We start from the raw sequence: 72,089 nt of genomic DNA on the forward strand, positions 1-72,089 counted from the left end.
TTCCTTACCATTTCCAGCTTCTGATGGTTATGACATGTCTTAATTTGTAGTGATGTCATTCCAATATTTACCTCTATGACCGCATTGCTTTCTTCTCTTCTGTGTGTCAAATCTTATAAAGACCCTCTTATAAGGATACATGTGAATACATTTAGGACCCACACTGATTATCCCATACCGTCCTTAACTCAAGATCCTTAATTTAATCACATTTGCAAATCTTTGCCATATAGGAAACATTTACAGATTTCAGGGATTAGGTTATTTAGGTTATTATTAGGTTTACTAGGTTTTTTTACACTATTCAAATTGCCTGTTCTTCTTGTATGAGTTTTGGTGGATTATATCTTTCGAGGAATTAGTCCATTTCACCTAGGTTATCAAAATTATAGACATAGAGTCATTCATAGTATTCCTCCACAATCATTTTGATGTCCATAGGATCTGTAATAAGTCCCCTTTATTATTTCTGATGTTAGTAATTTGTGTCCTCTCTTTTTTTTCTTGGTTTGCCTGACTAGGGCTCATCAATTTGAACTTTTCAAAGAGCCAGGTTTTAATTTCATTGATTTTTCCATATTGATTTATTTTCAATTTAATTCATGTCAGCTCTGATCATTATTATTTTTTTTCTGCTTACTTATTTTTAATTTGCCTTTTTTTTTTCTAGTTTCCTAACGTGGAAACTTAGATGATTAATTTTAGAACTTATTTTCAAACATATGAATTCAGTGCTATAAATCTCCCTCCCAGTATATTTTCACTGTATCCCACAAATTTTGATAAGTTGTATTTTCATTTTCCTTTAGTTCATAATATTTATAGTTTCTCTTGAGATTTCTTCTTTGACCCATATGTTTAGAAGTGTGTTGCGTAATCTCCATGTATTTTTGGATTTTCCAGTTCTCTTTCTGTTATTTAATTCTAGCGTATTTATACTGGGGTCTGAGATAAGACATTGTGTAATTTCTATTATTTTAAATTTGATAAGGTGTGTTTTATGATGGAGAATGTGATCTATCCTGGTGAATGATTCATGTGAGCTTGAGAAGAATGTGTATTCTGCTCTTGTTGAAGTAGGCTATTGATGTCCAGTTGAGTGATAGTGTTGTTGAATTCAACTATGTCATAAGAGATTCTCTGCTACTAGATCTGTCCATTTTTTTAGAGGGGGGAGGGGTAGAGGGAGAGGGAGAAAGAATCGTAAGCAGGTTCTATGCCCAGCATGTAGCTGGATGAAGGGCTCGATTTCACAACCCTGAGATCATGACCTGAGCTGAAATCAAGAGTCAGATGCTTAACCAACTGAACCACCCAGGAGCCCCTGGATCTGTTCATTTGTGATACAGGGATGTTGAAACCTCCAACTATGATACTGGATTTATCTATTTTTTTTGCAGTTCTATCAGTTTTTGCCTCATAGTTTGGTGCTCTGCTCTTAAGCTCATACATGCTAAGGATTGTTAAGTCTTCTTGGAGAATTGACTCTTTTATCAATATGTAATACTTTTCTTTATCCCTGATAACTTTTTTTGCTTTGAAGTTTGCCCTGTCTGAAATTAATATAGCTATTCTCACTTTATTTTGATTAGTGTTAGCATGGTATTATTTTTCCCCATCCATTTACTTTTTTATTTATTTTATTTTATTTTTATTTTTATTTTATTTTATTTTATTTTATTCTTTGAGAGAGAGAGAACACAAGCAGAGGGAGTAGCAGGCAGAGGGAGAGGGAGAAGCAGACTCCCCGCTGAGCAAGGAGCCACTCAGGCATGCCATCCATCCATTTCTTTTTTAAAAAGTTTTTGTTTTAGGGGCGCCTGGGTGGCTCAGTCAATTAAGCATCTGCCTTCGGCTCAGGTCATGATCCCAGGGTCCTAGGATCGAGCCCTGCATTGGGCTCCCTGCTCAGCAGGGAGTCTGCTTGTCCCTCTCCCTCCATCCCTCCCCCTGCTTGTGCTCTCTCTCGCTCTGGGCCCTCTCTCAAATAAATAAATAAAATCTTGTTTAAAAAATAAAAGTTTTTAATTTAATTTTAATTTTAATTCCAATATAGTTAACATACAGTGTAATATTAGTTTCAGATGTACAATATAGTGAGACACTTCCATACAACACCCGGGGCTCGTCACAAATGAAGAAGTACCAACTATTTTTTAAGTAAGCTCTATGCCCAACACAAGGCTTGAACTCATGACCTCAAGACCAATAGTCACATGCTCTACTGACTGAGCCAGCCAGGCTCCCCCATTTACTTTTAATCTATATGTGTTTTTACATTTAAAATGGGTTTCTTATACACAACATGTAGTTGAGTTTTGTTTTCTGATCCTCTCTGACAACCTCTCTCTTTTTTTTAAAAGATTTTATTTATTTATTTATTTGAGAGAGAGAGGGAAACAGCATGAGAGGGGAGAGGGTCAGAGGGAGAAGCAGGCTCCCCGCTGAGCCGGGAGCCTGATGTGGGACTCGATCCCAGGACTCCAGGACCATGACCTGAGCCAAAGGCAGTCGCTTAACCAACGGAGCCACCCAGGTGCCCTGACAACCTCTCTTTTAATTGGTACCATTAGACCATTGACATTCAAAGTGATTATTGACATATTTGGATTAATGTCTACCATATTTGTTATTGTTTTCTATTTATTGCCCTTGTTGTTTGTTCCCGTTTTTGTTTTCAACTCCTTTTCTGTTTTGTGTGGTTTTAATTGAGCATTTTATATGATTCCATTTCTTTCTTTCTTTCTTTCTTCCTCTTTCTTTCTTTCTTTCTTTCTTCTTTCTAATGTTAAAGACCAGGTCTCATCAAATGTCCTGGGCAAAACTGCACACTGCTTACTCCACCTCTGCCCAACACAGGGAATTTGACCTGTTCTGTGCAAGCCTGGACTGGGTCCCTCTTGCCTTAGACCACATGGTACCCCCAGGAGCACCATGTTGGTGCCACACTTGGCGCACATGCCTACTCTAAAAGTGCCATAGTTCCCAATCCCTCAGCATCCATGGTCATGACCTCAGCCTTCCAGGGAGCTGAAATTACAGGCTTGCACTACTGTGGCCTGGCTCTCATTTCTTAACAAGTCAATTACACTTTTTGTTTAAAGATTTATTTATTTATTTTAGAGGGGGTAGGCCAGAGGGAAAGGAAGAGAGAGAGAATCTCCAGCAGACTCCCCATTCAGCATGGAGCCCCAGGTGATGCGCCATCTCATGCCACATGAGATCATGACCTGAGGCAAAATCAAGAGTTAGATGCTTAACCGAGTCACCCAGATGCCCCAATTATACTTTTTTAAATAACTTTTTAAAAAAAGATTTTATTTATATATTTGAGATAGAGAGTGAGAGAGAGAGCATGAGTGGGAGGCAGGGAAGAGGGAGAAGCAGGCTCCCTGCTTAGCATGGGTCTTAGTCTCAGGACCCTGGGATCATGACCTGAGCTGAAGGCAGACACTTAACTGACTGAGCCACCCAGATACCCCTAAATACTTTTTTTTTTTTTAAGATTTTATTTATTTACTTGAGAGAGAGAATGAGACAGAGAGAGAGAGCATGAGATGGGGGAGGGTCAGAGGGAGAAGCAGGCTCCCCGCCGAGCAGGGAGCCCGATGTGGGACTCGATCCCGGGACTCCAGGATCATGACCTGAGCCGAAGGCAGTTGCTTAACCAACTGAGCCACCCAGGCGCCCCCCTAAATACTTTTTTGAAAACTTTTTTTTAGTGGTTACTCTGGAGTTTGCAATGTACATTTTCAAGTAATCCAAGTCCACATTCAAACAACATTATATCACTTTATGGGTAATGTGACTACCTTATAAAACAATATAATCCTAATTCCTCCTTCTCATCCCTTGTGTCATTGCTGTCATTCATTTCGTTTATATATAAGCATACAAAAGCATATATATACACATATACATATGTATATGTATATGCATATATACAAAGATATTTTGATAAGCATACATCATGAAATACATTGTTGCTATTATTGTTCTGAAAGTTTGAAATACTGTGAGAATTATCAAAATGTGACAGAGAGGGGTGCCTGGGTGGCTCAGTCGGTTAAGCATCTGCCTCTTGATTTCAGCTCAGGTTGTGATCTCACGGTCCTGAGACCAAGATCTGAGTTGGGCTCTGTGCTCAGTGGGGAGTCCGCTTGAGATTCTTTTCCTCTTCCCCCCCCCCCCCCCCCCCCCCCGCTCATGCACACCCACTCTCTCTCTCTCTCTCCCTAAAATAAATACATGTTTTAAAAAAATGTGACAGAGAGACATGAAGTGAGCCCATGCTATTGGAAAACTTGCATTGACACACTAGCTAGACTCAGAGTTACCACAAATCTTCACTTTGTAAAAAATACAGTATCTGTGAAGGGTAGTAAAGCAAATCACAATAAAATGAGATATGCCTGAGGGCACCTGGGTGGCTCAGTTGTTCAGCGTCTCCTTCGGCTCAGGTCATGATCCCAGGGTCCTGGGATCGAGTCCCACATCGGGCTCCCTGCTCAGCAGGAAGCCTGCTTCTCCCTCCCCCACTCCTCCTGCTTGTATTCCCTCTCTCGCTGCGTCTCTGTCAAATAAATAAATAAAATCTTTTAAAAAAATGAGATATGCCTGCAAATGACTTAAACATCATAAGACAAGCATACCCCTGTCTCTCCCCCTCTCCTAAAACCTCTACATTCCCTGAGTTGCAACAATATTGAAATTAGGCCGGGTAATAACCTTGGAATGGCCTGTAAGTGTTTAAATGAAAGGAAGAGTCAGACATCTCACTTTAAATCTAAAGCTAGAAATGATTAAGCTTACTGAAGAAGGCATGTTGAAAGCCAAGGTAGGTTGAAAGTGAGGTCTCTTGTGCCAAACTGTTAGCCAAATTGTGAATGGAAAGGAGAAGTTCTTGAAGGAAGTTAAAATTGCTCCTCCAGTGAACACAAAGATAATAAGAAAGCAAAACAGGCTATCGCTGATATGGAGAACATTTCACTGGTCTGAATAGTAGATCAAATCAGCCACAATATTCCCTTAAACCATAGCCTAATCCAGAGCAAGTCCTGTCTTCAATTCTGTGAAGCCTGAGACAGGTGAGAAAGCTACAGATGAAAAGTTTGAAGCTAGCCAAGATTGGCTCATCAGGTTTAAGGAAAGAAGATATTTCCATAACAAATGTGCAAGGTAAAGCAGCAAGAACCTGCAGCAAGTTATCCTGAAGATCTAGCTTAGATAATTAATAAAGGTGACTACACTAAACACAGATTTTTATTTTATACAAAACAACCTTCTACTCGAAGAAGATGCCATCTAGTATTTTTCATAGCTAGAGAAGAGAAACCTTCAAAGTTTCAAAGGACAGGCTGTCTTGTTAGGGGCTAACCACAGCTGGTGTCTTTTTTTTTTTTTTTTAAAGATTTTATTTATTTATTTGACAGAGAGAGACACAGCGAGAGAGGGAACACAAGCAGGGGGAGCAGGAGAGGGAGAAGCAGGCTTCCTGCCAAGCAGGGAGCCCGATGCGGGGCTCGACCCCAGGACCCTGGGATCACGACCTGAGCCGAAGGCAGACGCTTAACGACTGAGCCACCCAGGCGCCCCTCACAGCTGGTGTCTTTAAGTTGAAGCCAATGCTCATTGACCATTCTGAAAATCGTAGGGCCCTTAAGAATTATGCTAAATCTACTCTGCCTGTGCTTTATAGATGGAACAACAAAGCCTGGATGACAGCATATCTGTTTACAACGTGGTTTACTGAATATTTTAAGCCAACTATTGAGACCTACTGCTCAAAAAAAAAAAAAAGATTCCTTTCAAAATATTACTGCTCATTAACAATGCACTTGGTCACCTAAGAGCTCTAATGGAGATGTACAATAAGATTTTTTTTTTTTAGTGAGTAAAGCGGTAGAAGTTTATTACATGAAGATATAGAAAAAGTTCTCCAGAGTGAGAAGGGTCCTGACACATTTGCCAACGAGGGCCTTTAGGGTTGGTCTTTTATAGAAACTGGGGAACTTAAATCCTTTTAACATTTCTACTGATATCACCATTGAGCAAGGACTAGAGATAACACTTTCAGTGGCTTACTTCCTTTTTAGGGTCTGGTTATTGGTTATTAGTCACAGGTGATTATCATAAAAGACACCCCCCCCCCACACATACACACCAAGGACAGGGTGGTCCTAGGGCAGGGTGGTCCGGTTTATTCCCTTATCTCTGGTTTTCCCACACCTTTGTATTTTTGGGATTTCTATGAGCCTGATCACATAGCCCCCTATCTATCTCTCCCTACCTAGCTCTACCTGTCCTTTACTCATTCCTCCCCCTGGAATAGTAACCCTAACTGCCCTAAGGGTATGGGACGATGACCACTCTGGCTGCTTCCTGCTGAAATGGGCTGTGCAGCCGATAGAATGTATCCAGGGGTTGGTCCAGGGGCTTGTGGTATGGCTCCAGCGAGTCATGATGGGCAGCAAATGGTACCTGCATCAACACATGCCAAAGGATGAACATAAAACAAGTATTAGGCCCCAACCATCCATTAGATAAGATCCCCAATTACCAGTTTGGTCAAATGGATCAGTGGGTATCTTGATCTTATTTAATTGATCACAAATGTCCCCTATTAATTGGGACACCTTGCAGGAGTTAACTGTAATGTTAAAACAACACATGTGAGGAAATTTTTCACACCCCAAATGGTGTAGCAATAGTAGACAGTCTCAAGATTTCCTTCTCTGACTTCATTTAATTCTTGGCTGAGTGCATCCAGTGCCTGGGAAGTATCATTTAGAGTCCCACTGAACAAGCATACTGTTTTGCCTATTTTATATTGCAATCCTAACGTAAGTCCTAGAAGTCCCATAGTGAGTTTTGAGGCTCTTTTTACCAGGAGGGCTGTTGGATGTTTGGTTAAAGTCTTTGTTTGCAATTGTAGGTCAGTTGAGGTGGCTTCTAGGATAAATGACTACCAGAAATGAAACCATCAGGAAGCCCTTTTTTTTGAGGTCCATCCTTTACAATATCCTAATTGATCCAAGGAATCACTGGCAAATGGGAGAAGACTTGTCTCAGGAGATAAGGGCATCCCCAAGTGCATCATCCAATCTAATCATAAAGAAAGTGGGGCCATCCATTATCTCCATGGGATATGCTCTGGCTTTTAAAGAGCAATTTTGGGGCGATAGAAGCGATAGAAGTTTATTAAGTGAAGATATAGAAAAAGCTCTCAGGAGGGAGAGGGGTCCTAACAGGGTTGCCCAGAGATGTACAATAAGTTTAATGTTGTCTTCTTGCCTGCTGATGCAACATCCATCCTGCAGCCCATGGGTCAAGAAGTAATTTTGACTTTCAACATCCATCCTGCAGCCCATGGGTCAAGAAGTAATTTTGACTTTCAACATCCATCCTGCAGCCCATGGGTCAAGAAGTAATTTTGACTTTCAACATCCATTCTGCAGTCCATGGACCAACAAGTAACTTTGACTTTCAAGTCTTACTTCAGAAATACATTTGGTAAGGCCATAGCTGCCATAGATAGAGATTCCTCTGATGGATCTGGACAAAGTAAATTGAAAACTTTCTGGAAAAGATGCACCATTCTAAATGCCATTAAGAACATTTGTGAGGGTGCCTGGTGGCCCAGTCAGTTAAGCATCTGCCTTTGGCTCAGGTCATGGTCCCAGGGTCCTGGGATCGAGTCCTGCATCAGGCTCCCTGTTCTGTGGGGAGTCTGCTTCTCCCTCTCCCTCTGCCCCTCCTCCCCACTCATGCATGCTCTCTCTCTTTCTCTCTCTCAAATAAATAAAATATTTTTTAAAAAGAACATCTGTGATTCATGGGAAGAGGTCAAACTATCACCATTAACAGGAGTTTGGAAGAAGCTGATTCCAAACTGCCGGAGTCCAGTTCCAGCCGGGGTGGGTCTCTCGTAGGAAAGGACGGCGTCGGCAAATGAGGAGACACAGACACAGGATCAGGTTGCAAGCATCTCCTCCTGACAGCCTTGGAGGAATTTTATTTATATGTTAGGATTTTTTTGTTTTTCCATACTTTCGTAACATGTGATTATGTTTTTTCACAATTGATTGAGATAATCTTAGATCATTTTTTTGATTACAGACATAGCCTTCTTTTATTTTTCCTTTGTAATGATTAACATGACCTTTATTGATTTCCGCTTATTGACTTTCGCTAAAACTAAAAAACAATACGCAAAGAGAAAGGTGCTAGAGAGAGCGTGACCGTCTTGCTATTTTGCTCTATAGCGCAGGAAACATAGTGAACTGTGGAACAGCCTGAGCTGTTCCTTTCTTAGAATCTTGCCACTTCTGAGGCGCCTGGGGGGCCTTGTGGAATTAGTTTCATTATGATTGCTTAGATAGGCGTAACTAAGATGAGTAGTCACTTTATCATGAAACCCCAGAAATATTCCCACAATTATAAAGATTGCCATAAACAAAATGAAAGAGAATAGCAGGAGCCAGCTGTGGAGTCTCCCGTTTTCAGGATCGTCCCCCATACTTGGACTTTGTCAAACAGCATGCGTAGCGTGGCTCGCGCCACCAAACCTCATGGATAACTCTGAGTTGAGGGATTCAAGACTTCCGTGGAGGAAGTAAGGCAGATGTGGTGGAAACAGAGAACTAGAATTAGAAGTCAGGCCTGAAGATGTGACTGAATTGCAGCAAACTCATGATAAAACTTGAACAGATGTGGAGTTGCTTCTCATGGATGAGCAAGGAAGTGTTTTCCTGAGATGGAAACTACTGGTGTAGATGCTGTAAAAGTTGTTGAAATGACAACAAAGGATTTAGGATATTACATAAGTTTAGTTGATGAAGCAGCGACAGACTTTGAGAGGATCGAATCCAACTTTGAAAGTTCTACCATGGGTAAATGCTATCAAATAGCATCACGTGCTACAGAGAAATCGTTCATGAAAGGAAAAGTCTATTGATATGACAAACTTCAATGTTGTCATATTTTAAGAAATTGCCACAGACACCCCAACCTTCAGCATCCACCACCCAGTCAGCAGCCAACAACATCAAGGCAGGAACTTCCACCAGCAAAAAGATTACAACTCACAGAAAGCTCAGATAATGGTTAGCATTTTTTGGCAATAAAGTATTTTTAAATTAAGCATGCACATTGTTTTTTGTTTTTTTGTTTTTTTGTTTTTTTAAAGATTTTTATTTATTTATTTGAGAGAGAATGAGAGACAGAGAGCACGAGAGGGAAGAGGGTCAGAGGGAGAAGCAGACCCCCGCTGAGCAGGGAGCCCAACGCGGGACTCGATCCAGGAACTCCAGGATCATGACCTGAGCCGAAGGCAGCCGCCCAACCAACTGAGCCACCCAGGCGCCCCATGCACATTGTTTTTAGGCATAATACTATTGCACAATTAATAGTCTACAGTATAGTGTAAATAATTTTTATATGCATTGGTAAGCCAAAAAATTAATTTGACTCATTGTGTTGCAATATTTGCTTTATTGCAGTGTTCTGGAACCAAATCAACAATATCTCCAAGATACGTCTGTATTTCTCTACTTACATTTGGTCTGGGGGTTCTGTACATTAATGTGAGTAACTGTCTATTTCTCCCTACCATTTTGTCAGTTTTGGCTTTATATAGTTTAATGGACTGTCATTGGGTGCATAAATATTGAAAATTGTTGAATCTTGGGGCGCCTGGGTGGCTCAGTTGGTTAAATGACTGCCTTTGGCTCAGGTCATGATTCTGGAGTCCCGGGATTGAGTCCCACATCAGGCTCCCTGCTCAGCAAGGAGTCTGCTTCTCCCTCTGACCCTCCCCCCTCTCATGCTCTCTCTATCTCATTCTCTCTCTCTTAAATAAATAAAATCTTAAAAAAAATTAAAAAAAAAAGAAAATTGTTGAATCTTGTTGCTGTACTGAAACTCATATTTATATATAATATCCTTTCTTTTTTTTGTCTCCTGTAAACTTTTGATTTACAGTCTATTTTGATATAAGTTTAGCCATTCCTTCTCTCTTTTGGTTACCATCTGAATGGAATATCCTTTTGCATCCTTTTACTTTGAACCTGTTTGTGTCTTTGAACCTAAAATGAGTCTGTTTTGTTTTTAAAGATTATTTATTTATTTATTCATGAGAGACAGGGAGAGAGAGAGAGAGAGAGAGGCAGAGGGAGAAGCAGGCTCCCGGCCGAGCAGGGAGCCTGATGCGGGACTCGATCCCAGGACCCTGGAATCATGACCTGAGCCGAAAGCAGAGGCTTAACCATCTGAGCCACCCAGGCGCCCTAAAATGAGTCTGTTGTAGAAAGCGTATCATATGTTTTTATCCATTCTGCAAATCTGTGTCTTTTGAGTGAAGAGTTTACATTTACATTTAAAGTAATTACTGATAGGGTGCTTGGGTGGCTCAGTTGGCTAAGTTAGACTGCCTTCGGCTCAGGTGATCCTGGAGTCCCAGAATCGAGTCTCACATTGGGCTCCCCATTTTGCAGGGAGTCTGCTTCTCCCTCTGACCCTCTCCCCTCTCATGCTCTCAATCTCTCTCTCAAATAAATAAATAAAATCTTTTAAAAAATAATTACTGATAAAGAGGGACTAAATTCTGTCATTGTACTATTTGTTTTCTATTTGCCCTATAGCATTTTTTAAAAAGATTTTATTTATTTATTTGACAAAGAGAGACACAGTGAGAGAGGGAACATAAGCAGGGGGAGTGGGAGAGCGAGAAGCAGGCTTCCTGCTGAGCAGGGAGCCCGATATGGGACCCGATCCCAGGACTCTGGGATCATGACCTGAGCCAAATGCAGACGCTTAATGACTGAGCCACCCAGGCGCCCCTGCCCTGTAGCATTTTTGTCCCTCATTTTCTGTGTTACTGTCTTCTTTTTTGTTTAACTAATTTATGTAGTGAAATGTTTAAATTCCTTTCTCATTTTTTTGGTGTGTATTCCATAGTTATTTTCTTTGTGGTTTCCATGAGGATTACATTAACATTCTAAGTTATAACACTCTAATTTGAATTTATACTAGCTTAACTTCAATAACTTAAAAAACTGCTCCTCTATAGCTCATCTACACCCTTTTCAGTTGTTGATGTCACAAAATTACCTTTCTACATTGTGTGTCCCAAAATATATACTAATAATTGTTTAAAATGCATTAGTCTTGGGGCACCTGGGTGGCTCAGTCGTTAAGCATCTGCCTTCAGCTCAGGTCATGAACCCAGGGTTCTGGGATGGAGCCCCGCATCGGGCTCCCTGCTCGGCGGGAAGCCTGCTTCTCCCTCTCCCACTCCCCCTGCTTGTGTTCCCTCTCTCTCTGTCTCTCTCTCTGTCAAATAAGTAAATAAAATCTTTAAAATAAATAAATAAATAAAATGCATTAGTCTCCTAAATTGTTTTTTTAAGTTTTTATTTAAATTCCACGGAAGCCTGGGTGGCTCAATAGGTTAAGCATCTGTCTTCAGCTCAGGTCCTGATCCCAGGGTCCTGGGATCGAGTCCCACATCAGGCTCCTTGCTCAGCGGGAGGCTGCTTCTCCCTCTGCCTGCTGCTCTCTTGCTCTCTCTCTCTGACAAATAAATAAATAAAATCTTTAAAAAAAATAAAATAAATTCCAGTTAGTTAACATACAGTATAATATTAGTTTCAGGTGTACAGTGTAGTGATTCATACTTCATGCATAACCTGGTGCTCATCACAAGTGTGTGCCTTAATACCCATCACCTATTTAATCCATCCCCCCACCCACTTCTCTTCTCATACCTATCAGTTTCTCTATAGTTAAGAGTCTATTTCGGGTGCCTGGGTGGCTCAGTCTGTTAAGCGTCCGGCTCTTGATTTCGGCTCAGGTCATGATCTCAGGGTCCTGGGATGGAACCCTGAATCTGGCTCCATGCTCAGTGGGGAGTCTGCTGTGGATTCTCTCCTTCTCCCTCTGCCCCTCCCCCTGCTATCTCTCTCTCCCAAATAAATAAATAAATCTCTGGGAGTAGAAAAAGGGTCTGGGGATGCCTGGGTGGCTCAGTCAGTTAAGCGTCTGCCTTCAGCTCAGGTCATGATCCCAGGATCCTAGGATCGAGTCCCATGTCGGGCTCCTTGCTTGGTGGGGAGCCTGCTTCTCCCTCTGCCTCCCACTCCCCCTGCTTGTATGCTTTCTCTCTCTCTCTCTGGCAAATAAATAAAATCTTTAAAAAGAAATGGGATGTACATATCAAAATTATCTTTAAAAAAAAGCGTTTGTTTCTTGGTTTGCCTATCTCTTTTTTCCCCCTTTGCTCATTTGTTTTGTTTTTTAAATTTCACATATGAGGGATATCATATGGTATTTGTCTTTCTCTGACTATTTTGTTTAGCATAATGCTCTGTAGTTCCGTGCATATCATGGAAAGATTTCTCTCTTTTTTTTTTTTTTATGACTGAGTAATACTGCATTGTATATATATACCACATCTTTCTCCATTCATCAATCAGTGGACACTCAGGCTGTTTCCATATTTGGCTATTATAGATAATGCTGCTACAAACATTGGGCTACATGTATCCTCTGAATCAGAATTTTTTGTATTATTTGGGTAAATACCTAGTAGTGTGATTGCTGGATTGTAGGGTGGTTCTATTTTTAACTTTTTAAGGAACCTCCATGCTGTTTTCCAGAGTGACTGCACCAATTTGCATTCCCACCAACAGTGCAAGAGGGTCCCCTTTCTCCACATCCTCAGTAACACCTGTCGTTTCTTATGTTCTTGATTTTAGCTATTCTGAGAGGTGTGAGGTGGCATCTCTTGTAGTTTTGATTTGCATTTCCCTGATGATGAGTGATGTTGAGCATCTTTTCATGTGTCTGTTGCCCATCTGGATGTCTTCTTTGCAGAAATGTCTGTTCATGACTTCTGCCCATTTTTTAATTGGATTATTCATTTTTTGGGTGTTGAGTTTTATAAGTATGTTATATATTTTGGATACTAACCCTTTATCTAATATGTCATTTGCAAATATCATCTCCCATTCCATAGGTTGCCTTTTAGTTTTGTTGATTGTTTCCTTCACTGTGCAGAAGCTTTTTATTTTGATGTAGTTCCAGGAGTTTATTTTTGCTTTTGTTTCCCTTACCTTAAGAGATATATCTAGAAAGAAGTTGCTACAGCCAATGTCAAAGAGGTTACTGCCTGTGTTTTCCTCTAGGATTTTTGTGGTTCCAGGTCTCACATTTAGGGCTTTAATCCATTTTGAATGTATGTTTGTGTATGGTATAAGAAAGTCGTCCAGTTTCATTCTTTTGCATATTGCTGTTGAGTTTTCCCAATACATTTGTTGAAGAGACAGTCTTTTTCCCATTGGATATTTTTTCCCACTTTGTTGAAGATTAATTGGCCATATGGTTGTGTTTTCTATTCTGCTCTATTGATGTATGTGTCTATTTTTGTGTCAGTACCATACTATTTTGATTACTACAGCTTTGTAATGTAACTTGAAGTCTGGAATTGTGATGTCTCCAGCTTTGCTTTTCTTTTTCAAGATTCCTTTGGCTATTCACAGGTCTTCTTTGATTCCATACAAATTTTAGGATTGTTTGTTCTAGCTCTGTAAAAAATGCTGTTGGTATTTTGATAAGGATTGCATTAAATATGTAGATTGCTTTGGGTAGTATAGACATTTTAACAATATTTGTTCTTTGAATCTATGAGAACAGAATATATTTCCATAGTCTGCTAAATTATTTAGAAAACAACATTTGAAGTTACAAACCAAAGTTCCAGTAATACCAGCATTTGCATTAATCATTGTTTATTTTCATGAAATGTATTAGTCTTTTAAATAATGTAGAAAACAAAACAATGGTTTGTATACAATAATACTAGACTTTATTTTTTTTTTTAAAGATTTTATTTATTTATTTGACAGAGAGAGAGACAGCGAGAGAGGGAACACAAGCAGCGGGAGAGGGAGAGGGAGAAACAGACCTCTGGTCGAGCAGGGAGCCGGATGCAGGGCTGGATCCCAGGACCCTGGGATCATGACCTGAGCCGAAGGCAGACACTTAACGACTGAGCCACCCAGGCACCCCTAATACTAGCCTTTAAACCATCCATATACTTACCATTTTTGAGAGCTTTATTTCTCCATACAGCTGTAAGTTACAGCCTAGTGTCTGCTTATTTCAGAGTGAAGGACTCCCTTGAGCATTTCTTCCATGGCGGGTCTCATGGTCATCAACTCCCAACTTTTGTTTATCTGAGAGTTTCTTGATTTCCTTCTCACTTTTGAATGAATGTTTTCCCTGATATAGGATTCATGGTTGACAGTTTTTTTGTTTTTGCACTTTGACCATATCGGCTTACTATTTTCTGGCTTCCAAGGATCCCACATATATGATGATATGCTCCTTAGCTGCTGCTTTCAAGATTCTTGTTTTGTGTTTGGCTTTTAAAAGCTTAATTATAGGGGTGCCTGGGTGGCTCAGTCATTGGGCGTCTGCCTTCAGCTCAGGTCATGATCCCGGGGTCCTGGGATTGAGCCCCGAATCGGGCTCCCCGCTCAGCAGGAAGCCTGCTTCTCCCTCTCCCACTCCCCCTGCTTGAGTTCCTGCTCTCACTATCTCTGTCTCTGTCAAATAAATAAATAAATAAAATCTTTAAAAAAAAGCTTAATTATAATGTGTTTAGGCCTCTTTGAGTTCATTTCACTTGCAGTTCATTGAGCTTCTTGTTTATATTCGTGTCTTTCATCAAATTTGAGAAGCTTTCAGCCATTATTTCTTCAAATACTTTCTCTGCCCCTTTCCTTCTTTTCCTTCTGGAACTCCCACAATGCATATGTTGGTATTTGATGGTGTCCTATAGGTCCCTTAGGCTCTCTTTGCTTTTCTTCAGTCTTTCTTCTGTTTCTCAGCAGAATTCCATTGTCCTATCTTCAAGTTCACAGATTCTTTCTCCATCCTGCTCAAATCTGACTTTGGATGCCTCTAGTGAAATTTTCAATGCCATTATTATACTTGTTACCTCCAGGATTTCTTTTGCTTTCTTTTTAGATTGTCTATCTCTTTATTGATATTTACATTATTGTTCACACATTATTTTGTTGACTTTCTCTATGTCTTCCTTTAGTTCTTTGATTATCCTTAACATGATTATTATAACGTTTTTTCTACTATAGCTGCCATTATGTCAACAGTTAATATTGTTATTTTTTTCCTTTGAATGGTCTATGCTTTCCTCTTTCTTTGTATGCTTTGTGATTTTTTGTTGTACATTGGACATTTCAGTCTAACCACGTGATAACTCTGGAAATCAGATTCTCCCCCTTTGTCAGGGTTTACTGGTTCTGTTATTGTTATTATTTTTTATTTATGTAGTCTGTCTGTGTGCCAAGAATCAACCTGAGGTTTACACTTAAGGTCTTTTAATATTTTTTCTGAGCCTTCCCCTGGGCATACATGGTCACTCTCTAATTTTTTCATATAAGCAGTTCTTTTTTAATATCTTAGTCTTTAATGTCTAGCTTCTAAAAGGGTAAAAAGTAAAAAATGAAGGGGTAGGGAAGAGAGTGTGCATGGATGTTACATAATTTTAAAAACATGTTCCCTATTGATTGAGATTTGGTTATTTTCCTTTTTATTATTATTATTAACATATAATGTATTATTTGTTTCAGGGGTATGGCTTTGTGATTCATCAGTCTTAGACAATACACAGCACTCACCATAACACATACCCTCCCCAGTGTCCATCACCCAACCACCTCATCCCCCCCACCCCCCTCCCCTCCAGCAACCCTCCGTTTGTTTCCTATGATTAAGAGTCTCTTATGGTTTGTCTCCCTCTCTGGTTTCGTCTAGTTTCATTTTTTCCTCTCTTCCCCTATGATCCTCTGCCTTGTTTTTTAAATTCCACATATCAGGAAGATCATATGATAATTGTCTTTCTCTGATTGACTTATTTTGCTTAGCATAATACTCAGTAGTTCCATCCACATCACTGCAAATGGCAAGATTTCTTTCTTTCTTTCTTTCCTTTTTTTGGATGATTGAGTAGTATTCCATTGTATATATATACCACATCTTCTTTATCAATGGACATCTGGGCGCTTTCCATAGTTTGGCTATTGTGGACATTGCTGCTATAAACATTGGGGTGCTTGTGCCCCTTCAGATCACTACATTTTTATCTTTGGGGTAAATACCCAGGAGTGCAATTGCTGGGTCATAGGGTAGCTCTATTTTCAACTTTTTGAGGAACCTCCATACTGTTTTCCAGAGTGGCTACACCAGCTTGCATTCCCACCAACAGTGTAAGAGGGTTTCCCTTTCTCTGCATCCTTGCCAAAATCTGTTTCCTGACCTGTTAATTTTAGCCATTCTGACTGGTGTGAGGTGGTATCTCATTGTGGTTTTGATTTGGATTTCCCTGATGCTGAGTGATGTTGAGCACGTTTTCATGTGTCTATTGGTTGTCTTCTTTGGAGAAATATCTGTTTATGTCCTCTGCCCATTTCTTGATTGGATTTTTTTGTTCTTTGGATGTTGAGTTTGATAAGTTCTTTATAGATTTTGGATACTAGTCCTTTATCTGATAAGACATTTGCAAATATATTCTCCCATACTATTGGTTCTCTTTTGGTTTTGTCAACTGTTTCCTTTGCTGTGCAAAAGCTTTTTATCTTGAAGTCCCAATAGTTCAATTTTCCCTTTGTTTCCCTTGCCTATGGAGACGTGTCTAGCAAGAAGTTGCTGTGATCGAGGTCACAGAGGTTGCTTCCTGTGTTCTCCAAGGATTTTGATGGATTCCTGCCTCACATTTAGGTCTTTCATCCATTTTGTTTCTATCTTTGTGCATGGTGTAAGGAAATGGTCCAGTTTCATTCTTCTGCATGTGGCTGTCCAATTTTCCCAACACCATTTGTTGAAGAGACTGTCTCTTTTCCATTGGATATTCTTTCCTGCTTTTCAAAGGTTAGTTGACCATAGAGTTGAGGGTCCATTTCTGAGTTCTCTATTCTCTTCCATTGACCTATGTGGTTGTTTTTGTGCCAGTACCATACTGTCTTGATAATGACAGCTTTGTAATAGAGCTTGAAGTCTGGAATTGTGATGCCACCAGCTTTGCTTTTCTTTTTCAATATTCCTTTGGCTACTCGGGGTCTTTTCTGGTTCCATACAAATTTTAGGATTATTTGTTGCAGCTCTGTGAAAAAAGTGGAGGGTATTTTGATAGGGATTGCTTTGAATGTATAGACTTCTCATTTTAACAATATTTGTTCTTCCCGTCCATGAGCATGGAACATTTCCCCATTTCTTTGTGTCTTCCTCAATTTGTTTCATGAGTGTTCTATAGTTTTCTGAGTACAGATCCTTTGCCTCTTTGGTTAGATTTATTCCTAGGTATCTTATGGTTTTGGGTGCAATTGCAATTGTGAATGGGATCGACTCCTTAATTTCTCTTCCTTCTGTCTTGTTGTTGGTGTATAGGAATGCCACTGATTTCTGTGCATTGATTTTATATCCTGCCACTTTACTGAATTCCTGTATGAGTTCTAGCAGTTTTGGGGTGGAGTCTTTTGAGTTTTACATATAAAGTATCATATCATTTAAGTGATATGAGAGTTTGACTTCTTCTTTGCCGATTCAGATGCCTTTTATTTCTTTTTCTTGTCTGATTGCTGAGGCTAGGACTTCTAACACTATGTTGAACAGCAGTGGTGATAGTGGATATCCCTGCTGTGTTCCTGACCTTAGGGGAAAAGCTCTCAATTTTTCCCCATTGAGAATGATATTCGCTATGGGCTTTTTGTAGATGGCTTTTACAATTTGAGGTATGTATACTCTATCCCTACACTGTGAATAGTTTTCATCAAGAAAGGATGCTGTACTTTCTCAAATACTTTTTCTGCATCTATTGAGGATAGCATTTTTAGTATTTTCCTAGTATATCTGAGATAGATTCTTAGAAGTGAATTTCTGGTTTAAATGTAAGTTTTATGTGATTATGCCTGTATTGCCAATTCTTCTCTGATGTTGTATCAGTTTGCTCTGCCAGTAGAAATATATAAAAATACCTTTTTCCCTACAGCTATTGTAGACAATAACATGTTTATAACTTTTTTCTTATTCCTTACTAGTAGTGTCCTTAAAGTCCAGATTTCTACTAAGAGTATTCAGTGAAATGTTTAAGTCAGTAAGTTGAGAAGATCAATAGAGCAAATGCAAATAAATAAAAAGGAGGGTATTAGTAAGGATAAGTTAATAAATCACCAAACTAGAGAAAAGGGAGATATGAAACAAGATTTTGGCACCTGGAAGGGGGTGAGGCTGTTACAAATTCTTAGAAATGTGAAAGTGGCTTTTGAACTGGGCAGTGTGTGAAGTGTGGAAGATTTTGAAGAGGTAAATTTTCCTGATAAATACATTTTAAGTTACAACTTCCCTCTATTTCTGCTTTGGGTCTTTCTCACAAATTTTGACATTTTGTATTCTTGTTACCATTTCATTCTCTTTATTTATTTATTTGTTTAATATGTATTTTATTTATTTATTTATTATTTTTTATTTTAGAAAGAGAGAGCACATGAGCAGGGAGAGAGGTAGAGGGAGAGAAAGAGGCAGAGGGAGAGGGAAAGAACCTGAAGCAGACTCGCTGCTGAGTGTGGAGCCTAATGCAGCCCTTTATCTCACCAACCTGAGACCATGACCTGAGCTAAAATCGAGTTGGTTGCTTAACTGACTGAGCCACCCAGGTGCCCCTTATTACCATTTCATTCTTAAGTATTTCTTCATTTCTTCATAATTTCCTTCTATCCCAACAGGTATTTAGTTATCATTTACTTAGTTTTCACACATTTAAGCCTTATTTATTTTGTTATTAATCCTGAATATTATTAGATTATGGTTGGGGAACATGGTCTATATGATACTGACTTTTAGGATTCATTAAGGTTACTTTGGGCCAAATCTGATGTATTGTTATAAATATTTTTAATGTAAAAAGAATGTCTATTTTCTACTTGCTAATTGTGTAATTCTCCATATATATATTAACTCAGTTATTTGTTTAGATCTTTTTTATATCATCATATTTTTTGATCTCCTTGATCTATCAGTTTCTGAGAGTGGGTATATTAAAATCCTCAAATAAAACTGTTCATTGATTTATCTAATTCTTTCTTCATTTCCTTGTTTTGCTTTGTAGCTATATTGTAGCTGTATATTAGTTTCTAAGAGCTTTCATAACAAACTACCACACACTTGGTGGCTTAAAACAATATAATTTTATTCTCTTACAATTCTAGAAGCCAGAATTCTGAAATCAAGTTGTCAGCAGAGCCATGCTCCCTTCAAAACTCTAGATTTCCTGCCTCTTCCAGCTTCTGGTTTCTCCAGGCACTCCTTAGACTGTGGCAGCATAACCTGTCTCTGCTTCCATCTTCACATGCACTTATCCTTTGTGAGTTTTCTTTTGTTATATGAACAGTTGTCATTGTATTTAGGGCCCACCCTCACCCGAGATGAACTCATTTCAAGATCCTTAAGTAGGTGTACAAAGACTTTTTTTCTGAATGAGATTACTTTTACACGTTCTGGATGAACATATATTTTGGGGAGGACAACCTTCAATCCAGTATAAGTGGTATATATTAGGTACATGTATGTATATGACAGTTGTACCTTATTATTTGGCTGATTATAATATGCCATTATTTTATATACATGTATATACATTAATATATAAAAATATATACATACATATACACAAATGTATATAAATGTATATATCCCGTGTCATGCCATGGGTGAGGTAGGCAGCAGGGGGAGTTGTTACTTGGGAGTTGGAGTGTCTGTAGGGAATTTAAAGACAATGAACTCTAAGAATTAGTCTGCTTTTTATTATCACTATGTTCAGGCAATTTTAAATAATGTCACAGTTAAAATACTTATTAAAATTATCTTTTGTTGGTCTTGGTACAAAGTAATTACTGCAGGTATTGTTGAGTATTAATAATGAACTTGTAAACTTCAAATTAACATGACTTGTTGCTTATCATTTAACAAAGATTGTATTTTACATAGAGGTTAATTCAGAAAACTCCCAATACTATTATCATCCCACAATATGGATAAACTTATTTATACATCTTTGTTTTGAGAGTAAGTTTATAATTATTCTAAATCATTAGAACTTGTATCATGTGCAATTCAGGTCTGTATTACTTCATTTTAAGCAATAGATTATAGGGACGCCTGAGTGGCTCAGTCAGCTAAGTGTCTGCCTTCAGCTCAGGTCATGATCCCAGGGTCCTGGGATTGAGTCCCATATCAGAATCCTTGCTCAGCGGGGAGCCTGCCTCTCCCTCTGCCTGCTGCTCCCCCTGCTTGTGCTCTGACAAATAAATAAATAAAATCTAAAAAAAACCCACAATAGATTATAAATAAATGATGATAACACAGTCATTGTAAAGAACAAACAGAATTTATATAATACTAATTCTGTTATCATATGTGACCACTTAGGGTTTTTGTATCTGTTTAATAAGGACAACAAAGCAATGTTATTATTATTGATCTTTTATTTATTTATTTATTTTTAAAGATTTTATTTATTTATCGGATGCCTAGGTGGCTCAGTTGGTTGGGCGACTGCCTTCCGCTGGGGTCGTGGTCTCGGAGTCCTGGGATGGAGTCTCATGTTGGGCTCCCAGCTCAGCAGGGAGCCTGCTTCTTTCTCTGACCCTCTCCCCTCTCATGCTGTTTCTCAATCTCTCTCTCTCAAATAAATAAAATCTTTTAAAAAAAAGATTTTATTTATTTATTTGACAGAGAGAGATAGTGAGTGCAGAAACACAAACCGGGGGAGTGGGTGAGGGAGAAGCAGTCTTCTCGCGAGCAGGGAGCCCGATGTGGGCCTTGATCCCATGACCTGATCTGAAGGCCGATACTTAACCACTGAGCCACCCAAGCGCCCCTAATTCTTGATCTTTTAAAATTTGGGGGGGGCGGGGAAGGGCTCAGGGAGAGGGAGAGAGAGAATATTAGGCAGGCTCTATCCCCAGTGCAGACTTGGGGACTTGATCCCACAACCCTGAGATCATGACCTGAGCCAAAATCATGAGTCAGAGGCTTAACTGACTGAGCCACCCAGGTGCCCCTAATTATTGATCTTTGGATTTGATTTATTGCTCATGGAAAGGCAAACATTGTTACTAAGGGTACATTCTCTAGAACCAAATTGCCTGTGTTTGATCTTAACTTTATCACCAGCTAGCTGTATGATCATAGGCAAGTTACTTAAACTCTCTGTGTTAGTTTCATCATCTTTTAATGTGGGTAAAAATAAAATAAAATAAAATAATAAAATATGGATTAATAAAAATACTTTAGATAATTTTGGTAGGATTTAATGAATTATCACACATATTACAGTTAGAATTGTACTTATAACACAGTAAGAATTTGATACAGTCTAGCTTTTATTACTATTAATTCATATTATTAATTCCCAACTAGCTCAGTGGTACATGAAGAAAAAAATTTTTCATAAAAATATCTTTAATGTAAAATTAATGCATATTATTTTAATACAAAAAGAAAATTACTGTAATACAAAAAGAAAAGATTTGGGGCACCTAGGTGGTACAGTTGGTTAAACAAACAACTCTTGGTTTTGGGTCAGTCAATCTCAGGGTTGTGAGATCAAGCCCCAGGTGGGCTCCCTGCTCAGGGCAGAGTCTGCTTAACATTCTCCCTTTCCCTCTGCCCCCCTCCTTCTATCTCAAATAAATAAATAAAATCTTTAAAAAAAAAAAAAGATTTAATGCGGGCACTTGGGTGGCTCAGTCCTTAAGCATCTGCCTTCGGCTCAGGTCATGATCCCAGGGTCCTGGGATCAAGTCCCGCATCGGGCTCCCTGCTCAGCGGGAGGCCTGCTTCTCCCTCTCCCACTCCCCCTGCTTGTGTTCCCTCTCTCGCTGTGTCTCTCTCTGTCTCTGTCAAATAAATAAAAATCTTAAAAAAAAAAAAAAAAGATTTAATGCTTGGAATCAGTCCATAAAATGAAGAAGCTGGGAGAAAATACACTTGAAACCAAAATTTACTTTTGGAAAGTGGCTTAGTATTCTAAAATCATGATCCAAGTATTACACAGTATATCATAAGCACAGATCAAAACATTTGTGGAGGTGAAGGACAAGTGAGAAAAGAGACTGAGGAAATTGATGCTTATCTTAACAAACAATTGCCAACAAAACAAAAGTGTATTTTAAGCTATAAAAAGAGAGAAACTAGGGAAGAAGGAAGAAGGATGGAGAAGCTTAAATGGCTGACTGGCTTTTCAGTCTTTTTCCCCACTCTCCTAATAATATTTAAGATGAATGTTGTGATTTCCTATAGAACTTTCTGTAATGATAGAAATATTTTGTTATCTATGCTGTCCAATATAGCAGCTATTAAGAGTGCGAGAGTCTAAGGAACTTATTACTGATGATAAAGATTCAAAGGCAGGCAATGTGGCTCCAGAAAACATACTCTTGGTCACAATGTCTATCTGCCTTTCCATGAGCAGTTAAGTCTTTAATTATCAAAATACCCATAATAAATAACATTGTCTTGTTATTTATCAGTGTCACAATTTTTTTATTTGGACGTTACAACATCCTAAATTATTCGATTACAAAATAGCAAGCAAGGTTGGAATGAGGATGGTCATGGATTTGTAATTAGAATGAATCTCAACTTCTACTGGTTTACGTTCTGTAAGTGGCATTTAAACTGTTCAACATGTTTTTACTGAGTTGATTAATTCATTAAAAACCTCATGTTCATCATCATCGTGCAAAACTTTAAATTGTAACATCACACGTCTACTTATTAATAGGCAGTGGTGTTAGATAATCATGATAGTGAGAAGTCTAATTTATCCATCCATCATTTCCCCACCATCAATTGTAATCCCACTAACAACCACTAGGGTGAGACGAAAGAGGCCTCACTTTCATCTTTACATGGAATCTTGGAAATTGCACAGCACCATGACGTGCGCCGAAGACGTAGGTGTAGACGATGAACAAAAGAGAAGCCCCATCGTCGATGTGGCTTCCCCGGGCACGCCCGCCCCGGGGCGCGCCGCAACACTCCACGCCTTCGCTCGGCTCCCCGCACCCGGGCCGGCCCTGGTTGGGCGAAGCGATTGAGCAGACTGTGGAGTGGAGTCTCCATCAACCGTTGAGGACCAGGAGATGGTGGAAGGCAGTGGAGAGGCTGGGTTAGAGGCTGGGGGAGGGCAAGGGAAAGAGGCTGCGGAGGAGGACGACGGCAGCGCCGAAGGACACACCGAGGGGAGGCTCCAGCCCCTCCAACAGGCGGGAGCCCAGCTCCAGGGGAGCCCGCAGCTTCCTCCATCTTGGTTGATGGAGGCGGGGAGCGGCGTCTGGGTCTCTCCACCGTGGCGCCCGTCCCCCAAGGGCCCCTCAGGCGCAGACGCTGGAATCAGGGGCTGTCCCCTCGGCCGAATGGCGGAGCCCAGTTGGGGCTTCGCGGGGCCAAGTTTCCCTGCCCCACGGGGTTTGGTTTTGAATTGGTCCCAAGTTCCCACAGCAGTCCCGACAAAATGGAGGACGTCGTCTCCTCCTGCAGCCATGACGGGAGGTGGGGGGACAATTCCCCACGGGGGTGAGGCGAGGGTGGAAGTGTTCCCACTCCCCTCAGCACATTCGGGAACCCACTTCACGCGCTGCCCCGACCTCCCACTTTGCCTCGCTCCAGCCCCTGCCCGGGCTCGCCCCTCATGGGGGGCTTCAGGAACTGGACAGGGAGGGCGTTGGGGACATCGAGGCCCCGTCTCTCCTCGGGCAGGGTCATTGGGAGCGGCTCCAGGGGCCTGGGCGCCCAGGCCCGAGCTAGGGCAGGCGGCCACGGCCTCAGTCTCTCGGGCTGTATCGGGCCCGGGAGGGCCCCCCCCCGGGCCCCCAGGCACCGAGCCGGCGGCCGGTGCAGCGGACAGCGAAACTCGGGCCGCCTGACCCTGACGGACCCGGGGGTGGGGGCGGGGTGGGAGGCGGGGGTAAGGAGGGGAGGGGACGCGGCCGAGGGCCGAGCGCTGGCGGAGGGGGGAGTGGAACGGCAACGCCGGGGGGTGTGGTCTGCGCCTGATGGACAGCCCTCCGGACCACCCCCTCCAGGGGGGTCCTGAAGGAAGGCAGATGGAGCCAATGGACGTGCCCGAAGCGCCCCGGCCCGCCCTCCCCGCCAGCCAATGAGGGTGCGGCGGGCGGGGCCTTCCCGGGCTCGGACGCGCCGCCGCCTCCTCCGCCTCCTCCTCCTCACCAGCGCTAAACCCGGGACTGGACCGAGTGGAGTTGTGCGTGTTGCCGAAGGGGGGTGGGCCGGGGGAGGGGAGGTTCGTTCCGCGGAGCCGCAGCCAGAACCGGGTGAGGCTTATCCCCGCTGTCTTTCCAGTCCAGGTCCGCCGATAGTGGGGGTGGCTGGGAGCAGCGCAGCCTCGGGAGGCGGAGGCGGTGAGGGCAGCCTCCGGAGCCTCCCACCGACCCGGGATTAATACCCCGCGGCACGGCCGCGGTCGCCGCTACCGCGTCGGGGCCTCGGTGGCTGCTCCGGGCTCCGCTTATGTCACAGGCGTCTTCGCGTGCGGCCCGAAGGGCTGCGAGAGTGAGGGCGAGGCCGGGAGGGCTGGGTGAGGCGGACGCCAGAGGCGGGGGGTCGCTCGGGGAGCGGGGGCCGCCCGGGCCGGGAGGGTGGGAGGTCGCGGGGTATTTTTCCTTCCTTTCTTGCGGGGGCGGGGGGCGGGGTGGTGGTGGGAAGGTGGGGGAGGGGTGCCTCAGTTCGTTCTCGCGCTCTCGGGGCTGCGCTCCCACCGTCCCTGCGGTAGCCCGAGGTCCCCAAGTTCTTCGGGGCGAGGGTGCTGCCTCTTCCCCCACTCGGTTCCCTCCGTCGCTCTTCCCTTTCGGGTTATTTCGCGTACTCATGTCTAATTTGGGCAAGTTTCTAATGGCGGACAGGGAGCGGGGAAGTCTCGGAGTCATAGCAACTGCTTGGGACAAATGTAGGAGATAGCAGCCCGGCGGTGACTTGAGCTTTCCCTTATCTCTGAATTGGTGCCGGGAGTGACAGGGATGACGCTGGGTGGGCAAATTTAGGAGGGAATACAGCTCCCTTGCTGGTGTCGAGGTAACATTTGCCCTCCAACCACCCCGCCTGCCCCTTCCCTAGGTCAACCTTGTTGCCCTCTGCCTTCCATTCTGTAGTTTGAAGAACGAGATTTAGCTTTGTCTAGTCGTTGAGGTCCCTGTACTCTTTTGGATTTGTTTACTCACCTCGTTTCCCCACCGCACTGGGGGTGGGGGAGGGTGGAAGAGCACGGAAACTCCTTGACTTCTTACTCTTTACTTTCTCCCTCTGGTGGTTAGGAGTTGGTGCTGTCTCCAAATTGGCTGTAACTAATTTCTCATCTCTCTCTCCCGTCGTTCTAGGATCAGGAATTATCTTCAGACCAGTCTGGTGAAACGTTGCCAGAAATTAAGAAAACATACCCCTTGTGAGTAATTGAGCCCTGCTTTTTTATTTAATACACTTAGTGCCGCAGTTAGGCGGTTTATCTTTGTTATCTTGGAGGCAAAGAGCTAATTGCTTAGGTGGACCCTGTCCTCAGAGTCAAACCAGGGTAATCCCTGGGAAAGCACTGGTAATGCATGCTGATAATTACACCACTAGCATTTTCTAGAGTTCCAAATAGGACTTAAAGTTAGTTTCATTTTTAATAATTTGAATTTAACTTTTTTTGTTCTTTCCCAATGGATAAAAATATTTTTTTCTTTGCTGTTGTTTTAAAGAAAAATGTACTGAATCTTCTGTTGTGTTAAGATTGACAGAGTATTTTTTGTGTTTGTCTTTTTTTTTTTTTTTTAAGATTTTATTTATTTATTTGACAGAGCGCACACAAGCAGGGGGAGTGGCAGGCAGAGGCAGAAGGATAAGCAGGCTTCCCGCCCAGCAAGGGGAGCCTGATGTGGGACTCCATCCCAGGACCCCGGGATCATGACCTGAGCTGAAGGCAGCGGCTCAACCAACTGAGCCACCCAAGCACCCTTTTGTGTTTGTCTTATATTTGAGGAAGATTTATGTTTAAGTACCCTGATAGTCTTCCTGATAGCATCACATCAGGAGATACATAATGTAGTTGCACTAATGTGGTTCTAAGATTGACCACTGAATTGGTAGTGACAGCCTGATCTCTCCATTATGAAGTTAATGTATCTTTTCCTTGTACCAGAAAGTAATCTATGTGATGTTTCATTTTGGTACAGTAAAATGCCCAGTTTTTTGTCAGCTATTCAGTTAATGGTTTCTTAACACCAATCCTTGCCTAAATAATAATTTTATTGGGAATCTGAAGATGGTGATTTGGAAAAAAAAATCATTGATTCTACATCTGTTACCTGGGATTCAGTACAGTGTTGGATCCTGCCTATTTTATCCTTTAAAGCTGGTCCAACAGTTTACAGTTGGTTATTGTAAAGAAACTTGACGTTAGAATAACTCACATTGTAGTATTCCTGCCTTCCCTTTGGCCTTGTTGTTCCTTACCAAACTTGAATTTGCACTTAACTCTGTTATTCTTCACGGTACAACTTTTTAGTTAGTTAGATCTAGGACACTATGGTGTCACGATGTAGATTGCTATGTCTAGCTTTTAGGAATGGATATTGTTTCAATTAGGTAATTTTCGTAGGATCCCTGAAGTGATGATATTTCACATTCTATGGAGTTTTGTGAGATGATGGGATGTAGGTATGGTTCTAGAGCTATGTTGGGCATTCATAGAGAAAGGGAACTAGTGAGGACTAAGATTGGCATGGTAACAAGTCACTCAGTTATTATCACTTAGAAAAACCATTTTTCTTGGAGTATTCTGAGGTATTTGCAGCATGATGTAGTACAAAAAACTAGGTTTTAGTGCCAGCCAGAATGGTGTTCAAATTTCTGCTATCTTGGGGTGCCTGGCTGGCTCATTGGGTAGAGCATGCTACTCTTGACCTAGACATTTTTATGATCTTTTACTCATCACCCGTCTAGAGTACTAATAATTTTGTGGTTTTTCGTTTTATTTTTGTTTTTGCTGCATTATCTACTTCTCTTTTTTCTTTTTTTCTTTTAACTATTCTTATTAGAAGCTATCCTCAGCTACTTAGTAATTCTTGACTGGTCTACTTGTGATTAAGAATTTGGAAGTACAAAGCAGATTAGAAAAATGTGTGGGGCTTTCAATTTGTGAGCTTCACTGTAGGATGATTCTTTTCACCAGTTGATGGGTAATCTCTTGAGTCATTATCTTTAGGTCTTTCCTTTTTTGCTGGTTCCTAATTCCACAGAGAAGAGTGTTTCTGAGAAAAGTCTTCCAGGGAAGAGTCGCATGCCTAGAAGATAGAGATCTAGATGCCAGCTCTGTGGGAATCACATGCATGATACTGAACCATTTACTTACGCTTGGTGAACCCCAGAGAAAAGTCTTATGTTCTATTCAAAGAAAAAAAGTCTAGAACTTATGCCAGGGTAGGGAAAAACCTGTCATCTTCAACCTGGAGGGAAGGAATGGATCTGGGATCTCACAACTTCATTTTAGCTCCCCTTTCCCCTATTCCAGGGATATCTGGAGCTGCTGGTTTCTGAGCCTTTTTGAAGATTCTGCAGCATGAATCAGGATGTTTCTCTCAGCTTTTTCCATCACTCTTTTAGAGTTGGTTTATCTCAGATCAGCTGAGGTAGTTAACTACTCATCCATTCTCTCTTCAACTTGTAGAATTTTGTTGCTTTGTTTCTTTTTGTTGCTTCCTTTCTTGTTCCTTTCCTTGGGAGTAGGAACTTTACCTTTGTTTATGGCTGTTTTAGAAGGAAGTGAAGTTAGTTGTGTGTGATCAATCTATCAACTTAATCCCTACCAAGGTATTGATTTCTAGATAGTAATTTTATACTTGGGCACTTCAGTAATTCTCTTGCTATTTGTGCTAGTTGTTCATGAGTTCATTTGAGTCGTCTTTCTCCTATCTCGTTACATTTTTTATATCTCCGGAATTGTGGTACACCTTTATTTTATTTCTGATTTTAAATGGGAATGCTTGTAGCAGATACTCACTAAACATGAAGTTGGCTTTTGAGTTGAGATTATTTTTATGTAAATATATAAGTTTTTTTTTTTAATTTTTTTATTTTTTAGAGAGCAAGCGAGAGAGAAACAGCATGAGAGGGGAGAGGGTCAGAGGGAGGAGCAGGCTCCCAAGGAGCAGGGAGCCCGATGCGAGACTCGATCCCAGGACCCTGGGATCATGACCTGAGCTGAAGGCAGACGCTTAACCATCTGAGCCACCCAGGCGCCCCAATATATAAATATTTTTATAGTAAGAAAGATCTGTCTGTGACAGTATAAGTGTGCAGAGATGCAAAAGGACATGTTTTAGGACTAATTAGTGATTAACAGCAGTTTTTGTAACCTACATCTGGATTATTTTTTATATTTATATTATCTTTTATAGATTAAAAAAAAATATATATATGTATATACAGGTGGCCAAAAAATGAACCTTTGAAACAATAATTTTTTTTAGTGTTTTTTTTTTTTCTTAAGATTTTATTTTTAAGTAATCTCTGCCCAACGTGGGGCTCAAACTCAACCCCGAGATCAAGTCACACGTTCTAGCAACTGAGCTAGCCAGGTACCTCAATAATTATTTTTAAATACTTTCCTGGTGATTTTAATTTTTGAAGGTCCATAAAGCAAGTTTACCTTTCTCATGTGCTAGTCTTATCATATTAATATCTCAGCATTTCTTTTCTTTTTTTTTTTTTTTAAGATTTTATTTATTCATGGGAGAGAGAGGCAGAGGGAGAAGCAGGCTCCCCGCTGAGCAGGGAGCCAAACTCGGGACTCGATCCCAAGACCCTGAGATCACAACCTGAGCCGAGGGCAGATGCTTAACCATTTGAGCCACCCAGGCGCCCAATATCTCAACATTTCTATTTGAGCTACTTTTTTTAATAACAGGTTCTTGGGGCGTCTGGATGGCTCATTGGTTGAGCGTCTGACTCTTGATTTGGGCTCAGGTCATGATCTCAGTGTCTTGAGATCAAGCTCCCCCTCCCTGCCACTTGGGCTCAGCACTCTGCGGAGAGTCTGCTTGAGATTCTCTCTCTCCCTCTGCCCCTCAGCAGCACATGTGATACACACGTGTACATGCGTATATGCGTCCGCACTCTCAAGTAATCTTTTCAAAAAAATCTAACAGATTCTTTTTACTATGTAAATTCTATGTAATGGTATGTGTAAACATAACTGAATATTGAATGGCTACTAAATTATTTAATAAGAATTTATCCAGAAGCTTTTACAACTTTAAAGAGCACATTCTGGGGGCACTTGGGTGACTCAGTCTGTATGTCTGCCTTTGGCTGAGGTCATGATCTCAGGTCCTCCTAGGATCAAGCCCTGCTCAGTGGGAGTCTATTTCTCCCTCTCCTTCTGCCCCTACCCCCTGCTCATGCTCACTCGCTCTCTCTCAAATAAAATCTTTTTTAAAAAACAAAAAACATAATGAATGTACACTTAAAAACGGTTAAAATGGCAAGTTTTATGGATATATGTTTTGCCACAATTTTTTTTTTTAAGTAGGCTCCACACCCAGCATGGAGCCCAGTATGGGGCTTGAACCCATGACCCTGAGATCAAGATAAGCTAAATGTTTAAGATTAATTAGACACTTGTTGAAATCATAGGATGTAGGCAAAGTATCTGCCTGAATACGTTCTCAAAGGAGAGGGATTTAACATTTTTTCCTTTTTTTTAATATGGTCCAAACAGACACTAGAGACTTGCATGTCCAGTTATCTCAATAAAAGACCTTGGAATCGTGTATTATCCTCATGTACAATTTATAGTTTGGGTTTTTTTTTAAGATTTATTTACTTATTTGTCAGAGAGAGCAGGAACTGGGGAGTGGCAGACAGAGGGAGAAGCAGGCTCCCCACTGAGCAGGGAGCCCTATGTGGAACTCGATCCCAGGACCCTGGGATCATGACCTGAGCCAAAGGCAGACGTTTAACTGACTGAGCCACCACCCTGAGCCCTACAGTTTGTAGTTTGGAAAACTAAAAATAAATTGAAGTAATTTGCTCAGTGCTACACAACTAATTCACTAAACCATAACTTTTTCTCTGTTTTTGGATAATATTGTAGAAGTAGTCAAAACTTTTCTGTAATCTTCTGTTCCTGAAATTAAAGTGTTTGGTTAAATTTAATTAAATATAAATTATAAGAATTTAAATTATTGGCTTTTAGTAGTGGTTTAACTTTTTTATAATCTGTGACTTGAAAATAGGTGAATACTTAATCTTTTTTCAGAGATAGATGACTGCAATTAGTGGAGCATAAAGAATGCTCTTTCTCGGGCGCCTGGGTGGCTCAGTCGGTTAAGCGACTGCCTTCGGCTCAGGTCATGATCCTGGAGTCCCAGGATCGAGTCCCGCATCGGGCTCCCTGCTCAGCAGAGAGCCTGCTTCTCTCTCTAACCCTCCTCCCTCTCATGCTCTCTGTCTCTCATTCTCTCTCTCGCAAATAAATAAAATCTTAAAAAAAACAAAAAAAAAACCAAACAGAACTTTTAAAAAAAAAAAAAAAAGAATGCTCTTTCTCTTATTTTCTTTGAGACGGTTAAGATATGTCCTAATAGCCACCAAAGGAGACTGGAGTCAATTATAGCTCTTTTCCAGAAATTGTTCTTTTCTCTTGTCATTTATTCAAATATAGAAAGGACTAAGAGAGTTCATGTATAACAGCTCTTATATTTCCTAACCTTGTTTAGGCTAAATTATTGCCTCTTTCCTTTGAAAATCAACCACAGAATAAGCTTATTGGATGTGTGGTAACCATGATCCCAATTTTTGTGTTTTTTTAATAACCCTTTTAAGATGGTCCCTTAGAGGGACACCTGGGTGGCTCAGTTGGTTAAGCGTCTGCCTTCAGCTCAGGTCATGATCCCAGGACGAGTCCTACATCGGGCTCCCTGCTCAGTGGAGAGCCTGCTTCTCCCTCTGCCTGCCGCTCCCCCTGCTTGTGCTCTCTCTCTCTCTCTGACAAATAAATAAAATCTTTAAAGTGGTCCCTTAGATTTGTTATTTCTTTTTCTTTGAAATGGACATTGAATGTTGATTTTATTTTAATAAACTCATCTTAATAAAAAGTAATTTCTAAAAATTGTTTTATACATTAAGTGCCAATAATACAGTGACTATGAAATCATTTCTAGAGAAAGATTTCTTGGATTTGAATTCTGACTCTATCCTTCCCAGCAATGGACACTTGGGCAGGCTATGCAGATTACTTATCTGAGTCTTAGTTTCCTAGTAGGAAAAAGAGCAGTTTATACTTCACTTTTATAAGCGTTAACTTGAATGAAATAACACCTATTAAGAATAGGTGTTATAACCATTATCAATTAAAATTAGTTGGGAAAATTTTAGAATAGAAATGTTATATAGCATATTTCAGTGTGAGTTGTTTAAAATGGAATGATGACTGCCATATGAAGTGAGTTTTCTTAATAATTCAACACCCATATGGTTCCCACCTTCTTCACTCTTGAGTTTCTAAGAAAATTGAGGCCAGCATATGTAAACTTACTTAGCTTTTCATCTATCACTTTTACATACTTAATATACATTCCATTTATACTTACCTTTTCCCCTCCTGCCTTTGAGATAGAGGTGATTTTTTACTCATGATCAATTTCATTACCACTTGTGCACATATCCTCATCTTCCTTCATCTACTTTTAAGAGCCTTGCTTCATTAATTAATTTACTTTTTTTTAAGATTATTTATTTATTTTTATTTATTTGACAGAGAGGACAGGGAGGGGGACTGGCAGGCAGAGGGAGAAGGAGAAGCAGGCTTCCCACTGAGCAGAGCCTACATGGGGCTCAATCCCAGGACCCTGGGATCATGACCCAAGCTGAAGGCAGATGCTTAACTCACTGAGCCACCCAGCCACCCCAATAAATTTACTTTTTCAGATTCCTCAACTGTGTCTCTCTACTGGATCCTTTCCTTCGTCATATCCTAGTGTACAGTAGGTTCACAAAAGTAATTGTTGAATATAACTGAATGCTAAGAATTTGGGGCCTAGAATTAGAGTCTGGAGTTTAAGTCCTATTCAGTCTTACCCAGAACAATTTAATTGGCTTCTCTTTCCTGATTGTAAAGTGGATTAAATTATACCTGCATTATGGGGCTGTTTTCAGAATTTTACATAAAACACCTGTAGTATAATGTCTGGCAATTTCTGGACAAAAAGATTCAGAAAGATTTAATCACAGTTATGTCGGAAGCAGAGAATTTGAAAATCAGTGACAAAAGACACTAGCAAAATAAGGATTAGACGATATCGTAGTTATTTTGGTAGATGAAAGTATAGTATAGTAATTATATTTGGACCCATATTGATATTCGATAGAATTATTTTATTACTGGGGCGCCTGGGTGGCTCAGTCGTTAAGCGTCTGCCTTCTTTGGCTCAGGTCATGATCCCGGGGTCCTGGGATTGAGCCCCGCATCAGGCTCCCCACTCCACGGGAAGCCTGCTTCTCCCTCTCCCCCTGCTTGTGTTCCCTCTCTCGCTGTGTCTCTGTCAAATAAATAAAAAAAAAACTTAAAAAAAAAAAATTAATTTTATTACTATTTCCTATTTCAAAGGAAGACTTGGTTTTGTTTTGTTTTGTTTTTCATTGTAAAGGATGAGCGGGTTAAATTGAGTACTTTAAAATGAGTAAGTTTTTTAAGGACTACCACAAATTGGATGATTAATTTCCATCAAATTCTGAAGTAAGCATTAAGTGGTTAATGGGAGAGAAAAAACAAAATGAGTAACAATTCTTTCCCTAAAAGTTAGATAAAAATCACGAAAATTAAAGTTTCATTTCATTGCATTATTTCATTGCAATAAAACTGAATAATCATACTAGAACTTTTTTTTTTTTTTTTTTTTACTATTCTCTGTCCCCTACAGGTTCTTTGGCATGGATAAATGTTCAGTGAGAGGATTAGACTTGGCTGAACAGACTCCTGTTTTATTAGAGCATAAAGCCGTGGCAGCAGCTAGTCTCATGGATATAGGAAATTCATTTGGTAACCCAACTAGTCCTTTAGATAACAGATGTAGATATTCATCGGTGGAAGAAGATGATGATGATGTTGTATTTATTGAATCTATACAACCTCCTTCAACTTCTACTCCAGCAGTAGCTGATCAAAGAAATTTTATATTTGCTTCATCAAGAAATGAAAGGCTACAAGGAAATTATTCCATAATTCTTCCTTCCTCAAGAGATTTGGCTTCTGAGAAGGGAAATGTAAGTGAGACAATTGTTATCGATGATGAAGAGGACATAGAAACAAATGGAGGGGAAAAGAAAAATTCTTCCAATTTTATTGAATGGGGACTTCCTGGAATTAAAACTAGAACCAAAGATTTGGATTTCTCCACTTCCAGTCTTTCAAGAAGTAAGGTAAATGCAGGAATGGGTAATAATGTTATCACTACAGAATCGACTCTGAAATTCCTATTACTAATGTTACAACCTTAGAAACAGGTATAAGCTCTGTGAATGCTGGGCGAGATATGAACTTAATGATTACACGTATTACATCACTATAGAATACCAACTTGGGAGATGTCGCTAAAGGACTTCAGTCAAGTAATTTTGGTGTTAATATACAAACATACACCCCATCTTTGACTTCACAGACCAAGACTGCAGTAGGACCTTTTAATCCTGGTAGAATGAATGTGGCAGGAGTTGAATTTCAGAATGGAGGATATGCAACTCATCATAGTCCCGGTAAGCAGTAAGTGATTTTATTTACTTTCTATATATGAAATACTTTATTTCTCTTGACTTCCATATTAAGATGGAATATTTTACTTGCAGTCTGCTTGGTCCCTGATTTTTCAGACATTAAATCTATTTTACCCAATGTGCTATACATCTGAAGTGTTTTAATTGAAAACCTCCGTACTTCACTACGACCACCATGTTAACTAGTATCTTTATTTTAATGTAAAAATCATAGAATAAAAAAATGGACAGTGAATTGAAGAAATAAAATAATATGTAATAATTGAATTTTATTTAATTTGTAATTAGACAACTTGAAATTTCAGTTTTTCATGTGAGGTATTTATTTTTGGACTTCTTGTCTCTGATTTTTGTTTTTAAATCAGCATTTTATTAGTTGCTTTATTTTAAAAGTTGGGAAACTTTCTTGCCTTTAAGTCAGAGCCCTATATTTTTAAAACTTACATGGATGGTCTTGTTCTGCTAAAATTAAAATATAATGAGAGCTATTGAAAAGTTAGCATATCTTTTTGGTAGCTTTATCATGATTTAGTGTGGGGGTTTGAGAGTTTTAAAATTTGTTTTGGTATTGTTTTTTGGCCGTTTTGGTGCTTTTTAAGCTGTTGACCAAATAATAATTTTGGGAATGTCTAAAAAGTAACTAAAGCTAAGAACCTCATTTACTGCTTTAATGGAATGCCAGAATTTTTTTTCTTTCCTTTTTTTAAATTAATCTTTTTCTCTGGTTATGAGAATACTGCCTGATTATTACAGAACACTTGTAAGAAATCATGGTTAGAAATAAGAAAATATTTGTCACCATATCCCACTAACTAGCAGGGACTACTGTTAAAATTTTGGTTTCTTTGCTTGAATTCAGTTTTTGCCTCTGTGATTTTAAAAAATATAATTCAGGGGCACCTGGGCGGCTCAGTCGTTAAGCATCTGCCTTTGGCTCAGGTCATGATCCTGGTGTCCTGGGATCGAGCCCTGCATTGGGGTCCCTGCTCCACAGGAAGCCTGCTTCTCCCTCCCCCACTCCCCCTGCTTGTGTTCCTGCCCTTGCTATCTCTCTTTCTCTGTCAAATAAATAAATAAAATCTTTAAAAATATATATATATATATAATTCAGAGCATAGTATATATAGTTTTGTGTTCTATTGGTTTACTTAATCTAAATTTTAATATGTCATTTGAGAAATAGAAGTTTCTGTGGGACACCTGGGTGGCACAGTTGTTTAGGCGTCGGACTCTTAGTTTATTCCCAGGCCATGATCTCAGGGCCAGCTCAGGTGGTGATCCTCAGGGCTGTTAGATTGAGCCCTGCCTCAGGATCCACAGTCAGCTCAGAGTCGCTTGGAATTCTCTCTTCCTCTGCCCCTCCCACTCATGCTCACACATGAGCTCTCTCTCTCTCTAAAATAGAAAAATAAATCTTTAAAAAAATAGAAGTTTCTGTGCCTATAAAATATTTTTTTTCTGAGATACTCTTTCCTCTACTTTTTTTTTTTTTTTTTTTAGCATTTGTATGGTTTTCTTTTTTTTTTTTTTTTGAAGATTTTATTTATTCATTTGAGAGTGAGCACAAGCGAGGGAGGGGAGCAGAGGGAAAGGGAGAAGCAGACTCCCCTCTGAGCAGGGAGCCTGATGGGGGCTCAATCCCAGGATCCTGAGATCATGACCTGAGCCAAAGGCAGATGCTTAACCAACTGAGCCACCTCCGTGCTCCTATGGTTCCCCATTTTTTACTGTTGAAACTCTAAATTTCTTTGTTTACATTGTTTATTATTTCCGTAGGACAGTTCTCAAGCATTTTAGGCTGTTTCACTCTTAAAAATATTTGAGGACCCCCAAAGTTTTTAAATTTATATCGATTAATTATCATGTTAGAAATTAAAGCTTGGGGCACCTGGGTGGCTTAGTCGTTAAGCGTCTGCCTTGGGCTCAGGTCATGATCCCAGGGTCCTGGGATCGAGCCCCGCCTCGGGCTCCCTGCTCAGCGGGAAGCCTGCTTCTCCCTCTCCCACTCCCCCTGCTTGTGTTCCTGCTGTCGCTATCTCTGTCAAATAAATCTTTAAAAAAACAAAAAAAAAGAAATTAAAGCTTAAGTTTTTTTTAAGTATGTATTTAACAATAATTATGTATTATATGACAAAATACCATTTTTAATGAAAATTACTTTCAGAATTTAGTGAACAGCATTGTTTTATATTTCTGCAAATCTCTTTAAAGTTTGACATAATAGAAGACAGCAAGGTATATGGTATCTTCTCGTATCTATTTCTACCTTGAATCTGTTGCTATATCTTGTTTTAAGTATAAAATGAAAATCTGCCCTCACATAGACATTTGGTTGTAGAAGAGAGCACTATTTTAGGTAATTATGGATAGTTGTGGGGTTTTTGACACAGCACCAAAACTTGATAAGTGGCAGTTTCTTAAAGTTTCTTAATACTGTGGAATCTGAAACCAACTAGTGAAGTTTTCATACTTTATTACATTAAGATTCATTGATCTGTGAATGAGTCTTTACCTTTGTATGATTTGGTAACATTGTGCTTTAGTCAGTTAAAAAATACATAGATTTGGAAAATACCGATTCACTGAACTTCTGGATGTTGACACTTTATTTTAAATGTTGACACTTTAGGAAGCTGTCAAACTGACAGTGGTGGATACAGTTTTCAAAGATGCTAATTTTCACTTGAAAGCTCAGATTTTCTCAGCAACAAATACTGTCATTTTTCTTGAAGTGAATTTTTCTTGATTTATTTTCAAGAAAATGTCAATAACCAGTTTGTCAGTTATTCTTTCAATTAAAAATGGTATTTCATGAAAAAGCGTAGTTCATCTTGCAATGTAACTATTTTACAAGCACTTTTCCACTTTTCCTTCAGACAACCATTGTACTTTGGTATGAAACAGAGGTGGTCTATGTATGCTTCCCTGCTTATGCATGTTTCTCTGTTTATCACACAGAATATTAAGATGTATTCAAAAGCTTAAATTTAGTAAGATTAATAATAATATTTACTATTTCATCATGGACATCTATTATATAATACATCATTTTACTGGTCTTTGTCCTTAGTTCTTAGGAGAAAGACTAAATCCTTGGAATTTCCCAAGTATTGGGATTGTGTTTTCTATTTATGAGCCCTTTGGATCACACTTGAATTTGGGCTAAGACTTAGATGAGATGACCGAGGCTGAGGGAGGGTCACCAGAAAGACCAACCATGTGAGTATAGAGTGTTGGAGGTTTTAGCCAGCCCAACCTCAAGGGAGGAGAGGGAGGCTGGAGATTGAGTTCAGTCACATGCAGTGAGGCGCCAATAAAAACTCTAGACACCAAAGCTCAATGCAGCCTCCTGGTTGGTGTACTCATCAATATGCCAGGTAGGTATCGCTACCTGATTCCATAAAAAGGAGGCACAGAAGCTCTGCATTTGGGGCCTTCTAGACCTTACCATTCTTTGTCTCTTCATTTGGTCGGTCCAGATTTGGATCCTTAATATTAAAACTGTGATTGTAAGTATAGAGCTCTCCTAAGTTCTGTGAGTCATTCTAGCAAATTATTAAACCTGAAGGGGGCCTTAGGAACCTCCCAGATTTATAGCTAGTTGGCCAGAAGTATGGGTGGCATCTGAAGTGACTGGCAGTCTTGTTGGGCATTATGCCTTTTAAACCTGTGGGGTCTGATTCTAATTCCAGGTTAGTGTCAGAATTGTATTCACCAGTTGGTGTTGATATAACAACCATAAGTGCAGGTGACACTTTTTTCTTTTCTGCAACTGTGTGATAGTAAAGAAGTAAGATTCGGTTCTACTGCCAGCAGTTTTACCCATCACTGCTTTTGCACCATTATTGTAAATGCCAACACAGTGAAAAATGCAAATAATCTTAGTATTATCATAGAAATAGTTTGGCCGCACAGATCCCTGTTTATTTCTTTTTCTAATACAGTGTTGAATAGAAATGGTAAAAGTATAAAGCCTTGCCTTGTTTTTGACCTGGAGTGAGGGTAGGACAACATTTGACATTTCATCATTATTAGCTCTTGTCAAATATAATTATCTTTTTTGTGTTTATATAATCATTTAATAGTTTGTTATTTGAAGTTGTTGCTAGTCTTTGCAATTGTAAAGAGGTTTTTCATGAATAGTTCTGCAAGGTGGCACACTTCTCTTATTTTCTTGAGAAAAGGTTCTATAGGTGGAATTGCTAGGTCAAAATGTCAACATATTAAAAAAAAAGTGTCAACATATATTTTTTTAAGATTTTATGTATTTATTTTAGAGAGAGCATGCGTGTACATGCATATGTGAGGAGGAAGAGGGAAAGGGAGAGGAGAGAATCCCAAGCAGACTCTGCGCTGAGTGCAGAGCTGGACTTGGGGCTTGATCCCATGAGCCCGAGATCATGACCTGAGCCAAAACCAAGAATGGGAGACCAAACCGACTGAGCCACCCAGACACCCCAAAGTGTCACCATATTTTTAAAACTTTTGATGATCTGTGCAGAATTGCCCCCACCAAAAAATGGTATTACTTTCCTTACAGCATAAATTTTTCCATATTGCAAGTTTGGGGATAGGAGTGTTATTTAATGTTTGCTAATAAACTGGTCATTGAAAGGTGGTGTCATCTTAAATTTAATTTACACATCACTGAACTTTTAAAAATATATTTGCAAACTTTTTGTTCATGTTTGTCATCCGTTTATTACTGTGTACATCTTTTATTTATTGAATAAGAATTAAATCTGAGAAATCCTGTCATAAAAACTTGTGATCTTTATAATGAAGGATGTGTAAACTTAAAAGCAATTGAAGGTATTGAAGACTTTGAAATAATGTCCATTGAAAATTGTCCTTTTGACGCCTGGGTGGCTCAGTCAGTTTTGAGTGTCAGCCTTTGGCTCTGGTCATGATCCCAGGGTCCTGTGATTGAGTCCCACATCGGGCTCCTTGCTCAGTGGGGAGCCTGCTTCTCCCTCTGCCTGCTGTTCTCTCGCTTTCTCTCTCTCTGGCAAATAGATAAAATCTTTTTTAAAAAAAAGGAAGAAAGAAAAAGAAAATTGTCCTTTGGATCTGTTTATTTCTTTTACTCTCTTACCTATATTTTGTTTCACAATTCTTTCTTAAATTTTAGATGTCTGTTTGTGTAAGCATGAATTCCATCTTATGTACACATAAACTCTTTAGTTAAAACCAGAAACCTTGCCTTGTATTTCTTTAATGTTTGCTTTGACCATTTTTCACCTTCTGGAATAAATTGATGAAGTTGTGTATTTATTGGCAAATGTGTATAAGTAAGATGCTTTTCTTCTTCTTTTTTTTTTTTTTTTTAAGATTTTATTTATTTGACAGTACAAGCAGGGGAGTGGGAGGGAGAGGGACAAGCAAGCTCTCACCAAGCAGAGAGCCCAATGTGGGGCTTGATCCCAGAACCCTGGGATCATGAAGCTGAGCCGAAGGCAGACACTTAACAGACTGAGCCACCCAGGCACCCCAAAGATGCTTTTCAATGTAAAGCATAGCATAGGGGGGGCACCGGGGTGGGTCAGTCTCTTGGGCATCTGACTTTTTTTTTTTTTTTTAAGATTTTATTTATTTATTTGACAGAGAGACAAGGAGAGAGGGAACACAAGCAGGGGGAGCAGCAGAGGGAGAAGCAGGCCTCCTGCAGAGCGGGGAGCCCGATGTGGGGCTCGATCCCAGGACCCTGGGACCATGACCTGAGCCAAAGGCAGACGCTTAATGACTGAGCCACCCAAGCGTCACCGGGCATCTGACTGTTGATCTCAGCTCAGGTCTTAATCTCAGGGTCATGAGTTCAAACCCTGCATTGGGCTCCATGCTGGGTATGGAGCCTACTTAAAAAAAAATAATAAAAGCATAACCTAGACTGATACTGTAAAAAAGCATACTGTAGTTAGATGCTATACTATCATTTCACTCAAATTGTGTGCATAACTGAAACTTGCAAATGTTATTTGGAAGTAGTTTCAATTATTCTTGCCTTGTCGACTCTTTATCTCATTAATTCATAAGTGTATTTTACATTTCTATATTTTCTCATAATGTGAAGTATCAGTCATTTTAAACTATAACAAAGAGAAAAAGCACAAAATATCTTACTTGACACTCATTCATCTAAATGGAGGCATTCTTGACTACCTACGTTTAAACTATTTTGTTTGATACATGGCAACAAATTTCTGTTATTTATGAAGTATGTATGAATTTACAACATTTCTGAGTTCCCTAAAATTCTATCTTTGGGGACAAAAGTTACAGAACTATACCTTTAAATAATAATAACAATTAGTATGGAATTCTAAAAAGAATGTTTACCAAGTTGTCAGGTGAAAAGTGATGCTGAAGATACGTTGAAGCTTTCTTAAATGTTAAGTCAACTGTCAAAAGGACAGTCTGTCATTGTTGCTATTTTTCTCTAACTTCAATGTAGCATAGTAAAAGTTGTCTTAATTTTAGTATTGGCCCTAGGTTTTGTTTTTGCTTCTTTTTGCATTAGTAAAACTAACTAAATTCTATCAGACTTATAGAAGAAGATGGCACCAATTTTATTATTATTATTATTTTGTTACCTAGAGTGTCTTACTTTAGTTTCTAAGATTTTTTTATTTATTTGTCAGAGAGATAGAGAGCAAGCAGGGGGAGAAGCAGGTGCCCCGCTGAGCAGAGAGCCCGATGTGGGACTCGATCCCAAGACCCTGAGATCATGACCTGAGCCAAAGGCAGATGTTTAACCGACTGAGCCACCCAGGCGTACCTTACTTTAGTTTCTATGTGCTTTCTACTTCTATAAGTAGAAGGATTTCCAAAACAGAAAAAAGAAAAAAGAGCAAGATGAAGATTTCTGGAGTTGAGTTACAAATAAATCTAGGGCGTATAGGTTTAAATTTCATAATACAGAATTATGGCTCTGCATAAAATACACATAAAACTGCATTTTGTCCTATAAAAACAGGATTATGTCCATTAGAATGGACCTTTGAGTCATTTAATCCTTTCATTAATGTTTAGTGTTGACTTTTTCAACAAAAGGTCTTTCTACTCATCACAAATCTTCATATAAACAGCAAAAAACTCATCACAGAAAAAATACCTTTATGTAGAAATCGCTCTTGAGTCTGTTTTATTTTTATTTCATTACAGTCATTTCTGGCTATTCTGATTCTAAGACATTCTATTTCTGATAATAAAAGACTAGGTAATTCCAATCCCTCTTGCAAAAAGTAATTGGGGAGGAGGGGCAAAATATATAAAATATGCATTGAAAGCATCACAGAGCTATAAATATAGTGGGAAAATGAAGGTCCTAAGATCTAAGAGAAGGAGCTTCAGAGAAGTAATCTGTTATTTGAAGCTGCTTTTCTCTTATGGGTGTGCAGTTCTAGAAAAAAAAACTGCAGAGAAAGGCTGTAAGAACTTTCAACAGATTCACAGGGGTCCACAAAGAGGGATACTGGTAGAAAAAACAAACCAAACCCCCCCAAAACACAACTCTTCCAACCTCTGGCTTGGGATGCTGACATCCAGAGCCTCGATTTTTTTTTTTCTCTTTCTTTCAGTTTTTCATGTAAACACAATGAAAACCAAGCACGAACATGAGGAGACGAGGCCATATCACAGAAAATCAAGAGGAAAACAGACAATAGAAGTGAACCTACAAGGGATCCAGATAATAGGATTATCAGATGCAGATTTTAAGGAACTATATTTTTTAACTGCAGGTTGGGCATAGCCGAAGAATATAAGTGAACTGGAAGAAATAAGAAAAATCCAGATTGAATCATAGAGAGTAACAGGGTAGAAAACCAGAAAAGAATGTAAGATACCTATGACAATTGACAAAAAGGACATGTATTTAATGTCCCAGCAGGAGGAGGAAAGAAATGAGACAGAAGAGGTGCAATTGAGAATTTTCTAAAATGGAGAAAAAACATGAACCTACAAATTCAAGAACATTTACAAATCCCATGCAGGATAAATACCTTAAGAAACCATTAAAAGACATGTACACAAATCATAGTCCAAATTTATAACAATTCAAATGTCCATCAACAGTAGGATGGATAATTCTAGCCACACAGTGGAATACTACTGCATGTGATGTGAATGAACCTTACAGACAAGATGTTGAGTTAAAGAAATCAGCCACAAAATTGTACATACTGTATGATTTTATGTATGTGAATTTCAAAATAAGAGAAAACTAATCTTTGAAGTCAGAATAGGGATGGCTTACAGGAAAGGAAGGAAATTATCGATTGAGAAAAGACAAGGCTTCTGGGATATTGGACTTTTTCTGTTTGTTTATGTGGGGGTGGTGGTCATGCAAATATTCATTGTAAAAAATTTAATTGAGCAGCGTGCCTGGGTGGCTCAGTCGGTTGAGAAATAAAACAGTTGTGCTGTTAACAAAGGAAACATTTGTTTTATTTATGTATGCACCAAAGCTAACGTGAAAAAGAAATTTCAGAATCTTGGGGCACCTGGCTGGCTTAGTTGGAAGAGATGAGACTCTTCATCTCAGGGTTGTGAGTTTGAACCCCATGTTAGGTGTAGATATTTAAAAATAAAATCTTGAGGGGCGCCTGGTGGCTCAGTTGTTAAGCGTCTGCCTTCGGCTCAGGTCCTGAGGCTCAGGTCCTGATTCTGGGTTCGAGTCCGGCATTGGGCTCCCTGCTCCGCAGGAAGTCTGCTTCTCCCTCTCCCACTCCCCTGCTTGTGTTCCCTCTCTTGCTGTCTCTCTCTCTGTCAAATAAATAAATAAAACCTTTAAAAAATAAATAAATAAAATCTTTGAAAAAAAAGAAATTTCAGAATCTAATTATTGTCCTAAGCATATAGTTGATGTCTCACATTCCATAATTATATAAACATGCTACTTTTATGGATAAGTCCACAAAATTTAAAAGCCCAGTATTTTTGTTCAGGGTTTTTATTTCTCCCATATTTTTTTAAAGATTTTATTTATTTATTTTTAGAGAGAGAACACGTGCAAATGGGGGGGCCGGGGTAGAGGGAGAGAGAGAATCTTTTTTTCTTTTAGATTTTATTTATTTGAGAGAGAGAATGGGAGGGGGAGAGAGAGTGAGCATGAGAGGGGGGAGAGTCAGAGGGAGAAGCAGACTCCCTGCTGAGCAGGGAGCCTGATGCGGGACTCCATCTCCGGACGCCAAGATAATGACACGAGCCGAAGGCAGTCGCTTAACCGACTGAGTCCCCCAGGCGTCCTTATTTCTCCCATATTAATGGTAATGACAAATCTTATAATTGTTGCTATTTTTTGTTTCTGTTATTTATTAAATCTAGTGTGGCATCTAGATGATACGTAAAAAAAGTGGTCCCAGAATACAACCTATGTTTGTTCTATAGATGAATATGTAATTTTTGTTTTCTTTGAAATGGTTCAGAAGTAGGAAAACTGAGCGGTAATGAAACTTCTGAGCACTAAGTGATGAAAAACTAATTATGATATATTCCATATTTGTCAGCATGTCATCCTGTGGAATGAAAGAATTGCTTTTCTTATTCTGTTTTATTTTTGCTTGTAAGATAGAGGTGTCTTGGGCGCCTGGGTGGCTCAATAGGTTAAGTGTCTGCCTTTGGCTCAGGTTATGGTCCCAGGGTCCTGAGATCAAGTCCTGCATGGGGCTCCCTGCTTAGCAGGGAGTCTGCTTCTCCATCTGCCCCGCCCCCCAACTCGTGCATGCACTTGCTCTCTCGCAAAAATAAATAAAATCTTTTTTAAGAAATAAAGGTATCTTGAAATAGGACAGAAAAATAGAAGCAGTAGGTAGGAATTTAGAAATGAAAATATAGTTGTCAGTGTTAATACTGTGAGAGGCCTTTGGGGCTGTGATAGGTGGAGGCGGCAATAGACCTCTTGCTAATGACAAAAGCTATTCTTTTTTAAGATTTATTTATTTATTTTAGAGAGCAAGTGCCTGACTGGGGGGAGGGGAAGAGAGACAGAACCTTTAAGCAAACTCCCCGCTGAGCTCGAAACCTGACCTGGGGCTGGATCCTACCACCCATGAGATCACGACCTGAGGCGAAATCAAGAGTTGGACGCTCAACCCAACTGACCCACCCAGGCCCCCCTACAAAAGCTGTTTTTGAAGATAGTGATAGGATAATTCAGTACTCTGGGGCCTCAAAGCTTTCACCATCTTGCAAGAGTTAGAAATGTAGAACCTCAGGCCCCTCCCTAGAACTATTGATTTTGAATGAATGAATTTATATACATATATATGTAATTGCATTTTTAATGTATTTAATGTAAATGTATTTTTAAGTAATCTCTACACCCATGACGGGGCTCGAGTTCACAAGCCTGAGATCAAAAGTCACATGCTCTACCAACTGTGACAGTCAGGCACCCCTAGAATCTCTGTTTAAACAAGATTCCCAAATGATCTCATGCATGTTAAAGTTTGAGAAACATTGTTACCTGTATATTTTGATGCTAACAATAATATATGATGGAGGAGTCCCTGTGTGAAGTTAGGAAAGCTGAGTCTTCCCAGATTAACCCATCTCTTATATTAATGATTATGGAATAATATTTAGAAGGCTGGGAAGGAATTGTAGAAAGAGTTGCTTTAAAAAGTGGAGTGGGGAGTGCCTGGGTGGCTCAGTTGGTTAGTCTGCCTTTGGCTGAGGTTATGATCCCAGAGTCCTGGGATTGAGCCCTACTTCAGGCTCCCTGCTCAATGGGGAGTCTTCTTCTTTCTCTCCCTCTGCCCCCACCACTCCCACCCCCCGCTGGTGCTCTCTCTCTCAAATAAATAAAATCTTTAAAAAAAAAGTGTTTTGGAGTGGTGCCTGAGTGGTACCTTAGTTGGTAGAGCATGCAGCTCTTGGTCTTGGGATCATGAGTTCAAGTCCCACATTGGAGCTTACTTAAAATGAACAAATAAAAAGTATTTTGGGGGCACCTGGGTGGGTCAGTCAGTTAAGAGCCTGCCTTCGGCTCAGGTCATGATCCCAGGGACATCCGGTTCCCCCTGCTTAGCGGGGAGTCTGCTTCTCTCTCTGCCTGCTGCTTCTCCTGCTTGTGTGCGCGCTCTCTCTGTCAAATAAATAAAATCTTGGGGAAAAATATTTTGGAGGAAAGTATACTGATGTTCTTTTTCTTTTTAAGATTTTATTTATTTAATTTTAGAAATATCTCAAGTGGCAAGAGGAGCAGAGGAAGAGGGACAAGCAGACTCCATGCTGAGCACAGAGGCTGACTGGGGGCTTGATCCCACCACCCTAAGATCATGACCTAAGCTGAAATCGAGTCGGAGGCTTAGCTGACTGAGCCACTCAGGCACCCCCTGATATTCTTCATATTACTTGAAATACACAGAATACGTGGATTGATTGTTTAAAGGGAATAAATATGATAAAGCAAAAATCATAAAATAGTATAGAATCTATTTGTTGGGCATATGAGTGTTCACTGTAAAATTCTTTGACTTTTATATGCTTTAAATTTTTCATAATAAAATATTAGGAATATGAAAATGGGCATCATATACCAGATTCTGTAGTTATCTTTGATTTGCATATTTGCTTTACTTTATAATATATTAATACTTTCCTCTTTAAGAAGATAAAGTGGCTAATATTTTTTTGAAAGGGCCCCATGTACCAAACATAGTGCTTTTACTATATGCATTATCTCATTTAGTCTTCATAACACTCTGATGAGTTAGGTATCATTGCCAGTTTGTAGCTGAGAAAACCAACAAAACAATTTAATATACTTGTAAGCTTAGGAGATGCATTTTGAACCTGGGGTCTCTGACTTAAGAGATGATGATTACCGCATTACCTGATTCAAGGGTCACCATGTATATTTTTGGCACGATAAGAGTATCGTTCACTGTGAAGACAAAGTGGAGGGGCGCCTGGGTGCCTCAATCGGTTAAGCATCCGACTCTTGATTTCGGCTCAGGTCATGATCTCAAGGTCAAGAGATCGAGTGTGTCGTCCCCCCCACCCCCACCCCCAGTCAGGCTCCTCGCTGGTCTTGGAGCCTGCTTAAGATTCTCTCTCTCTAAAAAAAAGAATACAAAGTGGAACATTTCCCTGGAATTGTGCAACAGGGCTACCTGGCATTAACCACTTGCTTATGGGGCTGCGTCATTATTCTCTTAAACTTATGCAAAATGAAAATTTAACATATTTTTCTGATGTGAACTTTGAATTGTTCCATGACTTTTTCTTGTGTGTTTTGTTTTTAAGATTCTTGGATCTCCCAGTCAGCATCATTTCCCCGTAATCAGAAACAGCCAGGGGTGGATTCTTTATCACCAGTGGTCTCCCTTCCTAAACAGATTTTCCAGTCTTCAGTCCAACAGCAACTTACAAAACCAGCTAAAATCACTTGTGCACACTGCAGAAAACCTTTACAGAAGGGACAGACAGCTTATCAACGAAAAGGATCGGCTCACCTCTTTTGTTCTACCACCTGCCTTTCTTCCTTCTCTCATAAGTGCACTCCAAAGAAACGCAACGTAATAAGTAAAAAGTAAGCCGTACTTTTCAACATGCTTGAATACTGGCAATATAGATATGTGTTGAATGTAATTGGAGAGCTGCATAGATTTCATGGATACAGTTGTTGCAAAGGTATCTTCAAGGTTTTTGAGCTTGAGTTACCCTAGCGTGTATCAGAGCTATAGGTTCATTTGTACTGTCATTTTTTTTTCTTTTTTTATTAACATATGATGTATTATTTGTTTCAGGGGTACAGGTCTGTGATTCATCAGTCTTACACAAGTCATAGCGTTCACCATAGCACATGCCCTCCCCAGTCTCCATCACCCAACCACCCCATCCCTCCCACCCCCCTCTGCTCAGCAACCCCCAATTTGTTTCCTGAGATTGAGTCTCTTATGGTTTGTCTCCCTCTGTGGTTTCGTCTTGTTTCATTTTTTCCTCTCTTCCCCTATGATCCTCTGCCTTGTTTCTCAAATTCCACCATATCAGTGAGATCATATGATAATTGTCTTTCTCTGATTGACTTACTTCGCTTAGCATAATACCCTCTACTTCCATCCACGTCATTGCAAATGGCAAGATTTCATTTTTTTTTGATGGCTGCATAATATTCCTGTGTGTGTGTGTGTGTGTGTTTGTGTATACCACATCTTCTTTATCCATTCATCTTGTACTGTCCTTATTCTTGGCAAGAAATGGAATGTAGATATAGAAATAAATTGACCCTCTCCCTGCCACTGTTTTCGCCTCATCCCTTCCCCAGCTTTTACCTTAGGTCTTGCAAGTTGCTGCCACCCTTTTTGAATGCTTCAAAAAGTCATAATAACTTATGACAAGGTTCTTGTGCTATAAAATGTTTTTATCTCCAAATCATCTCTTGCCATATTAATTAGGAACTCTTGACAGTGAAACCAAAAAAGTGGGTTTTGTTAGATCCAAAAATTATAGTTGATTCCTAGGATTAAATCATGAAAAAAAGCAAAAATGTTGTTTATTGTTCATATATTTGATTTTTATTAGAATGCAATATTCTTAAATGATGTCTGTCCCTTTTGTTTCAGAGATGTACCTACAAAAAGGGCTACTAACGTTCCTCAAGTTGAGTCAAGAGAATCCTCCCAAGAATTTTGTAGTACGTCTTTGCCTCCCTATGAAGACAACCAGAATCTTAGAAAAAGAATTAATAAATCAAGATGTATAATCTGTAGTAAACTAACAGAGGTCTGGACTTTCATATCTTATTTCAGTTATTATCTACGTTTTTTTGTTTTTTTTTTTTTCGTAAAGATTTTATTTATTTATTTGAGAGAGAATGAGATAGAGAGCATGAGAGGGGGGAGGGTCAGAGGGAGAAGCAGACTCCCTGCTTAGCAGGGAGCCCGATGCGGGATTCGATCCCAGGACTCCAGGATCATGACCCGAGCCGAAGGCAGTCGCTTAACCAACTGAGCCACCCAGGCGCCCCGTTATTATCTAGGTTAACAGGGATAATTTTAACTTTTCAGTGTTATTATATGCTCTGCCATCTACATAATACACATGTCCTGGATCTACACAATGAAGTTAAAGGGAATGATAAGGATATGTTCAAACTAACTCTCTTAGGAACAGATATCCCATTTGCATGCTATGGAAAGTACACAGCTATTTCCATGAAATTAGATCTACTCCTACACAAAGCAGTAGTTCTCTGGTGAATTTTGTTCTTACTAGCCACTCTAAATAAAAGTGTAGGTTCAGGATGCAAAGGATGCAACCAATCCTGGTACAAGAATATGTAGAACAAGTAGAGTTAAGTGTGCTGGTACCCTCACATTTCTTAAGTGGTATTACCATCTTTCCAGTTGCTCAAAGAAGAAACATTCATACAGGAAGTCTTCACTTAACACAGTTCTTGGTGACTGAATTTGGTGTTTCCCAGAGCCTTGCAAATTGAAGATACAATTTTATCTCAGTTACCACAGAACTGGGCAAAGCAAGAACTACCTTACTTGTGTATATACAGACACCATCCCGAATATGGTAATATTATTCTTGTAGCCCCTCCCATAAATTTTCTAGGGCAATGAAGTTTATAATACCAGAAATTCCCAATCCATTTCTTTTAAGCAGGTCATATTAAAGTCTTCTAAACCAGTTCATTTCCTCTAGTTCTTAAGTGTCTCTGGGGAAGTTATTACTGATTTTACAGGTTTTTTTGTTCTGTGAATCTATGAATAAAATGAAAGAATGATTTACAAAGAAATCAGAGATAAAAATGTAAGAGTAACAAAATGTGCTTATTAGTCTTTTCCCTGAATATGTCTTCCACGGAGAAATCACTGGAGGTTGGTTTTTGAGGGTGTGTGTGTTTTGTTTTTTTTTTTTAATTTTATTTATTTGAGAGAGAGAGAGAATGAGAGAGAGCACATGAGAGGGGGGAGGGTCAGAGGGAGAAGCAGACTCCCTGCCAAGCAGGGAGCCCGATGCGGGACTCGATCCAGGGACTCCAGGATCATGACCTGAGCCGAAGGCAGTCGCTTAACCAACTGAGCCACCCAGGCGCCCTGTGTGTGTTTTTTTTAAACTTTCTCTTCACTTACTGTGCTAATCTGACTCATTTATTTAATAAATTCTGGCTTTTCTTTTAGATTCGCCATGAAGTCAGCGTTAATAATGTAATACATAAACTGTGCAGTAACCAGTGCTTTAATAAGTACAGGTTGGCCAATGGACTAATAATGAATTGCTGTGAACAGTGTGGAGAGTATTTGCCCGGTAAAAGTTCTGGAAACAATGTCCTGATCATTGAAGGTCAGCAGACAAGATTTTGCTGCCAAGGTTGTGTTAATGAATATAAACAGGTAATTCTTTTCAATGCATTTTAAATGATCAAGTATACAATAGCTTCTGCCTGTTAGCTTACAATAATCAGGTTTATCTTAGAATCTCATTTAGTTCCGTTTTTGTCAATCTGTCATTAAGCTGTCCCATCTCAAATGAGTATTGAAATCAGTTTCATATTCTAAGCTAGTTTTCCTTCCTCTTCTATTTTGTAGAATAGTGTAGAGAATAGGTATTAACTTTTCTTAAATGTTTGGTAGAATTCATCTGTGAACTCAGTCCTGGACTTTGTTTAGAGTTTTTTGATTACTGATTCAGTTTTGGAAGATTATGTTTCTGGGAATTTACCCATTTCTTCTAGGTTGTCCATATGTTGGCATATAATTTTTCATAATATCCTCTTAGAATCTTTTGTGTTTCTGTAGTGTCATTATTTTTTCTCCATTTCTGATTTTATTTGGGTGTTCTTTTTTTCTTGATGAGTGGCTAATGGTTTATCAGTTATTCTGTTTTATCTTTTCAAATGGTCTTTTCTATTGTTTTTTTAATCTCTGAAATCATTTATACTCTCTTGTTATTTTCTTCTTTCTACTGGCTTTGGACTTGCTTTTTTTCTAGCTCTTTTAGGTGTACAGTTAGATTGTTTGAGATTTGTTTTGCTTTTTAAAGTAGGCCTGTGTTGCTATAAACTTCCCTCTTAGAACTGCTTTTTGCTGTGTCCCAAAGATTTTGGACCTTCACATTTTCATTTTCATTTGTCTCCATGTATTTTTTTTTTTTAATTTTCTCTCATTTCTTCATTGACCCATTCGTTGATTGTTTAGTAGAATGTTTTTTAGCCTCCATGTGTTTGTTTTTTCCCATTTTTTTCTTATACTTGATTTGTAGTTTCACACTCTTGTTATCAATAAGGAAAGATGCTTGATATGATTTCAGTCTTAAATTTATTGAGACTTATTTTGTGGTCTAACATGTGATCTGTCCAAGCGAGTGTTCTGTGTGCACTTGAAAAGAATGTATTCTGCTGGTTTTGGATGGAATGTTCTGTATATGCATATATACATATACATATACATACATACATATATATGTATATATGTATATATATATAAATGTTTAGTCGTCTGGTCTAATGTGTCATTCAAAGCCACAGTTTTGTTGTTGTTTTTTTTTTTAAGATTTTATTTATTTATTTGACAGACACAGCGAGAGAGGGAACACAAGCAGGGGGAGTGGGAGAGGGAGAAGCAGGCTCTCCGCCGAGCAGGGAGCCTGATGCGGGGCTCGATCCCAGGACCCTGGGATCATGACCTGAGCCGAAGGCAGACGCTTAATGACTGAGCCACCCAGGTGCCCAAAGCCACAGTTTTCTTACTGATTTGCAGTCTAGATGATTTATCCATTGATGCAAGTGAGGTGTTAATGTCCCCTCTATTACTCTTATTACTGTCAGTTTCTCCTTTATGTCTGTTAACATTTGCTTTATGTATTTAGGTGCTCCTGTGTTTGGTGCATAGATATTTACAATTGTATGTCCTCTCTTGCTCTCTTCCCTTGTGGTTTGATGGATTTCTTTAATGTTATGCTTGGATTCCTTTCTCTTTATTTTTTGTGTATAACAGGTTTTTGGTTTGTGGTTACCATTGGGTTCATATATAACATCTACTCTGTATAGCAGTCTCTTAAGTTGATGGTTGCTTTATTTCAAACGCATTCTGAAGACACTACATTTTTACTACCCTTTCCACATTTTATGTATATGATGTCATTTTATTTACATCCTTTTATTTTGTGTATTCCTAAACTAATTTTTGTAGATATAATAGATTTTACTACTTTTGTGTTTTAATCTCCATACTGGCTTCATAAGTGATTAATCTACTACCTTTACTATATATTACTATATATTTTACCTGTGAAATTTTTTCTTTTCATAATTTTCTGTGATTTATGGCCTTTTCTTTCCAGTCAAAGAATTCCCTTTAACATTTCTTATGGGGCGCCTGGGTGGCTTAGTTAAGCCTCTGACTCTTGGTTTCAGCTAAAGTTTTGATCTCGTGATCTCAGGGTCCTGGGATCAAGTCCCGTGTCAGGCTGCGTGCTCAGCTGAGTCTGCTTCCCCTCTCTCTTTCTCTCCCTCTCCCCCAACACGTGCACACACACACTCTCTAAAATAAATAAATAAATCTTTAAAAGAAAGAATTCCTGGAGTGCTTGGGTGGCTTAGTCAGTCCCTGCTCAGCAGGGAGTCTGCTTCTCCCTCTCCCTCTGCCCCTCCTCTCTGCTCATGTGCGCGCTCTCTCTCTCTCTCTCTCTCTCTGTGTCTTGCTCTCTTTTTCTCAAATAAATAAAATCTTTAAAAAAAAAAATTCCCTTTAACATTTCTTGTAAGGCTGGTTTGGTGGTAATGAACTCCTTTAACTTTTGTCTGGGAAACTCTGTTTCTCCTATTCTGAATGATAATCTTGCTGGGTAAAGTATTCTTGGTTATAGGTTTCTTCTTTCAGCACTTTGAATATCTCATACCACTTTCTTTTGGTCTGCAAAGTTTCTGCTGAAAAATCAGCTGATAGCCTTCGGTTTCCCTTGTTTGTAACTATTTTCTCTTTTTTAAAAATTCTGTATTTATCATTACTTTTTGCCATTTTCATTATTATGTGTCTTGGCATGGACCTTCTTGGGTTCATCTTGTTAGGGGCTCTCTGTGCTTCCTAAACCTGTTTCCTTCCCCAGATGAGGGATGTTTTCAGCTATTACTTAATTGAAATGTTTCTTTCTGGCATCCTTATACTGCAAATGCTATTCTGCTTAATGATGTTGCAGAGTTCCCTTAACCTGTTCTCACTTTTTATTCTTTTTTCCTTTTTGCTGTTTAGCTTGAATGATTGCCAGTATTCTTCCATATTGCTGATCTGTTCTTCTACTTCCTCTCATTTGCTGTTGATTCCCTCTATTTCAGTTACTGAATTCTTCAGCTCTGACTGGTTCTTTCTTGTATTTTCTGTCTCTTTGTTCAAGTTCTGATTCATCTACTCTTTTCTCAAGTCCAGTGAGTAGTATCTTTATGATCATTACTTTGAATTCTTCCTCAGGCAAATTGCTTATCTCCATTTCATTTAGCTTTTTTATTGTAATTTTGTCCTGTTCTTTCCTTTGGGCCATATTCCTCTGTGTTTGTTTCTCCATATTAAGAAAGTCACCTATATCTCCTGGTCTTGAAAATGGTGGCCTTATGTAGAAGTCCTGTGGTGCCCTATAACACAGTCTTTCCTAGTCACCAGAACCAAATGCTCCAGGTGTGTCCCTTGTGTGGGGTGCTTGCGCCCTCCTATTGTAACTGAGCCACGATTGCCTTCAGTTCAGCCACTTATAATGACTCACTTTGTTTGCTGTGGGTGCAGTGGGCAGGGTTTGCTCCGGGTGCTATTGAGGAACCTGTCATGGCTGCTGCAGGCGGCTATTGTGGTCTCATTGGTGGATGGGGAAGCCGTCAGCCTAGCAGTCTGCAGTTAGCCTTTCTGACACAGCTATAGGTGCATCAAAGGGCAAGTCTTGCTCCCTGTGCAGCCAGCTAAGGTTCCCAGCTACAAGAACTGCACGCATGGTGTGTGGGCTTATTTCCCCCCACTTTCCCAGTGCGGGAATCACTTTAGAGTGGCACCAGTCCCAGCTAAGGCTGCCAGGTTGGATGGGGCAGGGTACACAGTGCTAGCAAAGTAGATGGAGAGTGTTTGTGTTGGCTCTTGCAAGTGACCAGTTAGTTATATAGGCTGGGGGTGGGAGGGAATGGTACCCACTAGCACTTTTCTTAGAGTAATCTGCAGATCCTGCCCGTTTGGCACACCTTCTAAAACAAGTCAATAAATCTTCATGTATACCTCAGGTGCTTTTAAAACTGCTACTTCTCTTCTGTGTCTCAGGTTGTTATTTAGTATGCTGGCACTTTAAGGATGAGCACTCAGTTTCCTGTTGCCTTCCAGCTATCCCAGAGTTAAGCCCACTGATTTTTTTTTTTTTTTTTTTAAAGGCAGAGGCGTTTATTCAAGCAGAGATGAGCCAGACACAGACACAACATGGTAGGAATACAGGGGGTCAGGGTCAGGATATAGGAGCATACCCTCACTCTGTGGCCAGACACCCCAAGAGGGTGTAGTGAGGGGGGGGGACAGGGCTGGTGAGCCCTATCACGAAGACCACCACAGCCCCCTCCCCTGGGAGGGACCTTTCCCACCCTACTGAAGGGGGGGGGTGTGCAAGGAAAGGGGCCTAGTCCTATAGTAGTTCATATAAGTGTCACTGGTTTTTAAAGCTTCTGGAGTTAAGCCCTGCTGGTTTTCAAAGCTACACATTACAGCAATTCATCTTCCCAGCGCAGATCCCCAGTGCCAAGAGTGTCCTGTGTGGAGTCTGAGCCTCTCTTCTTCATGCTTGTGGGTGTCTCTCCTTGTTGTGGTTAGTTACACCAGGTATTTGGTTCTCGGGTACATCTTTTTTCAGTGTGGACTTTTCTCTCTGATTATCCAGTCTGTTCTGTCAGTCTTTAGGTCATTTTCAGTTAGTGTGTTAGGTATAGCTGTTTTCTTGTGTCCGTGGATCAAGGTGAGCTCAAGACCCTCCTACTCTGCTATCTTCCACCATTTGGTACCATATCATTTTAATGGGAAAAGTAAGAACTTTTTAACAAGTAGTGCTAGGATGGATTTTTGGTTGTTTGGAAATAAATGCGCCTTGACCTCATTTTTTTTCCATACAAAAAAATTTATTCAATAAATGTAAAACCAGGAATGTTCTTAACCCCCATTTCATTGGATAAGGATTTAAGTGATTAGTTTAAGGGAAAATAACCCTGAAGTGTGCAAAGCTTATTAAACAGTAGAAGAAACAATAGGTGTCTATAGTTAACTTTTAAGTTTTTAAAAGGAAGGCTTATTTATGTTATCTTTATTTTCTTTATATACACCATACCTCTTTTTTTTTTAAGATTTTATTTATTTAACGGAGAGAGAGTGAGTACAAGCAGGGGGAGCGGCAGGCAGAGGGAGAGGGAGAAGCAGACTTCCCGCCAAGCAGGGAGCCCGATGCGGGGCTGGATCCCAGGACCCTGGGATCATGACCTGAGCTGAAGGCAGACTCTTAACAACTGAGCCACCCAGGCGCCCCTACAAGTATTTTTTTTAAATGGATGATTTACTTGTAACTGCTTAGACCATGACTTTTTACTAAGTTAAAGGCAGTGAGCTCATAAACGGATATAATGCATATCATCTGAAGAGCATGAAACTTACACATAGATAACCCACTTTTTACTCCTAAATGAACACCAAAGGAAGTAAAAACAAGAAAATACACATAGTCAAAATAGGCAGCAATTATATATCCAGACTTTGTTGAATTACTATATTGTCTGCCACTCTGATCCCCAAAAGAAAGTCTCTCCATTCTACCATGTATATCTCAGTGATGCAAAATAGCTCATAAACAGTTGGCAGATACAAGAATGATATTTCCAGGGGCTCTTGGGTGGCTTAGTTGGTTGAGCGTCTGCCTTTGGCTCAGGTCCTGATCCCAAGACGGAGTCTTGCATTAGGCTCCCTGCTCAGCGGGGAGCCTGCTTCTCCCTCTGCCCTTCCCCCCTGCTTGTGCACACTCTCTCTCTGTCAAATAAATAAAATCTTTAAAAAAAAAAAAGATATTTCCATATATTATAGAAGTTTTATAAATGTACCTCCCCCACCACCATCACATTAATGGTTAGTGTCAGGCCTTTTCACAGTAGAAAGTCTTAGTAATATAAGAAGACTTTAAGGAAAAACTGAAATCTTGCAGTTAATGGTTTATCTGAGAAAAGCATACACAGTAATTAAATGCAGAGATTGAATCTTTTTTTTAAAGATTTTATTTATTTATTTGAGAGAGAGAGAATGAGAGACAGCATGAGAGGGAGGAGGGTCAGAGGGAGAAGCAGAGATTGAATCTTGATCTTACCCAATGACCTAACCAGGGGTCATTTTTTCCCCCTAAGGACATTTGGCAACATCTAAATATTTTTCATTATCACAGTTGGGGTAGTGCTGTTGGCATCCACTGGTTAGGGCCGAGGGATGATGGTAAACATCCTGCAATGCACAGGACAGTCCCTCACAATAAAGAATTATCGGGCGCCTGGGTGGCTCAGTTGGTTAGGCGACTGCCTTCAGCTCAGGTCATGATCCTGGAGTCCCCCGGGATCGAGTCCCGCATCGGGCTCCCTGCTCGGCAGGGAGTCTGCTTCTCCCTCTGACCCTCCCCCCTCTCATGCTCTCTCTCTCTCATTCTCTCTCTCAAATAAATAAATAAAATCTAAAATAAAATAAAATAAAATCTTTCTTTAAAAAAAAAAAAAAAACAATAAAGAATTATCTGGCCCAAGATGTCCATGGCGCCAAAGTTGAGAAATCCTACAACCAATGGATAAATAGATGGCTGGATGATACACATGGTAAATACAATGAGAAAGAAGAAAACTAAATTTCTTTTTTCCTCATTGAAAAGCCAATTTGTGATGCCTAAAACTGGGAGGAAAAGCCAGTAAATAGCGATACAAACATGTTACTTTGAGATTTGGACGTAAACACCAAATGAATCAGCTAATAGAGTTAAAAGTGATTAACTTCTGGGAAAGAAGAAATGGGTAAAGGTGGTTGGAGAGTGCTATTTGTTTTAATTAACCAGGTAAAACTAGTTGTTGCTTTATATTAAATGTATATTCAATTTTGATTGAATAAAACCTTTACAATATGTTAAAGATACTGAAGTTCAGATAGTGTCCTACCCAAAGTCACATAGCTAGATTTGACCTTACATCTAAAAACCCTAGTTTGCTCTATTGAATCTGACATGAATATTTAATTATACATGTGCCTTATCTCCCTTAATAAGCTGTAGGTTCCCTGAGGCCAGGATCTATATCTGATTCAATTTAGTAATCTTCAGAATAAGTAGCCTTCTATGTGGGGTGACTTAACCATCTCACTGGGACACTTCTGAGAGTGAAATGAGATTCTGTCAATAAATATAGTGCTCTTCATCTTGATACCTTTCTTTCCAGTGGTTTGTTTTGTTTTGTTTTGCCCTTCTGTTTTTTTAGAGGCTTTATAGTTAATTGGTGCCTGCCTCACCTGCTTTTTTTTACTTAGCTTCAGTTTTCACCCAGGTCATCAGTAAAAATGTTGGTTGTGAGAGATGTAGTATTGCACTAGAGTACTTTTGAACTTCATTTTCAGAGAATCTCAGATGAATGTCCCTGGAAAGATGCCTGAAGACACAGATAGGGAAAGATATAACCAGTTTAATCTTGGAACCTAGAATAGAAAGCAGAAAACCCATGAGCCTTTGGATCAGCCACCTTTGTCTTCTTCTTATCAGTTCTTGGTATTAGACCACATTCAGTAATTGTTAAATGATCACAGGTATCCTTGTTAGAGCTCATGCCCAGAATAATAGCTAACATGACTGTGGTGCCAGATACAGTTTTACATGTATTTTTGCATTTAATCATCTAAACAGCCTCCCTAGTTAGGTGCAGTCGATATCTTCATTTTATTGCCAAAGAAATTGAAGCATCAGTGGTCAAGTAACTTGCCCAAGGTCATACAGTTGGGACATGGCCCATCCATTGAGAATTATGACTATAACAAGTTGAATACCTGTTCATTACCAGGAAACTCAGGAAGGAGAAACAAGTCTAAACTTGGATTTGGTTATATAAAAAATAACACTAACTATAGTCATTGGCCTTCTGTTGGCTTTTTTATATGCTTTTCAATACAGTTTCATCCAATCCCATAGTTTTAATTAGTAGATTTTGATAACTTCCAAAATATATCTGTAGATAATATTTCCCTTTTTTTTGTTTTTTGTTTTTTGTTTTTAATTTTTTGTGTGTGTGTAGATATTTTTTTCAATTTTAGACTAGTATATCCATTTGTAATCTCCATTTGAATGTTCCACAAATCTCAAATTCCTTGTCTAAAACTGAAACTCCAAACCCGTTTTCGCTCTGTTTCCTGTATCAGTAAATGATCCCACCATTCAGTCAGATGCCCAGGCAGAAACTTAGGGTCATTCTTTACTCCTTCTTCTTCCTTGGCCTCCAGAGCCACTCAGTTAGCAGTAGTCCAGATATCTCTCAACTCTATCCTATCTCTACTCCTACAATCCTAGATATATAGCCACCATCATCTCTTGCCAGAATTAAACTACCACAGCTTCTGACTGTCTCTGTACCCTTGGTCTTCCTTACAGTTAGAAATCCATAATGCAATCAGCAAATCAGCAATCTTTCTAAGTATGAATTTGATTATGTTGCTCCTGCTTTTTTTACTTCAGTATGAATTTGATTATGTTGCTCCTGCTTTTTTTTACTTCATGCTGCATTGCAATGTTGCTTTCAGGGTTAAATCAAAACAAAGCTTTTAGTTGGTTTGTTTTTGTTTTTAAAATTTATTTATTTTAGAGGGGAGAAGGGCAGAGAGAGAGAGAATTTAAGCAGACTCTGCACTGAGAACGAAGCCCGACGCGGGGCTCGATCTCACAATACTGAGCTCATGACCTGAGAGTCAGGACACTTAACTGACTGAGCCACCCAGGCACCCCAAGACTCTTAGTTTTCTTAAACATTATCAAGTGCAGGGTTCCAGTTGTGGTGTATACAAAAATATTACAGCTAATAGGGTGCCATTCACATTGTATACATTTTTGTTATTTTGAATTTTATTGACTCTAAAATCAGTTATAAGTCTTATTATTAAATGGAATCATACAATAGTGATACTTTGTGACTGGCTTTCACATATCATACTGTTTTAAAGGTTCATCCATGTTGTAGCATATAACTTGTTTTTATCGCCAAGCAATATTCCATTGTATGGATAACACCCACATTTTGTATTTATCCATCAGTAATGGACATTTGAATTATTTCTAGTTTTTGGCTATTATGAATAATGTTGCTATGAACACTTTGTACAAATCTGTGTAGACCTACATTTTCATTCTGGTATTGGTGGGTCATATGGTAACTCTTAAGAAATTGCCAGACTGTTTTCCAAGGCACCTGTACCATTCTACATCTGCACTAGCACCTCAGGAAGGTTTCGATTTTTCCACATCTTTGCCAACACTTGACATTATATATCCTTTCATTATAGCCATCATAGTGGGTGTGAAGTGGTATGTGGTGGTCAGCTTTTCATGTGCTTATTGGGCATTTGTATATACATTAATTTCTTAACATTTTTTTAAGGATTTTCTTTCTTTATTTTGAGAGAGAAAGCACAAGCGGAGGGGAGGGGCAGAGGGAGAAGCAGGCTCCCTGCTTGGGAGCCCAACTCGGGGCTCGATCCTAGGACCCTGGGCTCATGACCTGAGCCAAGGGCAGATGCTTAACTGATTGAGCCATACAGGCGCCCCTCTTTTTAACAATTCTAAGATAAAGTTGTAATCTCTTTCTCCCTAGATGATGGAAACAAAATCAAAAAATTTGTCAGCATCAGAAAACAGAAAAAGGAATGCGGTTAGAGAAGAAGAAAATGAGAGAAAATTATATGGACCATCGAATACTCTTTTAGAAAAAAAAGAGGGAATACCAGAGAAAAAGGAAAAGACTTCAGAGCTACAGGTTTTGGCAGAATATAGCACAGATGCATCACTGATCAAGCAGGATGTGAATTTACCTTCTTCTTTGTTAACCATAGCTGATAAATTTCAAGAGCCACTGGAAGAGAAAAAATCAGAAGACTGCATTATATCAGTTGTACTTTCTACAGACCCAGGTACATGGCCCCGAATTTTGAATACTAAACAACGGGACATTCTTGTTGAAAACGATCCACCTCAAGTAAGAAATTTTAACTTTCCAAAAGACAATACAGGGAGGAAATTTTCAGAAACTTACTACACACGAATTCTTCCAAATGGTGATAAAACCACTAGATCCTGGTTACTTTATTCGACTTCAAAAGATTCTGTATTTTGTTTGTATTGCAAACTCTTTGGGGAAGGAAAAAATCAACTGAAGAATGAGAATGGGTGCAAAGATTGGCAGCATTTATCACATATTCTTAGCAAACATGAGGAAAGTGAAATGCATATCAACAATAGTGTTAAGTATTCAAAATTAAAATCTGATTTGAAAAAAAATAAAACTGTGGAATCTGCAGAACATGGATTACATGAGAATGAGAAAAATGATGGTGTGCTCTTGTTGTACACATAATATACCTGATGTGGTTCTTGACGTAATAGGGTCTTAAATTTATTCAGAAAAGATCTATACCCTAATGGTCAGTACCATTTTTGTTGGGAGGCTCCTATGACTTGCAGCAGTTCATTAGCAATAAGTATAATAGCAAATAAATAGTAAAGAATGTTTCTGTTCCAAATTCTAAAGCTAATTGGGTTCAGTAGTGATTAATGCAGATTTCAGTAAAGGCAGTTATTTTTTCATTCTGTGTGAATTCACACCTTTTACAATTGGCATTTGAGGACTAACATTTAACATGTTTGGTTAATTTTCTGTTCTGATTACTTTGAAAGGAGGAGAAAAAGGCTTCAATTTATCAATACTAGTTTGAACAAGATACTGTGTGACTATTCTCATTATTAAGGTAAAAACATTCAGAAACAGTTTGAGAGTAGAATGGAATCTGAAACTGCAGCTTTTTGCTATTAAACCAAATACCTGTGATTTATTCCTTTTGGGCAAAACATTTTTTTATTATTTGAGCAAAGCAGTATTATTTGTTACATTGTATTAAGGTGATTAATTTGCATTTTATTGGTCTTAATTTATAAATGTTTTTGCTCTTATTGTTGTGTGAGAACTATGGGAATAAAGAGTGTATACCTATTTTTATGTTAGTACAAATCTAAGAAATATTAAAAATATGTTAAGTCAACCTTTAGGTATTGTGGCAATTTTTTTTTCCTCTGAAGGAGACTACATGCTTAAATTTGAGAAATACACTAATGAAAATTAAGGATCTCTGTTTTTTCAAATGGTCACTATTCCTATCACTGTATTTAGTAATTCTCCCTTCTGATTTTGGAAATTGAAACCAACTTTATCATATATTAAATTCTTAACATATACCTGGGTTGTGTTTTCAAGCTGTGGAACAAAATGTCATATAAGCGATGACCAGAGCAGAACAAGGTGCATTCCCTTTGGTGGGGGGTGACACTAGGAGTACTTGTAGACTTTGTCAGTGATGCCAGTGCATAAAATTATTTTTAGAATACCTAGGAAAATCATTCTCATTAATTTATAACCATTTTGGTTTTTGACACTGGACCGTTTCAGTCTTTCGGAGTCGGATTTGAATGAAGCTTTGGGATGTTTCCAAAAATCCAGTTTACTCTTGGAGGCCTAAGAGGCTTCTCTAGGAATATAACACAGGTTTTGAAGTTCCTTTCCAAATGATTAATGGGCCCATTATTTCATTAAAACTTAACAGTTAATTGAATGACATTATATTAGATAGACGCTTGGTATCAGTGGTATCTGAGTAAACTAATGAAATCAGCCAGTGGCTACTTAAGATAATTTGCTAAAAACATTGAATTTGTCCATTGAGAAAACAATTAAATCCTTTCCTTTATTTATTTATTTGACACAGAGAGAGAGAGCACAAATAGGGGGAGCTGCAGGCAGAGGGAGCAGGAAGCCTGATGGCGGGGCTCTATCCCAGGGTCCTGGGGGATCCAGTCCCACGTATCAGGCTCTTTGCTCAGCGGGGAACCTGCTTCTCCCTCTGCCTGCCGGTCCCCCTGCTTCTCATGTGCTCTTTCTCTCTCTTTGACAAATTAATAAAATCTTTAAAAAAAATTCTTTCATTTCTTCAACATACTGCAAACACCTGTAAGGCACCATAAGCTCTTCATGTAGTAATGAAGTAAATGTGAAAATTTCAAAAGATGTAGATGCTGGGTTTATCCTTGTTCCCTGTAAAGTTCATTCAACTTTTTGGTATGTGAAATTTTTCATAATGAAATGTTGATGGAAAAATCAACTAAATTCAGAACATAATAAATACCTCTAGGCAGGGGATAATTTTTTTTTCCATTATCAACTTTTTTTTAATTGTAAAATTACTATGTTCTTACTGTAGAAGGAAGGAAGAAAACAGTTAAAAGTCTTGTTTTTCATCTACTTCCCCTGCTGAAGGACTTGTCATCAGTGATCTGGACTGTACCCAGGGTTTGTTTTCATCTTTTTAATTTTATTGAGAAAAGGCATTAGGAAACATCTACCACTAATTTAATATAAAAAATTAGGAAGGACAATTCAGAATAACAGTCCTTAAGAAATGGCAATTTATTGGTTTTCTCATTTCACAGAGGACAAGTGAAATTCTTTGATAAATTTTTTATATGTACAAGGTACAATTTGCTACACAGGATGTAAAAGGGGGTAAGTGAAGAGCTCAAGTTCTGTAGAAAGAATAATACTTTATCATTTTAGGTCATGTCACTCTTCTGATTCAAAGCTTTAAAATTCCCCATTGCTTTTAGTTTAAAACTCCCAACTCCTTGGCACATCATAAATAGCTGCAATCCTGAGTGGCAGATAATAGGCAAAGAGGTTGTAGACAAAGACAACATTAAGTACAAAATTGTAGAAGTGACTAGTGCTCTATAATTTTGAATTATAAAGTGTGACCATGTTAGGATGAGATTAAAAATTTGAGAATTTAGGGGCGCCTGGGTGGCTCAGTACGTTGAGCATCTGCCTTTGGCTCAAGTCATGATTCCAGGTTCTGGGGTGGAGCCCCCGTGGCAGGCTCCCTGCTCAGTGGGGAGCCTGCTTCTCCCTTTCCCTCTGTCCCTCCCCTGCTCATGCTCGCTCTCTCGAATAGATAAAATCTTTAAAAAAATAAATATTATAAGCAGCACTTAGCTTATTTTCTAATTGTTTATTGTTAATATATAGGACTACAATTAATTTTAAAATTTTAAAATTTTTTCAAGTGCTGCTTATAATAGCATCAAAAAATCAAATAATGCAAATAATATAGTGAAATAGATGCATAAACTCCACACATTAGCCTATAAAACATTGAAGAAAACATGAATAACCATTTTCCTAGATTGGAAGACTTGATATTAACATAAAATATGTCAGTTCTCCCAATGCTGATGTAGATTCATTACCATCCCAGTCAAAATCTCAGTTTTTGTGTGTGTTTGGTGGAAATTGATTAACTGATTCTAATGTTTATAGGAAATATAAAGTCTTAGAATAATAGCCAAAATAGGGGTGTCCAGCTGGCTTGATCAGTAGAGCATGTGATTCTTGATCTCAGGGTTGTAAGTTCGAGCCCCACATTGGGTGTGGAGATTATGTAAAAATAAAATCTCAAAAAAAAAATAGCAAAACATTCTTGAAACAATGAATTTGTGGAGGATCTACTTATCCTGCCCTATCAATATATATTATAAAACTAGTTAAGTCTGATTTTGTGGAAAGGATAGGCAGATAAATCCAGTAAGTAGAATGGAATAGAGAGCCCAGAAACCAAACTACACATGTATAAACACCTGGTTTACCTTTACAGTAAAGGTATTACTGCAATTCAGTGAAGAAAGGATGATTGATGGTTTTGTCAATGAATAGTGCCAGATGTAAACCTTGACTCTTCTATCCACACCATGCACAAAAATGTATTTGAAATTGATCACAGACTTAAATATGAAAAGTAAAACAATAAAACTTCTATAAGAAAACACAGGAAAATATTTTCATGACCTTGGAAGACACAAATTTTTTTTAAAGATTTTATTTGAGAGAGAGAGAGAGAGAGAGAACGAGTCAGGGGAGGGGCAGAGGGAGAAGCAGACCCCCTGCAGAGCAAGGGGCCAGATGGGATCGAGTCCCCACATGGGGATCCCTGCTCCGTGGGAAGCCTGCTTCTCCCTCTCCCACTTCCCCTGCTTGTGTTTCTGCTCTCGCTATTTCTCTGTCAAATAAATAAAATCTTTAAAAAAAAAAAAAGGGGGTGCCTGTTCAGCCCTCTGAATGAGGAAAAGCAAAGCAAGGGGCATTTGATGGATCTGAGAATAGAAAAACCGCAAGAGAGCCAACAAGTACTCACTGAGAGATACAGCAGGCCAATCCAAGAACTGACACTGGAAGGGGTTTTCCTAATTCAGTAACTGATGAGTATAAGGAGTCCATAGGAAGACCCTATAAATTCCAGAAACTGAACAGTTAGGGGTCCCTGCAAGGACAAGGCCCCACACAGAGAAATCAAAATTAAGCAGATTAGGAACAATAGAGACCAAGCAAAGATGTCTGGATTCAAGTGTGAAATGAGAACAGAGCCAGGTAATCTCAGAAAGCAGGTTGACATAGTTTTTTAACACTACACAAACACAACAGATGAAAGCCCTCTGAAGTACAAAAGCTACCCTGAACTACACTTCCTAATAATTCCGGAAAACTAAACTCAACCTACAAAAAAGCAACAAAAATATCAAGGCCAAATCCCAACAAAATTATAAGAAAAAAGAGAATAAAGGGCGCCTGGGTGGCTGTTAGTTAAGCAACTGCCTTCGGCTCAGGTCATGATCCCAGAGTCCTGGGATTGAGTTCTACATCAGGCTCCCAGCTTAGCGGAGAGCCTGCTTCTCCCTCTGACCCTCTCCCCTCTCATGCTGTTTCTCTCTCTCTCTCTCTCTCTCTCTCAAATAAATAAATAAATAAAATCTTTTAAAAATTAAAAAAAAAATAAGAAACAGACATCCAAAGAGATAATGAAAATATGCTAGAAAGACATGCTTAGAAAACATCAAAACTGCAGCATATTACTTAAAAACAAGATTCAAAAAGGAAAAAATTTCAAGAAAATGATTCCCAATTTGATAGAACCTTAATCAAAACCTCAGAAATGAAGGCACAGTAAATAAATAAAATCTTTAAAAAAAAAAAAAGGGCGCCTGGGTGGCTCAGTTGGTTAAGCGACTGCTCAGGTCATGATCCTGGAGTCCCTGGATCGAGTCCCGCATCGGGCTCCCTGCTCAGCAGGAAGTCTGCTTCTCCCTCTGACCCTCCCCCCTCTCATGTACTCGCTCTCTCTCATTCTCTCTCTCTCAAATAAATAAATAAAATCTTTAAAAAAAAAAAAAGAAATGAAGGCACAGATGTCAAGAAAAAAATAGAAATAAAAGTGTTAGAAAGAGTAAGGTAGAGGGAACACAAGAATGAATAAACACAACATATAGTGCCTTAAAAAGTGAAATGGGGGACTTTTTAAAAATTTATTATTTTTGATTTTTTGAAAAGACTTTATTTGAGAGAGAGAAATTGTGAGTGGGGGGAGGAGCAGAGGGAAAGGGACAAGCAGACTCTGTGCTGAGCATGGAGCCTGACTTCGGGCTCAATCCCATGACCCCAAGACCACAACCTGAGCTGAAATCGAGAGTTGGATGCTTAACATACTAAGCCACCCAGGTGCTCCTTATTTATTTTATTTTTAAGTAAGCTCTACACCGTTAGACCTGAACACATGAGCCCGAGATCAAGAGTTGCATGCTCTACTGACTGAGCCAGCTAGGTGCCCCTAAATGGGGGACATTTTTAAAAATAAAAAAGAAATGGAGATCACATCCAGTGGCCCAACAACCCTATGCCCATGGCTCATGAATATAAAGATCTAGAACTTAGAGCACATTTTCCCACCCATGGGGCCATAGTGGACCCATGGAGACACCCAGGGTACAGCTGCTATGGGAAACTACTTGAATAATGGAAGTAGATGTGTTGAAGCAGAATATTGATTTGTCAACAGGCTTCATATCCACTGATTCCTCACAACTGAGTGGGGGTTGCATACTCTTGCAAAAGTGTTGAACCTTCAGATTTGGGGAACTTGTGGATCTTTGATATACATCAAAGAACATTCTGTTGTGGATCCAGTGGTAAAAAACATGGAATTTTGTGCCACTTACATTACACTCACAAATTTAGTATCAGTTAATGAAAGGTTGGTATATGCTCCTCATCCAGAGAATCCTGGAATGACCATGCCGATACAAGAAGCTATCATTACTGTGAAAGGAATTAGCCTAGGGAGGCATATGGAAAGTTTAAAGACAAACCCTATGTCACCTGATGCAAAGAATGGTCAAGGTGCCTTGGAAGGGGTGATCAACAGATTTACTACAGAGCGGGAGGACCTGTGAGAGTCTATGAAACATAGTGCATATTCAGAGGCCAAGAATATGGAAAACACAGAAGTTAAGAAGCAGTGTCTACCACCTTCATTCTACATTTTGTTTGTCAGAAAAAAAAAAAAAAACGGGCGCCTGGGTGGCTCAGATAGTTAAACGTCTGCCTTCGGCTCAGGTCATGATCTCAGGGTTCTGGGATCGAGCCCCATATCTGGCTCCCTGCTTGGCGGGGAGCCTGCTTCTCCCTCTCCCTCTACTGTTCCCCCTGCTTGTGCTCTCTCGCTCTCTCTGTCAAATAAATAAAATCTTAAAAAAAAAAAAACCAACAACAACAAAACAAAACATGCCAGTAGAGAAATTGAGTTTATTGAGGAAAAGAATACTAGAACAAAGAATGAATTTGTTATATCTTGACTTTTTTTTTTTTGGTAGGAAGAACTCTTTCATTCCAAGAAACATTTTTTTTTTTAAGATTTTATTTATTTATTTGACAGAGAGAGACACAGTGAGAGAAGGAACACAAGCAGGGGGAGTGGGAGAGGGAGAAGCAGGCTTCCCGCCGAGCAGGGAGCCTGATGTGGGGCTCGATCCCAGGATCATGACCTGAGCCAAAAGCAGACGCTTAATGACTGAGCCACCCAGGAGCCCAAAACATCTTTTCTTTACTAAACAGTAAGTGAGGTTATATCTTTGATATTCCTTCCTCAAAGCTCAAAATATTAAAGTGAAAAACATGACTTTCTTAGACTCTATAATCTCAGAACATTCAAGTAAGTTTCTTGTGGGTTATCCTTAATTTGCTGCTACTAGAGACAAATATTCCCTGTGGCTTTCTCAGAAAAACAGTTGTTTTCAGAGATTTGGAGAAGTGTCCTTAAACTTTAGGGAACCTAAGAAAGTCCTGGGAGCTTGTTTAAACTGCAGATGTCTGATGTGTGGCCATGAGGCCTGTACTTTGACCATTCTGTAGGGGATTTTTGTGCAGGCTATCACTAGATCACACTATAAGAAACACTGGGCCAGGAGAACGGATTCCTTGCAACTGAATTTGGCATATGTGTGCTTCTTTTCTGTTTTTGCTGCTGCTTGTGACAACAAAATGCTACCAGCCACTGCTGAATTTTTGTGTTCTACAAATGCCATAGCCATTTTTCATGCACACCTAATTTATATACTGTGTTTTATTACCTTCCACTCTCTGTAGGCCTTAAATTTAATTTAGGAGATGTATTTTTTTTTTTTTTAATTTGAGAGAGAGAACGAGCAGGGGAGCAGAAAAAGAGGAAGAAGCAGGCTCCCCACTGAGCAGGGGCCTGGGAAACACGGGGCTCAATCCCAGGACCCTGAGATGATGACTTGAGCGGAAGGCAGACGCTTAACTGACTGAGCCACCGAGGCACCCCAGGAGATAGATTTTTAGTTATATGTGTATAACAAGCAACAATTATATATAATTCCCAGTTATATGTGTATAACAAGCAACAATTTTAGTTTCTAAATATGAAGTGGAATATATCTTTTCCTAATTTATGTTGTAACCAAACCAACCAGTTTTGTTGTTTCAAAGGAGATCCAGTGTTTTGTAGTTTTCAATGTACAAGTCTTTTGTCTCATCAATTAAGCTTACTCATATGTATTTTATAATTTTTGATACTAGTATTGTCTTTTAAAAACAAATGTTTATTTTTATTTTTTTTTAAGATTTTATTTATTTGTCAGAGAGAGAGTGCACACAAGCAGGGGGAGCAGCAGGCAGAGGAAGAAGCAGGCTCCCCACTGAGCAGGGAGCCCGATGCGGGGCTCCATCCGAGGACCCGGGATCATGACCAGGATCATGACCTGAGCTGAAGGCAGATGCTCAACTGACTGAGCCACCCAGGCGTCCCTAAAAACAAATGTTTATTATTGAGTGCCAATATGTCAATGCCCTGAGCCAAACATTTTCATAATCGTGACTCAAAGTCCTAAAGCTAATAGGGTGACTCACTTCACCTGTCTACGGGTTTATCCTTCAGTCTAATATGCCTCAGCTGCCTCTGTTCTAATTTTAATCCTAATTAAAATATTCAATATACACAGTTGACACTCTGGTGCTTTGCTCAATTTCTTGACTCTTTCTTATAATGCGTGTCTCTTCTCCTTCCACCTTCCCCCTGACAAGACAACCAGAGATCAAACCCTACAGATTTTTCCTCCCTTTCTTCTTAAAATAAGCCTTTCTTCTACATTCCCACTATTGCCTTGGTCCAAGCCTACTCATATTTTTCTTACCCTTTTGCCATAATTTCCTATACAAGACCTATTTCCCTGGTATCTGTGTATCTCCACTATAGTCCATCCTTCACTCTAATATCCAAAAAAAAAAAAAAAAAAAGGCAGCCTTGTCCAGTCTTCAGCCTCAATACTTCTATGAGCTCCTATATTAGTCTGCTAGGGTGGCTATAACGAAGTACCACAGTTTGGGTGCCCTAAACAGCAGCGATTTATTTCCTCACAGTGGTGGAGAGTAAAAGTCCAAGATCAAGGTGTCAGCAGGGTTGTTTACTCCTGAGGTCTAGCCCATGGTTTGCATGTGACTGTCTTCTTCCTTTGTCTTCACAGTCTTTTTTCTGTGTATCTGTGTCCTAACCTCGTTCTCATCTTCTTATTAGGATAGTCATATCAGATTAGGATCCACCCCAATGACTTCATTTAAACTTAATTACCTCTTTAAAACCTCATCTCCAAATATAGTCATATTTTGAGGTACTGAGGGCTAGGACTTCAATACACAAAAGCTTGGTATAGAAGGACATTTACTACTGGGCCCTACAAGCCACTGCCAACTTCATCTCTGATTACTTCCTATCACACATCCCTCACAGCCTTGCCTTCCTAAACTTCTTCCTGTTTCCCCGTGAGGCATATACTATTATGACTCCAGGTTTTGCATAAGTCATCCCTCTAACTGACTTCTGTTTCCTCTTCTCCCTTATTTTTATTTGAGTGTATTAACACTGCTTTGTGTTCATAATTGATAAGCTTGAGGAAATGGTGTGTATATATATAATACCTATATATATATCCTTTTTTTTAAAAAAATTCACAAGGAGATAAATGGCAATGTTGAAAGGCATTGGGGGGACCAGAGCACCCAAACTTTGTTAAAACAGGCTGAGATCCATCTTCATGCAGGCCATTTCTGAATAGGCAAAAGGCATGATAAGGAAATAGTGCCAAAGATACAGCTGTAGGATTCTAAGCAGGAGTGATTCTTCTATTATTAAGGCTGGTTTGGATTATAAATCTCTGCAGATTTATATTGCATTCCTTGAACTGAATAATCCGATGTGATCTCTTTGCGTTCTTCCTCTAAACAGCTCCATTGAGGGGCTCAGTGGGTTAAGCATCTGCCTTCTGCTCAGGTCATGATCCCAGCGTCCTGGGATGGAGCCCCGCATCAGGCTCTCTGCTCAGCAGGAAACCTGCTTCTCCTTCTCCCTCTGCCTGATGCTCTGCCTACTTGTGCTCTCTCTTTGTCAAATAAATAAAATCTTAAAAATAAAATAAAATAAAAAGCTCCCCTGAAAGCTTAAAACTGGTAGGTCCTGAATCATTTTCCTTTTATGGGTGAAGTTTTGTTTATCCCGTAAGTCAACGGCTTCACTGGTATCTAGATTTGTACTCCCTGTACGGAGAGTGCTTTGGAATTTTCAAGTGCATTGGCCTGGTCAGGCCCTCAGGGATCCCCATGTAAGGGAACGCCATTAATATTGTGGGCATGTAGAGACTTCTACGTGGGAGGGTCCGAGACTTCAGGCCTCCAGAAGGAGTCCTGGAGCAGTGCAGGCGTTATGGGTGGGCAAATGCTGGAGAACACCAAGGCACACCCTAGCACTGGAAACCCTGGTCCTACAGTGCCTCCAGCCTCCGCACGGGGCTGCCGATCCCCGGAGGCCACAGCTTTGGCTTGGTCCTTCTTAGGTTATGGCTATAAATTTGATTTGTGGAGCCCGATTAAGGCGAATTGCAGCTGGGTGGTGCCGGTTATGTCGCTTGATCTTTCCCGCCGGGCCCATCCTCACCTCCTCCAGGTTCAGAGCCGCCGCCTCCCTAGGGCCGTTTTCCCCGGGCCAGGAGTGGGACAGCGTTGTCTGCTGACTCTGGACCAGAGGAGGACACCATTCCTTAAGGGTCGTAGAGAAGGCCCGGGGATCCTGAGCAACTTGGTCACAGCCTCCGGGTGTGGTGTGGACTGCGGAAATTGTTCCCGAGCTGTGGATTTCCACTTGAGGCACCGCGGAGGCGCAGGATAGAGGGGGCTGTTAGGACCCGGGGAAGGGGGGCTAGCTCCTTTGTGTTGCCCAAAGCTGCTGCGCAAAGCAAAGCCAGACAAATGGTTCTCTGGGACGCTTTTTCTCCTCTGGGAGCCTTTTTCTGGGTCCTCAGGGCTGCAATTATTTTATTTATATCTGCATGGATTCACAGATTCTTATTTAATTCTATTGATTATAATCCATAATCCATAATGTCATTTATTTTGTTGCCTAAATTTTCCCAGATTTGGCCATTGGGAGTCTCTTTAAGTTCAATCCTATGCCTCTTGACCTATCTCCATCTGTTTTTGCATTTTCTTATTTTCTGGCATTATAAGATGTTTCAGGCTCTTGTACTTTTCCTGCTCCAGCCCTAGAATCAGACATTTCTCCAAAAATCCCTGGTTCTTGTTATTGAAGTGGATGTGGTGTCTTATTGTGGTTTCATTTTGTGTTTCCCTAATGATCCATCACCTTGAACTTCTTTTCATTGGGTTTTTGGCCATTTGTGTATCTTCTTTGGGACTTACATAGGGCTTACTATTCAAGTCTGTGCTCATTTTTTACATTTATTTATGTATCTATTTATTTAATGGATGCTGTTGAGTTGTAGGAGTTCTTTATATATTCAGGATATTAATCCCTTACCAGATGTATGATTTGCAAATACCTTCTCCCATTCTGTGGACTGTCTTTTCACTTCCTTGATAGTGTACCTTCTCATTTTTTATGATATTTTCTTTTTGTTTTATTGTTAGTTCCCTCTTTTATTTCTGTGAACACTTTAAATAAAATTATTTTATGTGCTATAATCATTCCAGTGCCTGAAGTCCTATTTTTTTTCCTACTGATTCTTGCTCATGGTGGATTGTTTGTGCATATATATTTGTTAAGAAACAAAACAAATAAGCAAAGGGAAAAAAACGAGAGAAAGAGAGACCAATCAAGAAACACTTAATTATAGAGAACAAACTGATGGTTACCAGAGAGGAAGGGGGTTAGGAGGATGGGTTAAATAAGTGATGGGGATTAAGGAGTGCACTTGTTATGATGAGCACTGGATTATGTATGGAAGTATTGATTTACTGTATTGTACACCTGAAACTAAATATAACACAGTATGTTAAAAAAGAAAAGAAAAAAAGAAAAAAGTCCCTTAACTAGAGGATATCTCAAAACAAACAAACAAACAAAAACACTCCAAAATTGAAAGCAAAGAAAACAAGGAATAAGGGGGAAAAACCCAACAACACAGAGCAGAAAATCCACGAATCCTGGGACAGCTATGAAAGGTGTTAAAATGAGTAGTGGGAAGACCAGAGGAAAAAGAAAGAGAAAGAAACAGATGAAAAACTTGAAACATTAATGACTGAGAGTTTCCCCAAAGTAATATCAAATACCAAACCACAAATCCACAAAGCTCAGAGAACATCAAGCAAGATAAATTTAAAAAAAATTCACCTAGGCATATCATTTTGAAACTACAGAAGGGGCACCTGGGTGGCTCGGTCATTAAGCATCTGCCTTCGGCTCAGGTCATGATCCCAGGGTCCTGGGATCAAGCCCCGCATTGGGCTCCCTGCTCCGCGGGAAGCCTGCTTCTCCCTCTCCCACTCCCCCTGCTTGTGTTCCCTCTCTCGCTGTGTCTCTCTCTGTCAAATAAATAAAATCTTTAAAAAAAAAAAAAAAACTACAGAAAATCAAAATAAATAAAAAATCCTGAAAGAAGTCAGAGAAAACAAGCAGATTACCTATAGAGGAACAAAAATAACAATTATGTTTGACTTCTCAGAAACCATGCAAGCAAGAAAAGAATGAGTGAAATATTTACAGTGTGGAGAGGAAAACCCCACCAATCTAGAATTCTGTACCCTGAAAAAATATCCTTCCAAAATGAAGGAGAAATCGGCTTTCTCAGACAAAAGTTGAGTGACTTTGTTGCAAGCAGCACATCCATGTAAGAAATGTATGGTTTTCCCCCATGTAAGAAATGTTAAAAGAGTGGTGCTTTGGGGCACCTGGGTGGCTCAGTCCATTAAACATCTGCCTCTTGATTTCAGCTCAGGTCATGATCTCAGGGTCATGAGATTGAGCCCCCACATGGGGCTCTGTGCTCAGCAGAGAGTCTGCTTGAGATTCTCTCCCACTTCCTCTGCCCATCCTCTGCTAAAATAAATAAATAAATCTTTTTAAAAAAAGAAATGTCAAAGGATGTTCTTTAAAGAGAAGGAAAATTGGGGCACCTAGGTGGCCCAGTCATTTAAGCGGCTGCTTTCGGCTCAGGTCAGGATCTCAAGGTCTTGGGATCAAGCCCTGCATTGGGTTCCCTGCTCAGTGGGGAGCCTACTTCTC

The 72,089-nt window shown here is 39.5% G+C and overlaps 1 protein-coding gene across 12 annotated transcripts; it reads left to right on the forward strand.

Moving 5' to 3' along the window:
• The first annotated feature begins 24,324 nt into the window (after nt 1-24,324).
• Nucleotides 24,325-60,483, forward strand: ZMYM5 (zinc finger MYM-type containing 5). Of its 12 annotated transcripts, none has more exons than XM_035003752.1 (8): nt 24,325-24,343; nt 25,473-25,537; nt 33,054-33,396; nt 33,792-33,885; nt 46,153-46,438; nt 47,472-47,631; nt 49,041-49,253; nt 58,730-60,483. In XM_035003752.1, exons 3-8 carry the CDS (start codon nt 33,064-33,066, stop codon nt 59,486-59,488), a joined length of 1,845 nt encoding a protein of 614 aa, XP_034859643.1. In that variant the 5' UTR covers nt 24,325-24,343; nt 25,473-25,537; nt 33,054-33,063; the 3' UTR covers nt 59,489-60,483. The 12 variants fall into 12 exon arrangements, with proteins under 12 accessions (XP_034859643.1, XP_034859644.1, XP_034859646.1 ...); XM_035003753.1 differs by having other exon boundaries at nt 24,333-24,413; nt 33,054-33,552; XM_035003755.1 differs by lacking the exon at nt 24,325-24,343 and adding an exon at nt 24,428-24,446 and having other exon boundaries at nt 33,054-33,552.
• The last annotated feature ends 11,606 nt before the right edge of the window (nt 60,484-72,089 follow it).

Source organism: Mirounga leonina, unplaced genomic scaffold, assembly GCF_011800145.1.
Source record: "Mirounga leonina isolate KUSES-001 unplaced genomic scaffold, KU_Mleo_1.0 Mir_127, whole genome shotgun sequence".
Classification (NCBI taxonomy): Eukaryota; Metazoa; Chordata; class Mammalia; order Carnivora; family Phocidae; genus Mirounga; species Mirounga leonina.

Coding starts and splice junctions, on each gene's coding strand:
- ZMYM5 (XM_035003751.1), top strand. CDS start 24,610: ATGTCACAGGCGTCTTCGCGTGCGGCCCGAAGGGCTGCGAGA. Junction 47,632..49,040: donor TCTGTAGTAAACTAACAGAG/GTCTGGACTTTC, acceptor CTTTTCTTTTAG/ATTCGCCATGAAGTCAGCGT. Junction 49,254..58,729: donor GTGTTAATGAATATAAACAG/GTAATTCTTTTC, acceptor CTTTCTCCCTAG/ATGATGGAAACAAAATCAAA.